The sequence below is a fragment of the Crocodylus siamensis genome, chromosome 2 (genome assembly GCF_052110815.1).
Source record: "Crocodylus siamensis isolate JL-2025a chromosome 2, ASM5211081v1, whole genome shotgun sequence".
NCBI classification, from domain to species: Eukaryota; Metazoa; Chordata; order Crocodylia; family Crocodylidae; genus Crocodylus; species Crocodylus siamensis.
In genome coordinates, this window is record NC_143396.1 from 58,617,775 (window position 1) to 58,682,963 (window position 65,189).

At 43.3% G+C, this 65,189-nt stretch overlaps 1 protein-coding gene across 2 annotated transcripts; it reads left to right on the plus strand.

The window, feature by feature from the left end:
• The first annotated feature begins 4,728 nt into the window (after positions 1–4,728).
• TRMT9B (tRNA methyltransferase 9B (putative)) lies at positions 4,729–56,704 on the plus strand. 2 transcript variants are annotated; one of them, XM_090035993.1, is made up of 5 exons: positions 4,729–4,979; positions 5,394–5,535; positions 35,141–35,295; positions 41,967–42,140; positions 49,366–56,704. In XM_090035993.1, exons 3-5 carry the CDS (start codon positions 35,142–35,144, stop codon positions 50,421–50,423), a joined length of 1,386 nt encoding a protein of 461 aa, XP_089892119.1. In that variant the 5' UTR covers positions 4,729–4,979; positions 5,394–5,535; position 35,141; the 3' UTR covers positions 50,424–56,704. The 2 variants fall into 2 exon arrangements, with proteins under 2 accessions (XP_089892119.1, XP_089892118.1); XM_090035992.1 differs by lacking the exon at positions 5,394–5,535 and having other exon boundaries at positions 49,366–56,702.
• The last annotated feature ends 8,485 nt before the right edge of the window (positions 56,705–65,189 follow it).

The following is a 65,189-nucleotide window of genomic DNA, read 5'->3' on the forward strand; positions in this document are numbered from 1 at the left end:
CATACAAGATAGGAGTCAGTGAAAATGTAGATTGAGGAGTGAATGGGTGAGAGACAGGCTGGGTGGGGGGAGAGAAGGTGGATGAATAGTGGAGAAGTACCTGGGAAGTCAGCTGTCAGGCAGGTTATAGTGTGTCATAAATCCAATGTCTATATTTAGTCCATGATTTTTAGTATCCAGGAGGTTGATCAAGTAGAGTTCTTAGGTTCGCCTCTGGGAAGTGTTTTGTAAGTTTGCTTTGAGGATCAGGACTTAAAGGTTGGAGAGAGAGTGGTTTTCTTGTAAGAAATGTGCCCCCACAGGTAATTGGGTATTCCTGGCTTTCATAGATTTCCGGCGTGCATTCATTCTGGAGTGCAGTTGTTGTTTGGTCTCACCTACGTATTTTCCATCTGGGCATTTAAAGTTACGGTTTATTTGAGGGGAGGGAGGGTAACTTATTAAATATATATTGTAGATCAATGATGCTTCCAGAACAAAAGTATTCCATTTTAATGTAGAGAGGTAAATTAGCTGGGTTAGTCTGAAATGAGGGAGGGCTAGCACCTCAGAGATTCACTTCGTTACCTATGAAAACTTATGCCTCCCTGAACCAGTTAGTTTCTAAAGTCTCCTATACATGAGCATGCAAGCTGTTCTGACAAGCTGGGATTGCAGCTGGAATTGAGTCTGCTGGAGCGTGGCAATTGCTGCACTCCAGCAGCCTCCTGTGTCATGTACAGGCATCCTGGTTTTCTGTTCCCCATGGAAAAACAGAGAAAACCACGGATTTCCCATTTTTATCAGAGAAAACATGGATTTTTCTTTTTAGAAGAGAAACCTATGGATTTCCCCCTTTGGCAAAGAGCTCGGCAGGCTGGCAGAGTTCCAGCCTACAAGAGCTGTTTGCAAAAGCAGTGGGGAAACCCTCAACCCTGCCAGGAGGGGAAGGGAGGGGGGAAGGGCAGGGCCTGACACTCACACTTACTGGAAGCTGGTTCAGGCTCACTCTTCTTGCTGGAGGTAAGTGGGGCTTGGGGGTTGTGGGGCAGGGCTGGGGGGGAAGCTGGCTAGAGGCTGAGGGAGCACAGAGATTTGCAGCCAACCAGGCACTCTGGTTGGGAGGGGGTTTGCAGCCTCCCCGCTCCCAGCTGAAGTGCTTGGCTAGCTGGAAACCCCCGTCACTCCCAACTGGCTGCAAACCTCACTGCTCCCTCAGCCTCCATCCAGCTCGGGCACTTCCTGGCTGGGCACTCAGGCCAGGACAGGGGGTTTGCAGCCAGCTGGGAGTGGCAGAGTTTACAGCTGGCCAAGCACTCTGACCAGGAACAGGCAGGCTGCAAACCCCCTCCCTGCCAGAGTGCCCAGCCAGCTGCAAACGCTGTGCTCCATGCCCTACTGCCCTTCCCTATACTCTCCAGAGCTTAGTGTGTGCGACTGGTGCAGCAGGGCACAGCAGGACCATACACAAAAGCTGCCTGCTGCTGCAAGCTCTGTGTTGCCCTGGCCACACTTCCTCTGCATGCCCAGAGGCAGTGCACATCTGACTTGCCCCCACCCCCCACACAGATCTGGGGGCACAGGTCCCCCCTACCAACCAGGAGTGCACACTGCCACTGGGAGCTGGCCACCACCTGAGCCTGCAGCAGGCAGCAGCAAGGGGGAAGCTAGCTGATGCTCCTGCTGTAGCAGCTGCTGCCTTCTGTTGGGGGCAGTGGGCTGCAGACCTGGGACCATGGCCCTATAGCCCTGGCAGCTGGGGGACCCCTCCAATAGGGCTGGGGGGCAGGGCCCGTGGATGGGGGCAAGGGGCACTAGCTGGGCTTTTGAGGGGAAGTGAGGGACACCAGCAGGGCTGTGGGGGGCATTTAATTTTAACCACAGATTGGGGATTTTTATCAGAGAATTTGCAATTTTCTATAAGAGAATGTGTGATTTTTTAATCACGGAAAATCAGGATCCCTGCATCATGTATCAGCATCCCTGCACTTAAAAATGATGGCAGGGCATTTGAGCTAAAGCCCATTGAACAAACTTGAGTCTGAGTGGCCCTGCTGCCATTGCTTTCATTAGAGCAGCTCTTGGAACTGCTCTAATTAAAGCTTGCCCCTGCTGCCCCCCTCCCCCAATACAGTAAAAGTTACCTAAGGTACCACCCGGTCCTGCTCTCTAAATATTTTATTTTGTGTAGGAGCCTACACAGCCCTAATTACATACTGTCTGTACATCCTCCAGCTGTGTATTAGGCAATGCTAACAACTGTTACCTGTGGTTCATGCTTTCATTGTCTCCTTGGAGGAGACAAGTATTGTTTTGTTTGCTTGTTTTTCCTAAATGTACAGTAGGGTTACTGTATGTTTACATGAGGGCAGGCAAATTCAAAGGAGCATGCCTTGCCAATGGAGCTGGATTTGGTAATGTTTGTATTGGTCTTTAATGCCTATGGGAGTTCATTAAGTCCTGATTGCCCCCGACAAAGTCCTGTCTCTTGCACTGATGAGCTTTAGATTGAGATCTGTGTCAGTCAGTGAGGAGAAAAGCAGTTAATCACCTTAATTTCACAGCTTTAGGTGATTTTTTTAGATATGCTTGGCCTAGGTAACTGTGAAGATAGCAGTTTCACAGCATCTGATGAAGTGAACTCAGTTCATAAAAACTTGTGCTCTCTCTAGATATCTTACTCAGTTAGTTTATAAGGTACATATCTAATCTGCCGTCCTGAAGACTCTTGGTATTCCAGGGTAGTTCTGAATACAAGAATGCTCCAAAATGGATTCTTCCTAAATTTGGTAAAAAATAACCCCCCCACCCCCCAAACTGCTGAGAGGGTGAAATATGATGCTGCCTGGTTCTGCAGAAGGGTGGCTACTGGCTATCTTGCTGGGCGGGCAGTTTTGTAATGTTTACATGGCCCTACACCTTGACCAGTTAATTAGTGTTGTCTCTTAGCATTAGTTGAATCTATGCTCATCAGGTCTGCTGACAGGCTCAGGCTATTTCTCAAGTGGGTTTAAGTGGTATTTCTGCATTCACATGGCTCTGGGCCCAAGCTCTGCACTTAGCAAGCTAATTAGTCCATCCAGAGCATTACACTATGGCAACTACAGTAACTGGAACTACTTCATGTTCCAGAGATCTCTGAAGTAGTTTCTTCCCTCAGTCCTTTCTCTCAAAATAATTGTATGCCAACCATGCACTGGGTCCAATAAAAATTATTACCCACACAATTCTTTGCCTCTAGCATAATTCCTAGACCATCACAGCTACATCACTTCAACACCACCTCCTTCAGGTAGTCATTTTACTTGAAGGTAAAGACCAAGAGCTTCATTCTCTGCTACTATGCTAGACGGACTGACCTCTGGTTTGACTCGCATGGCATTTCTTATGTTCTTATGAATCTGACTTCCTTGTTTTGGTATTAGCATTTGTATTTACCTTCATGTCTCCTGCATATATGTTCTTTCTGTTTGACTTTACAGTGTTGCTGAGTTTTACAGATTGTTTCATCTTTTTTGACACTGGGTCTAATGGGTGGGATTTTTAAGTTTCAGAGGGACTCGGTCTCCTTGGTCCCTTGCTTCCAAAGCAATCCTGCTTTGGAAAATCATCTGTATATGGAGACTCTCCTTCGCTAACATTAACCCAGCAGGGTGCTTGGCTGCTGTCATGCTGAGTCCACTGCCCAACATGCTGTCCCGTCATTTCTCATTGTATCTAGTGCTGCTATTTCTATCCCTTTTCCCTGGCTTTATACATAGCTTGCAAACTCTTCCGGTTGGGACTGTTTTTTTGTTCTGTGCTTGTAGAGGCTGTAGCACAATGGAGTCTTGATCCATGTCTGGGGGGTCCTTGGTGAGATAATGATACAAAGGATCCATTTAAAAAACATAATTTGCTGCATTTTAAAGGATTGTGACAAGAATCACCACAGAAGCATTGCAAGCCCTGCTGGGCAACAGTGGCAGCATTCATCATACCGATGCTCTGAGGTTGATTATTACAGGCAGAAGCGGTCCTTGTGGGAGACACCTGTGAGCAACAATGTAAAGGACGGGAGTGGGATGGTAAAGAGCAGAACCCAGCAGAGCAGGAGAAAAAGCTTCAAAAGCTGCTGAGTGAGAATGAGGACAAATCTTGCCCATGTTCCCACGGGACAGGCAAAGCTCAGGGAAAAAAGGAGATGTGAAGGACATCTAAGGCTAGGCTCCAGGATGGCTGGAGCAGCTTTATCACGTCTCAACATTTCTGAGCAAGGGGTAGGGTGGGCATCATAGAGGACAGTCTGGTTTTCTGCTACTCTGTTTACTGCTATTGATATGAAACCTAACACCTTCATGTCCTCTATTTTTCTCTTCAAAAGAAAAAAATATAGAGGACATAAAGGCGTCCGGTTTCGTATCAACAGTGGACAGAGGACACCTGGACTGTCCTCTGTGACAGCCACCCTGGCTAGGGCCGAGGGCAAACGTTCCTGGGGCAGATGAAGCAGGAGCCCCTGCCCGCAGTTGGTGCTTCTACAAGGTTTTCGCTGAATGTCTCTGGGGAGACTCCCTCGTGGCCCAGGGACCTGGAGGCCGAACAGGGGCTGGGACTGCAGCAGCCCTCCGCACCCCGGCTCCTGGCCTTTGGGGCCTGCCAGGCTTCCCTGCGGGGACGGAGGCTGAGCTGCTCCCTCACCGCCCCGGACCATTCCCGGCTGGGGGGTGGGATTGCCCCCGCCCCGTGCAGCCGGGGAGGAGCGGACCCGGCGGCCGGGCGCCACCCCCAGCCCCCGGCTCGGCGCGGCGCGGCGCGGCGGGGAGGTACCCCGCGCGCAGGCACAGCGGGGCGGCCAACGGGCGGCGCGGCGCGGCGCGGCGCGGCGGAGCGGGCAGAGCCGCGCCGGGGCCAGGCGCCGCCTCCCGGGGCAGGATGCAGCAACCGCCGCCGCCGCTGCTCGGGGCCGGCTGCGTGGCCGCAGGCGGCGGCTGAGGCGGCCTCTCCCGCCGCGGGTGCAGGTACCGGGGGCGGGAGGGCCTCAGCCTGCCCCGGAGCCGCGCGGGGAGGAGCCCAGCCGCGCCGCCGGGGCTGGATGCTGGCGCTGACCACCTCCCCCCACCCCGCACCGCCCGCGACAACCTCCTCTCCCGCCCCCGCTTTCCCTCCCGTGTCCCCCGCCCCGCCGGGCCCGTGCTGCTGCCCCCCTCCCGGCCCGCCGCGCGCGCGGGCTTTGGAAACTTTTAATGACCTAGCCCAGCTGCACCCCCGCCGGCGGGTCCTTGGGCCACGCGCGAGCGCCCCCGCCCGCCCCTCGCATCCCTCGCGGCCGGCTCCCCCCAGCCCTGACCCGACCCGACCAAGCAGCCTCCTGGGAAGGCAGAGCCCGGCATCGGCTTGCCTGCTTGCCACTTAATACATGACCATTTTTTCAGGCTGTTTCGGTTCCTGCAGCGCCTTGAGGTGAAAGGATTGGCTGGAGGAGAAGGGGAAAAAAATCCAACCACAACCAGTTGCTTGGAAGCTCTGAAGGGCCCATGGGACAAATCCACCTGGGGATCGGGGGAAAAGCTTGAGGTGTAAAAAGAAATCTGTGCCTGAGTGTGTATCTGGGATGTTTTCTCAGCCTCTTGTGGGCTAACATTGAGTGTGGTTTGGTACCAGCACCTGCTGAAGAGCAGCAGCTTTAAGCCCATCTTATGGAAATGGAAGACTTCTCCCTTGCTTGCCCACAGGGCCTTATGGCTAAAGGCAGGCAAAACTCGGGGGCATCTGAACCCCAAGCCTCTGGGCTTGGGTTTGCCAGTAGGATGCCTGCCAAAGGTTTTAGAAACATCTGAAGTCCCAGGTCCGGGTGGAGGCTGTTTGCTGGTAGTAGGGCCACGTATGGTTCTGGATTCTTGGATTTGGAATTAGTTTTTGTCAATTTGGCTTCAGATACAAATTATATTAAAACAAAACCCAAGTTGAGATGGATTTAAATGGCAGTGTAGTGGAGGGTGCAAAGGCACTCCAGACCCATGTCTGGTAATTAGCTTCCCGCTGGCCAGCTTCCAGTGGGAGGATCTCATTTACACGCCTACTTAATGGAAATGGGGGACTCTTCTGTAGCTTGCTCCTGCAGCCTTTGGCCAAGGGCAAGTAAGACTCGGGGGCATCCGAACCCCAATTCTCTGGGGTTGGGATGCTTGCTGATGGATTTGGACGTATCTGAAGCTTGCCATTTGGAACTGATCTGACTAATTTGACCTGACACATGACACATTCGTGTGTGTGTGTGTGTGTGTGTGTGTGTGTATCCATGACATTTTCTAAAAGTGGGATGTTGCCTGCCCCCATTCTCCTGCTTCCCTTGTGGCAGGTTGGGGTGTTAGGTCTGTGTTGTGTCCTGTTGAGAGTAGGCTGATGTAGAGTTTAGATTATGGTTGTATGGGATGGTTTGTGTGGGAGGTTGGACCAGATGACCTTTTGAGGTCTCTTCTAGCCCTACTTCTCTTGATATATTAAAGCCTTAAGGGACCTACTGACAGTAGAAGCAATGCAGGGATCTGTAACTGAAGAGTTCATGTCTGGATGGGAAAGAAAAGTGGGCTTAAATTTCCCTCAAGTGAAATGGACACTAAGGAGTCTCAACCGGGCCCAAAGATGTGAAAGTGAAAAATGCCAAGAAAGATACCATCATTGTTAGATCTGAATCAATGCAACATGCAGTCAGTAGTAGGGACTAGTTGGTGATACTTGCACTAATTTGGGGAGTATGTCATTCCTGGGCTTACCAGTGGTGCATTTATATAGACCAATGGTTTTCAACCTGTGGTCTGTCTAAGGGGCCCACGAAAGATGACTATGTTCAACTGAAACCATGTGAATATTTACACTTACAATTCAAATGGGTTCACACCTCCACTTGAAATTTCCAAAGGGGCCTGCCGCCTTAATTAAAATTTGTAGGGATCTGCAAGTGAAAAAAGGTTGAAAACCACTGATATAGACTGTTTGGTAGAAAGGAGTATATATGGATTTTTTCTCTTCATGGTTATCTTACATTTAACCTCATGTATCTGTGTAAAACAGTATCTCAATACACAGTTATTATAGAGAAGTAGGGCTGGAAGGGACCTCCAGAGGTTATGTAGTCCAACTCCTAGAAGAAAACTGAGTAAAATATTCCTACTGGAGTCCCTGAGTCTTAGTTGCTCCTTCCTGCATGAGGGAGTGAAGGGCAACAATGCTAACAACTCAGAATAAGAGATCTGCTAAGTCATAACTGTCTGTTCATTTTTCTTCATTAGTAAATTCAAAATATTATCCCAATATTGCCATTGTTATTAGATGTATCATCCTTAGTGCTGCAGATTGTTTAATGAAAGTATATGGGATAATTCTATAGATGGTGAACTCAGCAAGCTGTGGGTATTTAGCATCTCTAAAACCAAGCCATTAGTTCTTTTTTCTTTTGCAAAGGAAGAAACAGACTTAAATTTCAAAGGCATGTCTGTGTTGATGTGGTCCAGGGGATGAAATTCTATGCAGACATCACTTGTTAATGACTTTGCCTGGGCAGCATGTGGAGTATGATGTGAGAATCAGGAAACATACAAAAAGCACCAGAAGCTTTCTGTACATGAGCTGTAAGAAAGGTCATTCTGACAGCTGTTAGGGTATCTGTAGATGAGCCACTAGCCTGCTCCAATGTTCTGTAATTACAGCGTGTCAGAGCAGATTTGATTAATCCAGTCTGTTGGGCATGCTAATCAGCATGCTCTGGGCAGCCTCTGCATCTCATGTATCAGTGTCGTCATGCTTCAAAATGGTGGCAGGGTCGCTTTAACTAAAGCTTATTCAAAAAACTTTAGTTAAAGCGCCCCCACTGCCATTTTGAAGCTCAGGGATGCTGATACATGAGACTCTGTAGGCGCTTTAATTGGAGCGCTCTCAAAGCCACTCTAATTAAAGCGACCCCCCAACCCCCGGAGCATGTGTGAAAACACCCTTAGGCTACGTCTAGACCAGCACAGTATGTGGCACCGCAGAGACGTCTGTGGCACGACATACTGCACATTTATATGTTCTCTGCACTGCAAGGGAGTGCTGTTCATGTGTGCACTGCTCGGCTTTTTTTTTTCCTGTGGGTTTTTTTGACCCCTGTGGAAAAAAAAAGCGGAGCAGCATACGTAGAGGCAGCACATGCTGCTCAAAAGCAGAGCTGAGCCACCCAGAGCCATGCTGCAGCTGCTGGCCAGGCTTCGCGTGGCACAATCTCCATGGCTGTAGCCTCAGGAGGTCCCCAGGACTTGAGGTAAGGCTGCTGGGGCCAGCACAGTGCTGGCTCCAGCCTCTCCTACCCCACCCGGGGTAACTTGCCATGTGCCAAAGCACACGTGGCATGGGAGTTCACTGGGGACAAGTAGTGGCAGTGCAAGGGGTGCTGCCTCTACTTGTCTCCAGACCAAATGCCCACACTTGTCTGGATGTGGCCTTAAAGTCCAAAAGTTGGTTCTGTCAAAGACAATACTCAGGGAATGCGTGTTTCTTTATTATAGATTTCAGGCTTATATATTTATATTTATGTCAGTTATTGATACACTTTGTAGAAAATCTTTTTAGCTGATGAATTTGTATCCACTCAAGAAGAGTCTTAATTTTAGAAAGATAAACTTAGTGTGCTGATAGTCCTGATAGCTTTCATGCTGAGGTATTTCAAATATACTTATGTCATTTTACTTATCAAGGGAGATAGATGTAAAATTGAGGCAACTGTTTGCATGTGTAATTTAGCTTTGCCTGTCCCAAAGACGCATTCAGAGGACTGTTAAATGTTCTCAGACTATATATATTCATTTAAGTCAAATTGCATTTGTGGGAAAAAAGACATGCAAACTGGTTTTTATAGTTCTCTCATCAATTCTAAATTAGACTGAACACAATTCTACCCCCAGGCATATCCAAATTTTGAAAATATTCATGCATTAGAGGAACAGATAAAGAGCCATTTTCATACAGTTATTTCACCATCCATTTTTGACTGATGAATCAGAGTGGCTGGAATATGACAGATGTTATCGGGTACCCATCCTAATCATACTTAGGCCCATTTAACTTTAAGTACTGTGAATAGGCACACTGAACTCAACACGGCTGCTCACTATGCATAATATTAAACAGGTGCCTATGTCTTTGCAAGCTCTGGCTTCAAGATGCATGTGTTTTTATGTATATAAACAAAACATACATAGTGAAATATATAATAAAACAAGATGTATATAAGCTTTACTGTTCTTATAATGCTTAGAGATTGCTGTTTTTTCCATTACATATTTTTTCAAAGTATAGAATTGAGCCTATTCTTTTTAAAACTAAAAGAATTTAACAACAATGACACAATTTCTTTAAAAAAGTTCAGTAAGCATCCAAAGAGAATTTTCTTTATGCAAGTAATGTAGAGAAAAAATAGTACTGGTATTTCCTAGCTCAAAGGGAGTAGAAAAAAATATGTCATACCGTGGCTTTATGTAACTTTCTGAAATTTACTTGAGACACAGACATAACCTGAATGCTTTATGCACTAAAAGATTTGGGCATAACACAAGTACTGAGATGATATGGTAGCTATCTCAGAGATGACCTTGGTTATTTCCTTCCCAGTTGAACAGTTAAGATTGCTTTATCAAAGCAGGCCTTTAACATAATTCCAGGTCTGGGGGCCTTGTTTTTTCTAGTAAAAATTATCATCCTGTCTCTGGCAGTGGCTGAATGTTTCGTAGGAGATGCCACATTAGGCGACTGTGGTATAATGTACTCTGCGTACAGGAGTCATCCTAAACCCTAATAGGTGGAGATTGGTTGACCACTTGAAACATGAAGTATTATCTTCCTTCCAATATCATTCTCATTTCTTAAAGAAATATATGTATCATAACTTGGGATATTCTTGCCACCTGTATAAACCTCCTATCACTACTTGAGGCGTACTGTGCATTTGTGGTTTTAGCTATATTATTAATACTCCTGAGCACACACTTCAAAGGAAAGGACTGAGAAGTATTTTCTTTTTCAGGGAGTAAATGCATGAGGAGAGGAGCTTCAGTAAACCTGAAAGCTGTTCAGTGGGATTGCTGCATGCTACAGAAAAAATACAAAGTTGAATTGACTTTAATCTGATTCTGATGACAATTTATATACGGAAATCTAATGCCCAAAGGGCCAAATCTGAACCGTTCTTACAGATGCCTCAACTCAGGTGTTGCATTGCCTTTCTCCAGAGGGATAATTTAGATCAGTGAGGTTAGGCCCCAGGATCCCTATGTGGTCAAGGAGACGGTTAGGGCAGGGACAGATGTCCATTTGGAACAGTTTCAAATTCAGGTTGTTGTTGCGGACTGCACAGTAGCTGTTATGATCTAAGTTACATGTGCACAAGCCTCTCCAAGTTGAATTCTAGGTGAAGCAATGTTAAGGTTGGAGCCGTTTTGCTGCATTTGTTTCACATCCAGCTTCTGCACATGTAACTGCTCAAATTGAATTGTGTGGTCAGAAGCAACAGACCCTCCTTTCCTTTTGAAACAGGTCTAATTGTATGCTTGTCCGTACCCTTAAATATCTCCAAAGACCAATCCGGATGACCTAGGCACAATAGAAAATGCCAGGTGTGTTTGAACTTCCACTCTTCATCCAACTTAGGAACCTGATTCAGGGCTGCACACTTGAATACCTCCATCCTCTTGGGATCCAGAGTGCCTGGAAGGGAGGTGCCATACTACCACTAATAGGACCTTTAACTTACAAATGGTTCACTTTCTGGATCCCTTTCTGTGACTTGTACACCTAGATTCCACTTAAATTCCATTTAGGGCCCTACAGAAATGATTTTGATCTGGCCCAAAACTGATTCTTTTCCATGATTGCTCTTCTTGTGGAACTGTACATTGGCTTTATTGACTGCAAGTGATGAACATGTTGAGAGAAAAACATATTTTTAAAAATAATAGACAAGATAAATGTACTAGGGAAAATATATAGTAGGCATTTATTCTACATTACTTTGAAGATTTTAAAGGAAAAACCAAAATATTTAAAAATGTTTTTGTTTTAGGAAATGTTTTTATTAGTATGAGAAATATGTGAAACATAATTTAGAACAGTGTGTTAACTGTATTTGGTACTACTAATCTTTAATTATAAACATTTTGGGGAAGAACCAAGGTTTTGTGTGATTTGATGCTTAAACAATAATGAATCTCTCTGACGTGGACAGAATCAAGAGATATAGGGTATCCCTTCTCTTGAAGCTGGCTTCTAGTACAGCCAGGGAAGGAAGACATGTGGGGTTAGGAAGAGGACAGTATGCTAGGGGAATTGTGGCTTACTGGGATGGCTGCTGCCCCAGATTTGAGGGGCCCTGGCTTCTAACTTGGATTCTTATTCTTCATGGGATAGAAATTTCCCCGGTGCTCTTTATCCACTAAATGCTAAATACAAGGTACATTGGCTCAGCTTCAAGAGGAGGGCTAGAGAGGGGAGCTGGATGATGTCTAACCCAGTGATTCTCAACCAGGGTGCTATGATATCCTGTGATGCCTTTAGTTCTTTTCAGGGGTGCCCCACCAGGAAGTGTTAGTATTATAAGGTGTGGAAACTTAATTGATAACATAAACCCAGAGATTTCAATTAGGAATCTATGGGGTTAAAAGTATTCTGAGCTGTTGTGGTCTTTTCTGTTTGCAACAGAAAATTTGTATTTTTCAGCAGTAAAAAAATCGAGTGAAAACTAAGAGTTGACATTTTCTGAAGGATGCCTTGAGTTGAGAACTACTGGCTTAATCTCTGGCCTCAGGGTTATATCACTGCCAGGATGTTGGAACAAGTTTCCAAAGACAGATTCTTTCATCTTGAGGAAATATAATTTACAAACTGCTTTGAGAGCTGAATCTCTGCTTAGACTCCTAATCAAGCCTTCTGTGCTATGCTTGGTTTATGGTTTTCTGGGTTAATGAATTATGACAGGCAAACCTATCTCATGGAATCTGTATAACCATCACATATAATAACATCTAAACAGACACTGCAGACATACTTAAGATAGGGAAAAACCAACTCTCCACCTCTGAAACAGTCTGTAAACTAACAGAATATTTTGATCATCCCTCTTGTTGAACCTTTTAGTATTATTAGTGGATATCCACAGAAGATTGAAATACAATTGTCTTTTTGTTAGCAAATGCAGTAATGATAACGTCATCCCACTTTGTAATGACAGTAGGACAATGGAACAAGCTGCCTGGGGAGGTTTTGGTATCTCCTTTTTGTGGTATCTCCTTTATTGGAAGTTTTTAAGAAAAGGCTGTATTAGATCTAGCTATCTGTGCATGCAGTTGCATTAGATGACTTTAGCTGACCCTTCTGGTACTATGATTCTATAATTTGAAAGAGAATAATATCAGTTGCTTGGAACTTAATAGTGTGATGGGTTTAGCTAACTGATCAAGCAAGTAATTAGTAGCCAGATTTTCATCAATAAAGCATGTCACTTAGATTTATATGACTTAAGAATCACCTTTGACATCCCCATTAATTAATCCAGACTATGAACAAATCTTTTATCCTTTTTTCCTCCACACAGTTTACTAAATCTAACCCTTCTAGTTTATCCAAAAGTCATACCAAGGCCACTCTTATCACACCATTGTCTACAACTGTTGGCCCGTGTCTCTTTGGGTCCCTCCAAAGGTTCCCTTCCTTCTCCCTGTGATGGTCCAGATTCTTCACTTTTCTTTTAAAACCCTGCCCTAAAACTCAACATTTTCTTTATCTTTTATATCCAAATCAGCAATCTGTTAGAGCGATGTGCTGCAACTTGTGACCTGGCCATTGCTGCAGGCTGTCAGTGCCCCTGCTACTGCAAGTTGCCACTCCCCTCTACAGAGCCCAGGCTGCCTGCTGCCACCTTCAGCATGCATGCCATGCACTGGTGATTCCCATCCCTAGCAGCAGTAGGGAGAAAGAAGTGAATTTGGCAGTGACTGAGAGCAGCACCTGCTATATGGGGTGAGAGAGAAGTGGCGATAGAGATGCTTCAGATGGAAGTTGTTGGCATGTGTGGGGGAGTTAGGGAGGACATGCTAGGTGGAGCTGTGTGTTGCCAATGCCTCATTTCACTCTGGGCCAATTCCAATCATTTCCTGAGCCAGATCTGGTCTGTGGCCTTGCCAATCCCTGTTTTATATCACACCACTCCCTGCTCTCAGCAATGGCACCAGCATTGTTCTATCATTTTTCTGTTTGTCATGCCTTGTTTGTATTTGTGTTTTTTTCCCAGCCATCTTTTACAACCAGAATGATCTCTCTGGTTTTAGGTCAATGGGTTATACCCTCTCTTCCTACAATATTTCCTTAAAACTAGCATATGTCAGAAAGCTAACAAGAAATTGCCAATATAATACTTAAGGAATGGTCAGTTGCAAATCAGCTACATACCTCATTAAACAGACACAGCATAAAAATACTGCTATTCTTTCCCCGGCTATTTGCGTGCTTCTTTAGTGTTTTTGGAATAGAAACAATTTGGATCAGGGCTGTGTACAAAAGTAACTACTTCCTGTACTCTTTTGATATAAGATAAATTTTGGAAACCCAATATTTATTCTAAAAATGGCCTTCATCTTACATTCAAGTAAAAAAGTTAAAAAGTTCTATGTGCTCCATAGATATATCTTTGTAAATGTGTCTTTATTTGATGTTTTCTTTTTTCCCTTAAATTTAGAGTAAGAAAATTTGGGTGCTAATTAAATTCAAGGGCATCTTTCATTCAAAGAAATAGAGTAATTGTTGGCACTTCCACATACATAACAACAGTGAAGGCTTCTGCAGGCTTTAATAAAAGTATAAATGAAGTAAAATTACAAGGCAATTTATACTTGTTTTCAGAGTAAGAAAACAATACACACCTCACATCCTTCTCAGAAAGCATGTAGCTAGTAACAGTAAGGCATACATATAGCTCAGGGTCATCATAGTAGGCGATAAGTTACTGGTAACCGTGTCTGCCCATAAAATTAATGCTAATGAGAAAACATCACATGCAATGCACCCTTCTAGCTCTGCCGGGCCTAAGTAAAATAAATAGCAATACCTACATGTCAGCTCAAAAGTCATAACTTAGCCGCATATGTATAACAATACAGTGAAACATTAAATGACTAACTGATAAAGAACTGAACACTCAGAAATATTTTCTATATTATTGCTAATACTAGTTTTTCTTTGGACTAGAAGAGAAAATTAAGAAAACATAGATGTGATTGTGAAATAGATGTTTTCATTTGTTAATGATTATACATCAGCTGCTGCATTCATTCAAGTTAATACAATTTATTGTCAATAAGTAAACTTTTAATTAGTCTGACAGCTTTTAAAAAGAATCACAAAGCTTTTAATCTTTTCATGAGCAGGATAAGATTTACTCTTCCTCCCTTTCTTGCTTTTTTCTCTCTCTCTGTATTTTTAATAGGCAAAAATATAGTTTTTTAACAAGCAAAAATATAGTAATAGCAAGCTTATGCGTGTCCCATAAATAATTCAATTAATGGAATACCTGGAAATCTCTAGGCTCAAAACGAGCAATTTCTAACTGGCAATCATTGATGTGAAGCTTGACTTTGAGCTTGCTCTTTCAATCCTGAAAACAAAACTCCTACTGAAGTCAATGGAAATTCTGCTTAAGTAAGGATCTGGGATCAAACTTCAGTCACGTAATACCCAGACATATGTTTAAACATTTATCTTTAAGCTGCGCCTAGCAATCCATTCCTAGGGGATAATTATACTTCATGAATGGCTGAATTTATGTAGCTTTTTGCCTCATGTACCTGATGGGAAATGGATACCCCAGAGCAATAGAAGGCCAACCTTTTTGGCAGGTGTGCCACAAATTAGCCTTGGAATCTTCCCTGAGTGCCACTCGGATCCCTTTCCCTTACCTGAGCTCCCGCTCTGCTTTCTGCTTTCTCCTCCTTGCTCCCTGCCTGATCTGCAGTGCTGCTTTCTGCTTCCTGCCCTATTGATCAGTGCTGCCTCTTTCCCTCCTGATCTGCTCTGTGCCACACACAGAGGCTGCCAATGCCACTTGTGGCACTTGTTCTGCAGGTTGGCCACTCTGTCCTAGTACATTTTTTGTTCAGCTTGTGTGGTTAATCATTCTTTTTGGGTTATTATGATTTTGCTTCATTATTTTATTTTTACTAATAAAGCTATTTTTACATATTGATCCATATCTAGAAGCAGTTGAGTATGTCACCATACCCCTAATGTTTTTGTTGACTTTATTTATTAATGTCATGGGAAAAGCTGATGGACTGAGCTGATGGCATTATTGTGATTTATAAACTCAGTCTCGAGGGCATGGCAGCCTTGAAGGAGCTGGTGGTGAAATTTGGGGTTGGTTTTAGAGGAGGGCTACAAAGAAATTTAAGAGTTTAGGAGGAGCCGAAATGCAAGGTGTTCAGGCGATTTTTGTGGAGATTGGAAGACTGGTGTGTAGAAGCCTTCATGGATTTATACTCTGCCCTAGATTAGGCTGTTCAATGATTGTTATTAGTTGGTTGAACCCCGCCCTCCAATGTTGTTATAAACTGGAAAGATTGATATCTGTGGAAATGATGAGGAGGTGGAATCTGCTGGCTTGCTCCTCTGCCTTGTGGTGGGCAAGAAAAAATGAGGACTACATAATTTGTTAGGTGGATACCAGGTTTGTTTTGTTTAACATCTGTTCCACTTGTGCTATCCCCTCCAGGGAGCGGAGTGTTAAGGGACACACACCTATACCTTATAATTTATTTATTTCATAAATTTCATAGACATCAGGGCTGGAAGGGACCTCGGGAGATCATCGAGTCCAGCCCCCTGCCCAAAGGGCAGGAAGTCAGCTGGGGTCATAGGATCCCAGCAAGATAAGCATCCAATTTACTCTTGAAGGTGTTCAATGTAGGTGCTTGAACCACCTCCGCTGGCAGACTGTTCCAGACCTTGGGGGCTCGGACAGTAAAGAAATTCTTTCTTATGTCCAGCCTGAAACGGTCTTGCAGGAGTTTGTGACCGTTCGACCTCGTCATCCCTTGGGGCGCTCTGGTGAACAGACGTTCCCCCAGATCCTGGTGGTCACCCCTGATAAACTTATAGGTGGCCATCAGATCACCCCTGAGCCTGTGCTTTTCCAGGCTAAAGAGTCCCATGTCTCTCAGCCTATCATTGTAAGATCTGTTTTCCTGACCTCTGATCATGCGCGTGGCTCTCCTCTGGACTCTCTCAAGCTTCTCCACATCCTTTTTGAATTGTGGAGCCCAAAACTGGACGCAGTATTCCAGCTGCGACCTCACCAAGGCCGAGTACAAGGGGAGAATGACGTCCCGGGATTTGCTCGAGAAGCATCTATGGATGCAAGCCAGCATTTTGGTCACTTTATTAGCTGCAGCATCGCATTGCAGGCTCATGTTCATCTTGTGGTCAATGATGACCCCCAAGTCTCTTTCTTCTGTAGCGCCCACTGGTCACAGGGCACCACGATGAGTGACTGCCATCAATTACAACCCTCTGGGTCTGACCACGGAGCCAATTTCCCAGCCAGCAGATCGTGGTGGAGCCAAGGCCACAACTGGCCATTTTGGCCAAGAGGTGATCATGGGATACCAGATCAAAAGCTTTTTTGAAGTCAAGATATATGACATCAATTTCTTCTCCCTCGTCCAGGTGATAGGTCACCTGGTCATAGAAGGAAATGAGATTGGTCAAACAAGACCTACCCGCAACAAACCCGTGCTGGCTATCCCTTAGAATGTTAGCCTGGGCCAGTCCATCAAGGATGCCCTCCTTAATAAACTTTTCTAAGATCTTCCCCAGGATAGAAGTCAGGCTAATGGGCCTGTAGTTAGCTGGATCCACTCTTCTCCCTTTCTTGAAGATTGGCACCACATTGGCCTTCTTCCAGTCTTCGGGCACTACACCAGAGAGCCAGGAGTTTTCAAAGATCCGTGCCCGGGGCTGGGCTATGACACTCGCCAGCTCCTTGAGTACCCTGGGGTGCAGATTGTCAGGGCCGGCTGACTTGAAGGTATCCAGCTTCTCAAGATGTTCCTTCACGAGGTCAGCATTTATGGAGGGTAGGGGATCCCCATCACCCGGATCTCCCTGTCCCACAGCAGGCATGGGCATCCCGTGGGACTGATGAAAGTACCTATTTAATAGGTTGGCTTTTTCGTGGGCGTCAGTTGTCAGTTGCCCCATCTGGTTTAGCAGGGGTCCAACATTGCCCTTGCTTTTCCTCTGGCTCCCCACATATCTGAAAAGGGACTTTTTGTTGTCCTTGATGCTTGAAGCTAGTTGGAGTTCAGTTGCAGCCTTGGCTTTCCTGGTTTGCTCCCTGCAGGACCAGACCAGCGCAGAATAATTCTCCTTGGAGGTGAATCCCGTCCTCCATCCTTTGTAGGCTTTCCTTTTTAGCCGCAGGAGGTCCGCTAGGTCCCTGGAGAGCCAGGAGGGCTGCTGTGCCTTCTTGCTGCCTTTCCTCCGTGTTGGAATAGACTTAGCTTGTGCATTGAGGATCACTTCCTTGAGAAGCAACCACTCTTCTTGAACTCCCATCTCCCTGGGGTCATGGTCCCTAAGGGCCTGACCGACAAGCCTCTTGAGCTTGTCAAAGTCGGCTTTTCTGAAGTCAAGGACTTCTGTGTTGCTGACTGACTTGCCAGCTTTACGGCGGATGGTGAAGGTGATCAGCTCGTGGTCGCTGTCACCCAGCTTCCCATCGATCACTAGGTCGCCGATTAGGTCGTCCCCCGTAGCCAGTACCAGGTCGAGCAGCGCTTTGCCTCTCATTGGCCCATAGACTTCTTGAGTCAGGTAGAGGTCATCCATGCACGAGAGAAAGCTTTGCGACCAGTCGGATTTTGTTGAGTGATCCTCCCACAAGATGTCCGGGTAATTGAACTCACGGATGACAACCAAGGTCCTGGAGCAAGCAGCCTCAGTCAGTTCCCGGGCGAACTCCTGGTCAAGCTCAGGACTTTGAGTGGGAGGTCTGTAGTAGACTCCCACTGTTGTGTCCCCTGTGCCGTATTCCCCACGAATTTTTACCCAGAGGGTCTCTAGCTGTCCATGCTGGTCGCCAACATCAGCTTGCAGGGACATGTAGCTTTCCTTCACATAGAGAGCTACACCCCCTCCCCTTTTGTCAACACTATCCCTCCTGTACAGGGTATAGCCCTCTATACCCGTGGTCCAGTCACGGGTGGAGTCCCACCAGGTCTCCGTTATCCCTTTATGCTGATTAAGGTAAGATTAATGACTAATGACTGAGTAAGGTGAGAATTAATGACTAATCAAATTAGTATCATCTTATTCTCCATAACCTGAATATGAGAAAGGTCTCTGATTTTTCCATGTATGAATACAAAGGATGGATGACACAGCAGTATTGGTCAAGCGATGGTTGAAGAGGAAATACAGCTGGGCTGCATCTGGGTTTTGTGACTGGGCTGGTGTTGAAGACGAGAGATTGAGATGATACCTTTGATCTGGAGGAAATCTACTTCTACATATTAATAGCAAAGCCAATCTCACTGATGAGAAGAAAACCTATTTTACTGTTTCATTCCTAAAAGGTAATGTAACTGGTCTAGTTTAGGTCTTTGAGGACTGCTTCAATGTTGCCAGTCCCAGAAATTAAAAAATCATAGATCCTGAAAAATCATGATATTGGCTTAAAAATATAAATATTTTTCTTTCAGGTACACTGTTTTTTTGGTCTGTCTTGTTTTATGACTTCTCTGTCTAACTCAGTGTATCAGTGGCAGTTGCTCCATGATGAATTTTTGCCATTGTATAAGGTACGGTGATTTTGGCCTCAGCTGCAAGGACCGTCACAGATTGCCTCAGCTTCTCCCCACACTATTAATTATTTTTGGTTCCCACCTGCCCGTCTCCCAGCTCAGCAACTAACTACTGGGCTCCAGCTCAGTTTTTAGCTCTTGGTTCTGCATCTGTCCCGGCAGTGCACCTTAGCTCTAGGGATCTTTTTCTCTCTCCCAGGCCAGGTACAGTGAGGTCCTGGTCTACCTCTTCCAAGGTTTTTAGGCAGTTCCTACTCTTCAGCCCTGGTGTTGCACAAATAGGGGTGAAAGGGAGGTGAACAGAGTGACCCATTCTTTATAGATTGGCAAAGAAAAGGAGGGAGTGGAGCTGCCTTGAGTTGCTGGCTCTTTCTGATTCCCTTCTTATCTCTTCCCTTTCCCACAAGCTTCATTTATCTCCTGAGGGATGGATGGTCCTTTGAGTGACTAATACCAAACAATGACAATCAGCAGAGGAAGCTATTGCTATGAAAAGTCGGCTTAGCAATGGCAGGAACTCTGTTTCAAGGTGTCTGGCTAATGATTTCCATCAACTCAGGGGAGTGACTTTGTTCAAAACATCATCAGTAAACATGCACTGTTTAAATGGTTCCCCTCCAGCCCTGAAATTTGTTATTACTGGCATAACTGAGGAGTGATTTTGAGATGTCCATGCCATGGCAGTATCATCTTCAGAAGTTAGGCATCTACCTTTATATCTGGGATTGAGCATGTTTGCAAGAAAATGAGGTGGAGTTAGTGCTTGATTCACTAACTTCTTTATTGCCTGCAGTTTAACTTTCTGGTTTGGTATTTCTTTCTTCAGTGTCTCTTGAAGTGCCTTCCAAATTTGAACATCATCAGCAATGCAGCAACAATCTCTACATCCCCCTTTAATTCAATGTTAGATACTTTGGGTGAGATGCTTCCATCTATTTCATCATGGTTTTCTTCACAAATTTTTATGAGACTAGGTCAGTTCTTAATAAATTGTTCAAAACAATCGACCACAGAATTCCATCGAACATCTTGAGGGAGAATTAGTTTGGATCCTCCTGCTGTCTTCAGTGAAGTTGAAGCAAAATGGTTGTTATGGAAGTATTTTGCGACTTCAACAACATTTTCTTTCATTCTTGGAGAAGTACTTAAGTCTTTGGCTAAAAGATGCATTAAATGGGCACTGCAGCCATATGTTGTTAAGAAGCATCCTTCCGCTTCTTCTAAGTATCTTCTCATCTTTGCCACATTTGCAGCATTCTGTGACAAAATTGCACATGTGACCAGTTGAATTTTTGTTCACAGTGGCTTTCACTGCCACTTCTTTTAAATATTTTGTCGTGTGGGCATTTCCTGATGTATCTATTGTTTCTGAAATATATGCAGCCCCATCTTCTGTTGTCACATGGGCACACATTACTGGATCATTGTGTACATTGCTCCACCCATCAAGGCTTAAACTGGCAAATTTCCCTTCAGTATTTCTTGCACACTGTTCAAATTCCTTCTCATGCACTGCTTCTAGCAACCTTCCACCAATTTCTGCTCTACCAGGTAGAGTGTAGTCTGGTTGTAAGGACTCAACCATGTCAATGAAGTGTTTATTGTTAATAATGCTAGAAGCAGAATTTGTGGCATAAATAAACCAAACAATCTTTTCATCTATTGTATTTTGCTGGTATTTGCTGGTCCTTACTACAAACCCATCCAGAGTGGTGGTTTTACTGGATGATTAAAATCTTTTGCTTGCTACTGATACTTTGTTGTCTGAAATACATTTAGTTGCTGCACTGTTGCTAAAAGTACCGACAGATGACTCTGAAGTTGTTGCAGATGGACAGTCAAAGTCTCTTATGCTTAAATGGGATCCTGAAACAAAAATGATTTTTGAATAGTCATTCTTCTTAGTTCTTTTTGCTCTATTGTTCAGTTAATCATTTACATTTCTTTTTTTTTAGCAAGGATGCAGATCTGATTCTAAATTACCAAAAAAGTTAAGACTGGGTGCACTTAGAGTGCACTTAATTTTGGAGCAGGCCTGATTGAACTCACTGGTACTTCTGTTTTTTGCGAAAACAAGTATAGGATGGGGTTCCCTTGGGAAAGCTGAGTTATGCTGAAGTAAAATAGGGAATAGACTTATGGCATCACCATTGTGGTCTGGGGCCGTGATGTTCTGAAATAAGGGACATGTATTCTGTGATACAAAATAAGAAAATGACACCCAGTGGCAACTAGCAACTCTAGTTTTTCTTACTGTAGTTTTCTGTACCGTAGACTTGGGTGATAGATTCTATACCTCGTTAACTAATTAAATAAGCCATAAGGATTAGCTAAGCTAAACTATTTTCTAGCAACATCCAACATCGCAAACAGCTTGGGAATTTACTTGTTAAATCACACTTATACTAAAAGGCATAGAGAGAGTCTTGAAGAATGATGCATTGCAAAGTGAATTATTTAATTTTCTAACCAGTTCATCCACATTTGTTCTTCAGACATATCCACATCTTCATCCACATCATTTTCTCCTAATAAGCAGTTTTCATTATGATATTTCATTCTTGTAACTAGGCCCTGTATCTCCTTCTTGCACTGGTTACACTTGACACATTTTTCTTTTTTACCCAGTGAAGGAGTTTCTTCAAAGCATTCCCAGATAGGGTTTCTCTTACACCCAGTAGCCATGGCAGTTTTTCTGTGGCAAAAGTGTGGGGGAATATAGGAAGCTGTGTGTGTACTACTGTCTTCCCTTTTTCTTTCCAGTCTACTCCACTCTTCCTTTCTACTCTGCCTCCATCCTTTCCTATGTTGTCTGTCTTTAAGACAGTGTCTTAACTAACTCCTCTGCCTTGCTTGGCCCAGCTCTACCATCACATAAGCACAGAACAACAATCCTATCTAGCCTGCATCTGTGCACGTGACTTTAGTCTGCTGAGAAACAGAAACAGAAACTGAAAGCCCAGAACTTTCGAGAAGCAAGAGCTGGTAGTTAGTCTGGACAGACAGACTAGAGCCATTTTCATGAGATGAAAAACTGAAATGAATGCCCATGTTTGATTGGTAGGGTGTGAGTGTGACAGAACCATTAATTCATTTTTATGAGACTAAGTGTAGGTTTAGCATGTTTGTCAGGAGATTTAATTGTAACTGTTATTTTTTTAAATGAGAGAGAAAATTAGCATTTTACTGATGATTTTAAAAAAAACAAACATCTGATTTAAATAGAAAAAAAATCTGATTTTTTTTTTTTTAGTTTTATCTACCCTACACAGAATCTTATACTACCATCCTTTTTTTGGACAATAGCCATGGGAGATGCCCAGGGGCTGTTTGATTCTGTAATAATCCCCAGCTCTAGCATGCTCTTTATCTCTTCAAGGTTTTGCTCCCATAGGTTGCTTGAGGTGCAGTATGCCAGACTTTGCAGAGGCTGTCTCTTCTTTGTGATGATTTGATGAACTATTTTTGGTGTCACTATTGGCTTGTTTTAAAATACATATTGTTGTCTGAGCAACACTTTCATTAGCCCTGCTTTGGCATCTGAATTAAGCTTATCAGATAAATCAGTGGTGTTTAGGGGCATTCCCTTTTGTTTCTCAGTAAGTCAGGCAAAAATAGAATTATGCAATCTATTTAAACTGTGGAATAGTCTGCAAAAGAAATCAGGGAAGGCCCAACAGTAAAAACATTTTAAACTAATGGTGCTCAACACCCAGCATGCTTAACACCCATATCTGGCTCATAGAGTCATATATTTCGGCTTGCAGGGCTCTCCATGACTAGGTACAAACATTACACACAAACCAGGATAGGTGATCAGTAAAGAGACGCTGTAGACCAGTAACAGAAGAGAATATACATAGATTGGTTTAAAAATGGTGGAACCCAATCTAAGCTAGACCTGGATGAATGCAGTATCGGATATAATCACTTTAGGTTAGACTGGTCTATTGAACTTCTGTTCAGATCCCCTCTGGACTCAAGTTAGGTTACAGTCCCATGGCATCCCAGGTTGCTTTGTGGCTTCTCTGCGAACTGCCCCTTACAGGGCAGGTGGGCTAGCCTTGGCTGGTACTTATCTGCACTGGCTCAGTGCTGGGCTGGGCCGCCCCCACCCCTGGGCTCCCCAGCCCTGTGTCCTGCCTGGGTCTGCAAAGTGGGCTGGCTGTGGGGTGGAGAGTAGAGGCCCCTGACTCCCACCCCAGCACTCCCCACAGCCAGGATAGGTGGTAGGGGTTATGTGGGGTTATTCTCTCCTATCTCACTGCCTGGGCCAGTGCAGCTTCAGTCCACACTCTGTCCCCCCAGCTGTCAGGCAGTTGGTTGGGAAGAAGGGGGAGAGCAGAGCCTCCTATCACGTGCCCCCCTTGCTGTGCTGGTTCAGGGCCAAGCCCACATAGTGGGGGGCTGTGCTCCCCCATCCCCCTGCCTGGCTGCTGCTGCTGCCAGCTGCCAGCAAGAGCCACAGCTTGGACCTGTGCAGCTATCTGCTGAGCCAGAAACTGGGGGCAAGGGGAGAAATCAAAGTCCCCTCCATCGTGTGGGCCCCTCAGCTTGCTGGCTTATGTCAGATGAGGGGCTATGCCAGGTCCATGTGGTAGGATGTTTTGATCCCCTGCCACTGGTTTCTGGCATGATGGAGAGCCATGCAGGGCAGTGCCACCCACTGTGCAGACCTGGTCTTGAGCCAGCAAAGCAGGGGGTCTGTGTGGCGGGGGCCTCAATTCCCTAACTTCCTCACCTGAGCACCTCACAGGAGCTGCAGCTTGGTTTTGTGCAGCTGTCTGCCGTGTTGGAAAGTGGGGGCCTGTGTGGGGGGAATAGAGCCCCCCCACAAATGAGTCTTTCCCATGGCTATGTTGGCTGGAGTGTACAGGCTGGACATGCACAGCAGGGGGGCTCCACTCCCTCCCTTTCCCCAGTTCTTGGCACAGTAGACAGCCATGTTGGGTCTGAACCATGGCTCCTGTTTGCAGCTGTCAGGTGGTTGGGCATGGGAAATGGAGCCCCTGCTGCATGGGCTTCCCTTGTAAGTGTATGTAAGCAAGTAGATTTAATGTTGGTAGGTTGTGTTTATAAAATACCTAGCTAAGTTTCAAAATACTTAACCATGTTTATAAAATGTGTAAGCACTTAGCACAAGGTACAAGAGCATAAGGGGAATCTAACCCTCTTTTTTGTAAGTGCTGCAGTTTGGAATTTGTTCTGTCATTTCAAGGTTACATTATAAATATAAGTCCTTACTTCAAGAGCAATAAAACATTTACAAGCAGCAAGTTTTTCTCTAAAGCTTTTCTCCTTGAAAACTTAATCATCTAAAAGGTTTGAAAATGTTAATGGAAAAAGAAAGAACTGGATTCCCACAGACTGAAGGGAACCTTTAGTCAGATATTTGACTATAAAATTTATGTGGTTACGTGTTTTTAAGATCTGTGGGCGCTGACTTTTATAGGTGTCCCGGGGAGCTAGGACAGGACTTACCGGCACTGGCGGAGAAACCCACGCGGCGCGTCTGCTGCTTGTTTATACCGACACGGCCGGAAGATGATATCATCGTGAGCAGGGGGCCAGCGGTGATAAAAATGGCTGCGGGAGAAAGGAAGACTTGGGCGGAGGAACCGGGACCGGGTCCCGCAGCAGGAGGGGCAGAAAGCCCTAGAGCGGGACAGGTGCCAAATTCCCCAGTAAGAGGGGCAGAAAGCCCCAGAGCAGAATCGGTAGCAGATTCCCCAGTAAGAGGGGCAGAGAGCTCCAGAGCGGAGCAGACGGAAGCTTCCGCAGGAAGAGGGGCAGAGAGCCCCAGAGAAGAGCAGCAACCCGCTCAGCCGGAGGAGGAAACATCAACAACAGCTGGCTGCAGGGCATCGAGTGAGCAGAGGCAGGCAAGGAGGACGGAGACGGACCACAAGGATAGAGAAACCAGCAGAATGTTCAATGAGGGACCTCTGGGTTACGGACCTGAAGCCTGTGAGACCCACAGGTTGAGTGCTGAGGTGGTGGTGCAGGGACACAACCCTGCCAGAGGGGGCCAGGACCCGGAAGAGCCATGAGAGGGTGTAGTCGGGCGGAGGTCGCCGCCAACTGGCCGTGGTCGGAAACCTATAGGGGTACTAGGGGGATTGAGCAACAGATATTGCCTAAGGGGACCCGGGGAGGTCCAAATAGGAGCCCCAGTCGGTAAGGGGCTGTGGGGCCAGGTTTTAAGTTTATATGTTTATAGGTTTTGTTTCCCAGTCAAAAGGGTACCCCAGCAGGAACAGCTGAGGTGGCACATTCAGGGAGATAGGGCAAGGATACTTTAGCGGGGCCCAACCTGTGCTGCAACCCAGTACCGGCTCAAACAGGACATAGGGAGGAGAGGACGGGGCAGGCAGGCCTACAAGTAATCCTACGAGGGCAGGTCAGGCCAAGGGGAGCTACCAGCCCATCAACAAGAGGTTGGACCTACAAAAGAGGGGAGAGCACTAGAGGTGGTGTGAGGCTGGGGTGCAGGGATGGCGGAGCCCCGCAACATGACCGCCGAGGGATCCCGGGCCACGGAGCACCCACGAACTGACCTTAACTGAACTTAACATCAAGTTGTGGCGGGTGAGAACTAAGGCGGGGACTGGACGTTAAGAGACTTACTCCGAACCCGTAGTGATCTGGTGTGATCAGCGGCATCCCCCCTATCGAAGGTGAACCACCTATGGGGAGGGCCCTAGTCCGGCGGTCACAATAGGTTTTGAAGGTTTTTCTTAACTGAGGGATAAAAAACTGAGAGTTGTACAGAATATAGTCTTTGAAATGTAATGTATTTTCTTTCTAAGCATTCTGATTTATCTAGGCACCATAATTACAAGTAATAGACTGATGATTAATTTTCTTACAAGACCAGCAAAAAATGGCACTAATAGCTCCAACTAGTATGCCCACTTTTCATAGCTAGGCTGCAACAAGTGACTATTACATTCTTGAAGAAGATCCTAAATTATGTTAAAGAAAAAGCTGTTGTTGCTTAGCGTTTTAAGCTAGCTATGTCTGAAAAAATCTCATAGTTCTTCAGCTGTATCCATACTTTAAAGCCTTGTCTACAGAGAAATTTGTGCAGAGCAAGCTGCAGTGTGAACTTATAGCACATTAGCTATTCCTCACTGATTCCTGTTTGAAAAGTTGGAAGTAGAGTGAGCTGCTTTGCACACAGATATTCTAACTACACACTAAGGTCTAAATCCTACTTCTTTAGGCAGTACTTACATAGATAAAGAGAGGTAGTTAACCATGGACAATGCATAGCGGGAGCACGGGGGCATATGCCCCCCCTGAGATTGGCCCTCACCGGCTGGGGAGTGGGGGCATGGAGTGAAATGCTGGCTGGTGCCCCCCTGAGATTGGTGCTGGCCAGCACTGAGAGAAGTGCTGATGGCACTTCCGGTTTTGCTGCCTTATCACAAGATACAAGAGCATTGGCTGCTGGGGGACCCCTCCCCCCGATCAGTGATTAGTTGCTGGTGCCCCCCCCAGATTCTGAAGGTACCAGTCGCTCATGAGTTAACTGGTGGTAATCTGAAGTTAGGCAGAACGTATGGCAGTGTGACATCTTAGGGTAAATTAACACGGTAAACTTAGCCCATACTGGGGACATTTAAAACGTTAGTATTCTCATGTTAAAACTCATTAACTCATGCTAAGTGCTCTCTGAACATCTCAAAGTTCAGGTGAAGATTAACTCTGGGCTGTGCTACTTAGCTTATGTCAGGGTAACTTCAGTCTGCTCAGTGGAGATAAAAGGAGCAATTTGCATTTATCCAGCATCTCAGGATGCCTTAGCTAATGGGCTAAGAGGTGGGAGGAGGTTCCTCTCCTGTATTTTGTGATTTACATGCAATTATACACCCATAGAAGTAGGATCTCCATCTCCCCACATGGGAGTAGTATTTTTCCAAATAGTGGACCACTGAAAGAAGAAAGAGTGCACACAAATATCTTCAAAAGTATGTGTGAGAGTGAGAGAGGGGGAGTCAGCTTTTCATAATATGTTTACACATACTCAGCTTACCATCCAGGATCAAGCCCTCACTCCTGGTTGGCTCTCTTCACGTTAAGCCTTATACAAAACTCAGTAAAATCAGCGGAGAGAACTTACTTCAATGGAGACCTGAGTAGGCTCTTTTTGGAAAGAACTACTGGACTCTAAGGCTAGAGACAGACGTTACACATAAACACATTTAAGTGATCAGACACTGGTTTAAACCTGTAAGAGAACATAAGTTCAGTGCACATAAACAAGTTTCAAAATGGCTGAAGATGGTTTGATAAAGCTGGGTGAATGTAGTATCAGACCCCTTCCTGGTTTAAGTTAAACCAAAGTTCCCCAGTGTCCCAGATGCTTTGCAACTCTGGGTGGGGCTTTTCTCTCTGCTCTAGCTTAGCAGGGGTGGCCCCTCCCACCCCTCCTCTCCCTGTTCCCTGGCTGGGGGCTCCAGCCGAGACTGCAAGTAAAGTGGTATCTGCCTGGCTTCCTCCTGCTTCACCCACCTCCCCCCACACTCCGCTTTAGCAAGGATTCCCCCTTCCCCTCTGCTTTTCTTGGACACCTCTGAGCATTAGCTAGCATACCTCATGCTGGCTATGGTCCGTGCTGTAGGAGACAGAACAAAAGCAGACAGGACACTGTCAGCTTAGGGCTTTTTGGAGCTAATCAACAGGTAGCTGGTAATGTCCCTCTGCTCTTTCCTTGGTAAAAGCTGTGGTAGAGAAGAGAGGACTGGTCTAGCGCCCCCCAGCTTCTAGCCACTGCAGGCATATGCCTGTGTTTTTTCAGTCCAGGGGGAATGTCTGTACAGTTGCAAACTGATTCAATCTAGGCAGGTTAGACTAACCTGCAAAGATTGAATCAATTCATGCTCAGGCTTTTTGAAGGTCTGCCTCTAGCCTAACAGAGTTGGGTGGTGGGCAACCTTCAGTAGTGTTACCTTTTTTCCTAAGTAGACTCTCCAGTATTATGGAAGTTCTAGACCGGAAATCAGAACCTTGAACACTTTTTACTGTGTGAACCAAAGAGATGCTGTTAACTTTTTTGAAGTCAAGAAACATATTTTGTTAAAGAAAAATAGAGTAATGTATCTGTGCTATGCAGGTACAAACTATAATATGATTGTACAGGCCTAATTCTCCTCTGTTAACACAAGTTTTACATTGATGTAGCTTTAATGACTTCATTGGAGTTAAGCTAGTGTGAAACTGGTGTAACAAGTGAAGAATTAAACTTTACATGTTTTTCTGCATTTAAAAAAATTAATGTAAAAGCTTAGGACATTTCTGCAATGTTGCAAGCTGAAATATAGCACTATTATAAGGTAATGAATAGAACTAGAGAGTGAATCTGGCTGGTTGTATTTCATTATTGAAGCTTTGTCACTGCAAAATCCAAGCAAAATACATTATGAAAAGTAAGTTAAGTTGACTATCATTTAAGGTTTAAAATTTTTTTTTTTAATAATTATATTTACATTACCTTGCCTCTAACATGTAGATAATTGATGGAGAACCATTACTCATCATAACTGGAAAAATAGGCCAGATAAAATGTAATAATTAATAACATAGACTGCAGTGCTGTTACCAGAGAAACTTCTAGCTGTTACAGCAAGTGTACTCCTCACTGTAGGAGAAAAGTCAAAATCAATCAGAGTCAATCAGACAGTTGAAAAAAAAATGATGTAGGAGATACAGCACTTGACAGCATATGGACTGGTGACTGCTGGGCTGGGTGCGGAGTCTTGTCCAGTGCCCATGAAAATTAGTTCTAGACTATCCACCCAAAATACAGTAAAAGAAAAATGTTCACATTTAATTCACTGGATTAACTACAACTCACCTTACATTGGAATTAAATTGAGATATCTTATTTAATGTGAAACTTTATGCTGCCAGTTTGAAAGTTAATATCTATTAGATCAGTGCCTTTATTTGTCTTGGTGTTTATTTTAAATATCTGATCTAACCTTCACTTCAGATAATTAATTTCATGTTTAGCATTAATGGCAGTTTTTCAGAAGGTTAATTTGGTCTGACTAGCTAAAAACATTCATTTTTTTTGAGAACTGTAGTAATAAAAGAAAGAGTTTCACATGGAGAGATAAGGACACTTAGAAACATTGAATACATGGTCACCCAGCCTGAAATGTAAAAAAGAGAGCATGGGGTATATTGAATGACAAAGGAAAATTAATTATTGACAGTCTTGGGTGTTTGACTTATGGATAGAGAAGGAAGACTGAAAGCAGCTGGGATATAAAATAATATGAGTTTTTGAAGCAAAGGAAAAGGAAACGTAGGTATAAAACACCCAAAATAAGATAAAATGTAACTGGGCTATTTTATTAAAGGGTTGAATGAGATGAAAACTTTTGGGTTTAGCAACAGTACATGAATAGTAGTTTGCAATTACTGGAACTAACCCAACCTATTTTACTACATTTTGTGAAATGGCACCCTGAAGAAGCACTAGTTCAACAAATTTTGATATATGTCACAACATTTCATGTCTGTGTTTCAATGCTACGTGCTTCTGCCTGAGTTTGCTCACAGATAATTAGCTATAGTTTGGTATAACTTCAAAAGAACTAAACAGAAGTCAACTGGCAACCTTATTAAGCTCTTATCAAATTAGACTGAAAAATTGTACAAATATGGTTTTATGCATTTAGAAGTGATAGCAGCCTTTAACTGCCTGAAGGGTAGTTACAAAGAGGATGGAGCTAGACTGTTCTCAGTAGTGACAGATGACAGAACAAGAAGCAATGGTCTCAAGTTACAGCAAGGGAAGTTTAGCTGAAGCACTGGAACAGACTACCCAGAAAGGAGGTGGAATCTTCTTCTTTGGAAGTTTTTAACACCTGGCTCAACAGATTTCTGGCTGGAATGATCTAGTTGGTGTTGGTCACGCTTTGATCAGAGAGTTGGAATAGATAATCTCCTGAGTTCCCTTCCAACCCTAATTTTCCATGATTCTACAACTCTAAGTGCTCCTAGTTAAAACTTAGAAAATTCTGTTGCAAATAGTCACAAAATAAAATTTTGGATCACATAAGAAAAGATGAAAGAAAGGATTCTTAAGACTAAATGTAAATGCTTTAAAGGGAGATGGGGTGTAGGCTGTAGCCGTGTTGGTCTAAGGACCTAGGCAGACAAGTTTCTTTGGGGAAATCTGATATCTTTTATTACCGGGAGTGGGCAAAATGCGGCCCGCGGGCCAGATGCAGCTCGCCAGGCCATTCTATCTGGCAAGTTGGGCCCCTAAAAAATTTAGAAAATTAATATTTATCTGCCCCTGGCTGCCTGTCATGCAGCCCTTGATGGCTTGACAAAACTCAGTAAGTGGCCCTCCACCTGAAATAATTGCCTGCCCCTGTATTAGACCAACTCTAATAGTTGGCAAAAATTCTTCTTTGCAATTACCTCTCATCAGGCAGATGAAGCATCTGCAGATGGTCTGTGCTCTTCTTGGATGGAGTAGTAAAGAAGCCAGAGCCAGTATGTATGCAAGAAGATCAGTCAGTTAAAAATGTAAATTGGGTTGGTCAATAGGTGAGAGAGAGGTGGAGGGGTGGGGGTAGGAAGAGGAGAGAATATAGCTGTAGTCAAAGGATGAGAGATGCGGGGGTGGGGGAAGGGAAGGGAAGGGGAGGGGAATGAATATAGCTGGTAAAAAGTTTACCTGGAGAGTCAGATGTTAGGCAGTTCATAATGTGTCTTAAATCCAATGTCTATATTTAGTCCATGACTTTTGTATCCAGTGGGTTAATGAAGTGAAGTTCATAGGCTCATCTGTGAAAGGTGGTTCGTAAATTCCGTTTGAGGATTAGAACTGAGAGACTGGAGAGAGAGTGGTTTTCTTGCAAGTAGTGTGCTCCCACAGGTAATTGGGTATTTTTGTCTTTGATGGATTTTTTGGTGTGTATTCATTCTGGTATGCAGTTGTTTGGTTTCTCCTACATATTTTCCATCAGTGTATTTGGTGCACTGGATGAGATAGATAACATTCCTGGAGGTGCAGGTGTAAGATCTAGGAATATCAAGGGTTCTATTGTGGGGTGTAGTAATTGTGGGGGTGGTGGAGATATGTTGGCAGATTTTACATTTTTTGTCATGACATGGTCTGGATACATTTGCTGTGTTTTAGACTGTAGGAAGTCTAAAACACAGCAAATGGGTGGGCTAGGATGGGTGGTTCTGAGAAGATCTCTTAAAGAATTGGGTCTCCTTCTAGTGTGGGTTGCAACTGTTTGAGAATTTTCTGTATAGGTTTCAGGGAGCGTTGATATGTCGGTGTGCAATTCATGGGGCTTTTCCTTCTGTACTGCAGCAATTCTTCAAGTAGTATCTGAGTGGCTTTTTCAAAAGTGCGATCTTTATCTCTGGAGGATCATCTTTGTTGAGTGAAGGCCCTCTTGAGATTTGTGAAGTGACGATCATGGGTGTTCTCAGTGCAAATTCGGTGGTCTCAGAGGGCTTGGCTGTATATTACAGCTTTCTTGGTGTGTTTAGGGTGATTGCTGGTTCTGTGAAGATATGTATGTTGGGCCATGGGTTTCTTGTATATGGTGGTCTGTATTTTACCATTCTGTATAGTGACCATCATATCTAAAAAGGAACTATTGGTGCTGGAGTATGCCAGAGATAGTCTGGTGGAGGGGTAATGCTTGTTGATATAAATCAATCAGAGATTGCAAGGTTTCAGTCCAAATGATAAAGATGTCATTGATATATCTTAAGTATATCATGGGCTTGATGGCGAAGTCCTTGACGATTTTTTCTTCCAGGTGGCTCATGAAAAAGGTGGCATACTGTGGGGCCATTTTTGTCCCTATAGCTGTGCCCATGGTCTGGAGGAAGTATTGGTTATTGAAAGTAAAGTTGAATGTGAGGATGAAGTGTATAATGTCAGTAGTATCTTTGGGTCTGTAGTCTGAGTTGTAATTTTGCTCTTGTATATATGTAAGGCAGGCACTGAATGCAATCCTGATGTGGGATGTTGGTATATAGGCTGGTAGTACGCATGGTGACTTAGAAGGAAATGTTGCTGGGATGGTGGTATGTTTTTAAGCTTTCTTAGTCTGTTCTGTCTTGGACAAAACTCACTCGTTAGGTGACAAGAGATTTTAGGATTAATTTGATGAAACTGATATTTTTTCAGTGAGGGTTCCATGGTTGGAAATGATAGGTCTGCAAGGGTTCCTCGTTTGTGGATTTTAGGGAGCATGTAAAAAGTCCCTGAGTTGGGTAGTGAGGGGATCAAGTTCTGTAGTTTTTCTTGTAGTTCTGATGGAAATGATTTGATGGTAGCTTTGAGTGTCAAGGTGAAAAGGAGTAGGATCTGTGGCGGGCCAGTAGGGGGTGCTCCTGCATTGAGCTGCCCACCTCCCTGCGCCCGACCACCTTCCAGGCTCTGAATGCCTCCCTAGGGGTGCCTTATGCTCGGCCGACTCCTCCCCCGGAGCACACTCGCTAGTCTGAGGGTAACGTCACCGCCACCACCTCGAGAAGGGACTGTCTCAGCCCTGTGTCCTTGGGGAAACACAGGCCTAATAGTCCGACGGGTACTCGACCCAGTACAGGCACTTGGGGCACTTCCCCAAGTCAGGGGGCAAAAAGTAAAGTCTCCCTTAGTCCGCAGACCTTAGGCATAATTTAGACCCACCTCTCAATAAGTCTCCCACACCAGTCAAAAAGGAGGACTTTATTGATTACAAGGGGTAGGGTAAACTAGGGTACAGGATTGAGCAATATCTTAGAAATCCTAAAGAGCAAACAGTGTGGCTGAGGTAGCCTTTTGATTATGCATCTGTGTTACTGCCAGCTAAATATCTAATCAGATAGAGTGGCTTACTCACAAGCATCTTCCAAAGGCAGGTGAAGTTTCCCTTTGGAGGCAGGCAGTTCCTTGCTCATGAGTTTTGGGGTGAGAGAGAGCTAGTTTCAGATGGTAAGGCTTCTCTGTGTCCCCCGCATGGCTGCTGCTTCACCTCATGGCCGACGAGAGAGACCGCCTCCTTCCCGTCCTAACTTATATAACCCCTGTGACCTCATTCACCTGGTCCGGTGGAGGCCAGCCCTGGTTGGCTGTCAGCCAACCAATTTGAAATACATCACCTGTTACCGGGCAGATTCCAGCCCACCAGGTAGATGCCCCTCACCCAGGTACCAGTCACGTAGGCAGAGGGAGCAGGTTTCCCCCCTCCCTCAGGAATGCAGCCAGCTCAAGTTACCTAAAGAGACAGGGTAAGGATGTGGTCTCTTCTGCTGAGCCCACCCTACTCAGATGGTCACAGCACAGAGGTTTTATCACATTGTCACAGGGCAGAGATTTTGGGGAGAAACCAAGGTGGCTTTCTGCCACAGGATCATCCTCTAGTTGTTTGTAGTAGGTGGTGTCAGAGAATTGTCTGTTGGCTTCTTTTATGTAAACTTCACAATTAAGAATAGCTATAGCTCCTCCTTTATCTGCTGGTCGTATTAATATTTGGTGGTTAGATCTTAGGGATTCTATGGCCCTGCTCTCTGAGAGGGAGAGGTTGTTATGGTGGCATGTGTTGGATTATTTCTTTGTTCATTCTTTCACTGAAGCAGTCAATATAGCAGTCAAGGTTTGAATATTTTTTTAATACATTGAATTTAGCAGTCAAGGTTTGAATATTGAAGCAGTTAATATAGTGGTCACGGTGCTCTTAAAGGGAGATATTCATAGATGCTAACATCATAAGGAACCAGTATGATCACCTGCTCTTTATGTTCTGCATAACACAGGCCATAAAACTGATTAAGCAGATAAATAGCTGAAATTGTAGGTCTTATTTTGTAAACACTTATGTACCTAAGGTGCATGGATAGTTCAGTTGAAGTGAATAGGACTGCTCAAATATTGAAAGTTAAAAGCACATCTAAATTGTTTTCAAGGCTGGAGTGTTAAAGAATTTATGTTATTTTTGTTATCTTGTTTAAAACTGGCCTCTTAAAAGCTATTACAATGAACTAATTCTAGAGACTAGTGGTACCTAAAAATTAAGGACAATCATGAGGAATGCATTCTCTGGCAAGTGGAAATCCCTTTGACATTTTCAGATGCAAGCAACTGAATCACTTCGGTGATTTCATCTCTACAATGGGTTATTTGTTGCCTCAGGGGGAACCTGTAAACAGGTTTAGTCTCTGTTGGCAACTTGAATAAAAACACTGGATGATTAATAACTCCCATTTTAATAGTATGAAGGAACAATTTCTAAACCAGGCAGTCAGCTATGTGAGTAAACATAAAGAATACCATATAAATGCTTGAAGCCATAAAACTATGGAACGTAATGTCATCAGAACTCGTGAGATTAATAAGGCTGGACTGTAATGCTTGGATGGAAAGTAAATTACATTGTCATGAAAAAGTTGTAGTAATGAGTTAGTGTTGGTACTATATCTCAGTCTGTATCAAGCAAGTGCCCTAGCACAGTTGTAACAGCAACACTGAAAGGGCCATCTTTCAGAGAAGTCACTGAACTGAGATTCAGACTTAGAAAAGGGAGAAAGAAGGGTGTTTTGGTGGAAAATGGTGTTTTGATGAGAATTTTCCAACCAGTTGTGGATCATTGGGAATTAGAAATGTCATTGCCCTTTTCTGAAGGATTATGGGATTTAAGGTTCAATGTCTTGGCCACATTTCAATTCACATAATTACTTTCTGTGTACTTCTATTTTTTCAGTTGTATTCAGTACCCCAAACTGCTGTATGGTTTCCCACCCATTGAGACTGTCTGCATTTTCTTAGTAAAATTAGTCTGTCAGTGTGCATTCCTACATAAAGGTTATTGCATAGTGTTCTTGGGGCATTACCCTGTGTCCGTTGAGCTCAGTTGAAAAACTTCAGTTGGCTTGAATGGCAGAAGATAGGCCAGGATGGCATCTAAAGACTGGTTCAGAGATGCACCTGACAAAGTAGGTTTTTGCCTACAAGAGTTCATGAAAGCCTCTCTGAGTGCATAAAAGCTCATGCCTCTCTGAACCAATTAATCTCTAAGGTGCCATCTTGCGTTATCCAACTTCAAACTAACATGGCTAACCACCTCATTGACTTGAACGGTGCTAAATCAGATCCTTTGAGAAGAGAAAGCACTTTACAAAGATAACGTATTGTAGGTGAATCTTATAATTTTATAACTGGGAATTTATTAGGTCATGAACTCTAAATTACTATAAAATTTACAACCTCCGCTGCTACAGTTTATGTGCTACTATGCATAATATTTGTCGGTTACATCTTATGTTCTCTTTAGGATGGAACATGAGGCTACCCAGCTGGAAAAGCAGCATGTACACAGTGTGTATGAAAGCACAGCCTCCTATTTTAATGACTTGCAAAGCAAAGCATGGCCTCGTGTTCGTCAGTTTCTATTGGAGCAAAAGCCTGGCAGTCTCATTGCAGACATAGGTAAGTCACTGTTTTGTAAGCAAAGAGTATGACTTACAAATTAAAGTTATCATACTTGTACCTGAGTGTGTAGGATATTTTTAATAGTAGGCTGGGCGCTGTATGTCATGTATCTTACTGCTTTATCTGATCACTTACATGGCTGTGACAGACTGTTTCACAAAACAGTTGCTTTTTGACTTCTACAACAGTGTGAAATTAATCTCTTTTTACTCTTTCAACCTCCATGCAATGAATCACCTTAACTATACAAAAAAATGCATATCTTCTTTTCTCAATCTGAGTGTCAAGAGTAGGTGCTGTAAGACCTGGATTTCCTCCAGCCTGATGTCTTCCTGACAGATGATGACAGGATGAAAGAAACCATGATTTCACCCAGCTGCTCTTTGATGTTATTCTCTTGCCCACCATGATTTTGCTTTTACTTCTGTTAGGGAGCTAGTTCTGCTAGGTGATATCTTGGGCCTGTCAATAGAGTTTCTACATGGGGCATCGCCTCCCCTACACTCCACCCTTACCACTTCCTTGATGTTATATGACGCTCTTATCTTGGGGGTAAACCTTCCCCCCCACCCCGAAAGGTTGCATACAGCACACCTATCCAGGCTGCCCAGGATCTGTGTCAGGCCCTACCAGGGGGTATCCTGAGTGGGGTGGTTTGGGGGATTTTAACAGGTAGTTCGACAAGGTCCTTCCCCTGTCATTGGTTTATTGACAGGGGCACACATGAACTTAAATCAATTCATTTTTTAACCTACTCTGGTCAGCCAGCCGAAATTCAGCCAGGCAAGCATTGTCTCCGGGGTCAATGTCCCATGCCAGTTGCTCTTTTTAACAGTCCTGCCAAGGGCCAAACTCAACAAAAACAAATCAACTCATGGCTCAGTCAGTCGTAACAAAAATCCCACAAATACTTCCATCAATTCAGCCCTTGTCTCTAAGCCAAGATTGATTGTCCTTTTCACCTCTGGATCACTTCTCTTATCAATTAATTTCCAGTCTTTTCTCAAAGAACAATCCACTCTGGGAGGCTTCCATGCTAAGCAGCCCAGCCCCTCCCTGGCTCCCACCTCACCTGTGCCACCTCTGACCTGACTCCTCTTTAGTTGTGGCAGTTCACTGTGGTCAGGACGGTAGCTCCAACATCCTGGCCTTCAGTACCTGAATTTACTAGTGATCCTCCAACCACCCATGCCTGCTGCTTGCACTTCTTATCTGCCACCTGCTGCAAACCTCTGGCATCTTCTGCCCTGTGATGCTGCAGTCTCTCCCCAACTGCCCCTTTCTGGGGCTGGAAGTACTTCCCCAGGCTGTCTCACCACCAATGAGGCCATTGGTGGTGAGCAGTGGCTCTGGAAATGCCCCATGGAGCTCCGTTCCCTCTGGCATTCCTTGCTCCATCGGGGGTAAGTTGCAGAGAGGGGTCACTCTTGGTTTTTTCTCCCCTCCCATGGTCTCTCCTTCCACACTGAGGTAAACCTTCTTTGTACCTCTCTAGAGTCAGGGATCCAGAGATAAATATAGAGCACTGTTACCCAAGCCCAGCCTCACAACTCAAACAATCCTCTGAAACACCTTACTTTGTGTTCTGTGCTTTAAGTTTGTTCACTAATTGACGGAGTAATAAAATATTCTGTAGCATACTTTTATTCAGTAATCTTCCTGGAATGGTTTTTCGTAGCTCCTAGGGTCTATAAGAATTGCCTGTCACCTTGATATTTAGTTAATTGAAGCTATACAAGGATGCATTTTCACTAGGGACAGTCAAAAAGCCAGAGGCTGAATTGATTCACTCTTTGCAGGTTAGTCAAGATGCACAGCTTAAACTGATTAACTGGACAGACATTCTCTGTTAAACAAGGAAATGCAGCCAGAAGCTGGGGCCCACTAGAGCATGCCTGTCAGGCACTGCCAAAGGGGAGGGAAGAGAAATGCCCTCCAAGGCTCTCACTCCTCCCTGCTGGAGTGGAGGGGGCATAGCCAGGCACCAGCTGGGGCTAGCACAACACACAGGATGCCAGCCACCAGCTTGGGGGAGGGTGGGGTGGGCAGCTGCTGCCAGACTGAGGAGTGGGGATGGGGGAAAAGTACTTTCTCTGAAGCAAGCATGTATCAAACACAGCAATTTGTAAAGCATACAACAGGGAACTACCAAAAATCTTCATCTGAGCTAAGATACAGCCCAGTAAAACACAGCATACAGAACTTATTCTAACATAAAATGCAAACCAGGAAGACAAGAATTAGTTTTACTAATCCTGGGGGCAGAAAGTTTCCTTACAGCTGGCATTCAGAAAGGCTTTGTTTAGGTAGGTAGCTTTCCGCCATCTTTGGTGAAGCTGTCTGCAGCTTCCGTTAACTACATCTCCAGCATGTGTGATGCTTGTTAGGTCTTTGCCAACATTTCCCTCCTCTCAGTCTGGTTCTTCAGGTCTTAGCTCTGGGCTTACAGGTGCAGGGCTTGGATCTGCAGACAGGGGACTAGCTTACTTCACTCCAGCCCTCTCCAGGACACACTGTGGAATTAATCCTCTCCCAAGCCACAGAGACTGCAGTCAACCCCCTGGAGGTTCTGGGGGAGAGAGGGGACTGAGGGAGGAATTAACTCCATCCCTGCCTGGCTGCATGCAAGCCCTGGAGGTGTTGCTGGGGCTGGGAAACAGCAGCTGTGGTCCCCAGGGTTTGCCAGTGGAGGGTGGTGGGGAGAGGGGACGGAGGGAGGAATTTGCCTCAAGGGCCATGGCAGGCCAGTGTCTGGCTACCTCCTGCCCCTGCTCTAGCTACAGAGCAGAAGGGAGGGGCCAGCTCAGCTCACTGGAGCAGAGAATAGAGCTCTGCCCAGCCCAGAAAGCATGCCAGGATGCTGGGCAAGTCTGATTTAATTTAAACCAGCAAGGGGTCTGGGGCGGACATTGCATAAACCGGTTTGAGCCAAATCAGTTAAGTCTGATTCAACCAGGTTTATCTCAAACTGGTTTTGGCCATATTGAGACTGGGTTATGTGCACTGAATGTCTGTTCTGTTACAGTTTTAAACCAGTTTCTGATGACTTAAACTAGTTTGTGTGTAATGTCTATCCCTAGCCACAGTGTATGCTTAATAACCAATGTCCTTTTTTTTTAACTTAACATGACATTTTTGTCAAAATACTTCTTGTTTGCTTGCTTTACATGCTCATATTAATGCTACACATGCATATTAATGGTAATAAGATGAGCTGTCCTTTCATTCATGGCCCTACAGTTGTTTCTTCATCAAGATAAACTACTCAGACTTTGACCTTATATGTTGTTTTCACAAAAACTGATTATTATTTCATAAATATAAATCACTGACATATTCTCATGAATACTATTAAAAATCAAGATCCTGTATATATTATGTCATGGGGTAGTAATCAATATTCAGTTTTATTCTGATGTGGAACTGTAACCCGTTTATTGCCAGCACTAAATTTTATTAACTATTTTACAGTTCCCGTATTCTGGAATAGTCACTGAGATGATGAAAAACACTTCATCAAAACTGCCTGTCAGTTAATTGAAGTAAAACATTCTAATTAATATAGATTTCATAGATTTCATAGACATCAGGGCTGGAGGGGACCTCGGGAGATCATCGAGTCCAGCCCCCTGCCCAAAGGGCAGGAAGTCAGCTGGGGTCATAGGATCCCAGCAAGATAAGCATCCAATTTACTCTTGAAGGTATTCAATGTAGGTGCTTGAACCACCTCCGCTGGCAGACTGTTCCAGACCTTGGGGGCTCGGACAGTAAAGAAATTCTTCCTTTTGTCCAGCCTGAAACGGTCTTGCAGGAGTTTGTGACCATTCGACCTCGTCATCCCTTGGGGCGCTCTGGTGAACAAACATTCCCCCAGAGCCTGGTGGTCACCCCTGATAAACTTATAGGTGGCCATCAGATCACCCCTGAGCCTGTGCTTTTCCAGGCTAAAGAGTCCCATGTCTCTCAGCCTATCATCGTAAGATCTGTTTTCCTGACCTCTGATCATGCGCGTGGCTCTCCTCTGGACTCTCTCAAGCTTCTCCACATCCTTTTTGAATTGTGGAGCCCAAAACTGGATGCAGTACTTCAGCTGCGGCCTCACCAAGGCCGAGTACAAGGGGAGAATGACGTGCCGGGATTTGCTCAAGAAGCATCTATGGATGCAAGCCAGCGTTTTGATCGCTTTATTAGCCGCAGCATCGCATTGCAGGCTCATGTTCATCTTGTGGTCAATGATGACCAATATACACATAACTTATATTTTTTAGGCAGGAGTATTCCAAACCAATAAGTAATAATACCGTATCTCAATTTAACTACTCTTGTTCTCTTATTAACATGTACCTCTTAAGTTTTTATCTCGTATTTTCTTTGAGCAGTTTTCACATATTAGCCTCTTTCATTTCTCTTGAGTATTATTCTTGGCAATAATTATGTAATTTTTTGTTTTTAGAAATGTGCTCTGTTTTAACACTTTAAGGCTGTGTATAGACATTTGGGGAGGTTAGATTGAGTAAAAAATGGCCACCTGATCTAAGGTAAGTCAGGATGGGGGGGAGTAGCAGGGGGTTTGAGTGATTGGAGGGGCAACCAGGCTCGTGGAGGGGGGATCGACAGGGTGATTGGAGGGAAGGCAGAGTCTGCAGGGGGTGAGATTGGGGGTGCAGATAGGGTCTGTGGGGGATTCGGGAGTAGGTGGTATCTGTGGTGGGGATCAGTGCCCATTGGAAGTTTTGGTGGGATCATGGGGCTTGCAGGGTCTGCAGGGGATTTGGGGGCTCTCTTCCTCATCCTCAGGACAGGGGCTATTTTTAGCCCCCCCACCTTTGGATGAACAACCCCCCCCAGTGAACCAACTCCCCCTCATCTGACCCTTCCCCCCAATCTCACTTACTTTGTTGGCTCCGGGCACTGGTGAACTCCAGTAAAGTGGCTCTAGGAGGGGCTTGTGGGATGTGGAGTTTGGAAGGCTTGGGGAGGCCGAGGGGTTGTCTGTTTGGTGGCTAAGAATAGCCTGGTGTGGAGCGAGGGGGTTGAAAAAGTGGAGCCCTAGGGCTGGGGCCAGCCACAGGGCTTTCCCAGCCTTGGGGCTGTGCTGGGAACTGTACAGAAGTTTGGGACAGCTAAATTAGTTTAAAAATGGCTGATCTGTTCTAAATTGAGTGCACCTCAGAGGTAGGGTTAATTTAAATTGGGTGAGCCATTTTTAGATTGATCTAACTGTCCTGAACTTCTGTACAGTTTGCACTTGGATCCACCTAGCTAGTGCAAGGTCCACACTTGGGCAAACTAAGTTAGATCGGGTAGCCATTTTTAACCTGAGCTAACCTCCCTGTAACCTTCCTGAAGTGTTTTGCTGCTCTCCCATCGATATTGTGCTGTATCTGTAGATAATGTTGTACATTAGCATCAGTGAGAGCAGCTGCAGTGCTGTTTCTAAAGATAACTGCAGGCTTTAAAATTGAATTACTAATACTGAAATGGTTCTCTGTGTCTTGCTGTTTCTCTGCTGCTGGGCTGTAAACTTCCAGAGATTATTCCTCACCACTGACCCATAACTGTGCTGAATGTTTTCTAATCTAATTTGGAAAAGTGCCTGTGATGCATATGGTATTGAAGAGCACTCTGAAAGATTTCAATTTAGAACAGCACCAGTCTTTTAGTAATACAAAACATACTTTCAGGTAGAAGACACATTCTGTAGTTGCTTGTCACACAAATGTGCTGCTGTAATGGAGTAAAGCAAAAATGGTTAGAGGATGGATGGACCTGTGACACTGAAATAGTTCTTTCTTGTATAGGGAGCACTGAGCTTCTACCATTTTTAACTATGTGTTTTGAGGTTAAAAAATCCCACCTCTAAGCTGCTGCAGCTCTTTAGGACATATGCAGGAGTCTGAGGGAAATCCTGCTCTCTCCTCTGAAGCCCTAGAGTTCCCACTGGGAAATGAACTCAGGCAAAAGGTAAGGGCAGGATTTGTAGCGGTATATGTACTGTGACACACATATAATATGTTGTTTTGCTTCATGATGGCCCCAGGATGGAGAGCAGGGAGAGACTCTTAAGTCCTCCTTTCTTCACTGATTCTTCTTGTTAGTGTTAGTCCTTGCAAAGAGACTAACAAGGGATGTGTGTAGTAGCCCAGGGGATGTGTGTAGTAGTGGCTACAGAGTAGCCCAGTACCTGCGTAGAAGGATTCCTTTAACTTCCACCTGAACAGCACCTCAAGGAGACTACCCCCTGTACCAGGGTATTTAGGCTGCATGGCAGCAGTTGAGCATAGTGTAGAATCTGCAAATGTAGAATTTCTCCTTATAAGAGAGAAACCTTTGCAGTCTGTGTAAAAGTGTGTGGACTGTGGATCAGAGGGGAGGATATTGATTTTTAATGTTGTTTGTTGTTTTTTGAAGCTTTTTAAAAGTGTGCTGCCCAAGGAACAAAATGTTTATTTAGTCATTGGGGAAATGACTCTATGCCTGGTGATGTGAACATACTGGTTAAATTGATAAAATGAATCCAGTGAGCAAGAGGTCTGCAGGATCAAGCCCCTATTTCATTTTTCCAGCCTATTTTTAAACAATGAAATATTAAAAAGAGTATTTTCACACTAAATGTTTTCGTTCTGGGGGGGATGGCAGATGATGATAACAAAGTGTGTCTTTTTTAGGTTGTGGGACTGGAAAGTACCTCACTGTCAACAGTCAGGTGTATAATCTGGGCTGTGATTACTGTGGGCCATTAGTGGAAATTTCAAAGAAGAAAGATTGTGAAGTATTGGTATGTGACAACCTTAATCTTCCATTTAGGGATCAGTGCTTCAATACAATCATCTCCATTGGAGGTAAGAGGATAGGGGAGCATGTTTGTGCTCTGCCAAAGTAAATGTGAAATATTGTAGTTAATTTTCCTGTTTGTTTCTGTGTTTCACTAATGATTATTGTTAAATGATTTAATTTAAAACATGAATTCATGATTGGAAACCTTAGAATATTACCTATGTCCTGCGCATCTATATTTAAGTCAAATAGTAGAGGATTCATTTCAAAATGTGTTTAGTAGTATCTATCATCACTATTATATTGTACCATTTAACCTGCACAATACTGCTAATAGCATCTCATATACAAATGATAAAATATGAATAATACTGTTGTTCATTGTATTTGACCACAAAGAAATAATTCTGTGGTGAATAAAATGTTTTGCCATCGGAAATGCATGTTTCAGTAGGTCCATGCCTAAGTAAATTCACAAACTTTGAGTGAGAGAGAGTGCCCAGTATACTAGCAGATTTACCTTACTAACAGGTTTTACTACCTGCCAGCGAGACTGAGCCAGAGTCACCCCTTAGTTACACTTGCATAATAAACGGATATAAAATCAATATATCTGCCCCGCCTGCCTGCATCCTACCTAGGCCAATTACTAGATTGATGAGAATAAATATGATAATCACATTCTTTTACATATAACAGTAATGAATGTTCATCCTAAATAAAATGAAATCTAGTACATATTTGTCTGTCTCATTGCAGCCAAATTGTTTTTCTTTCATCTTCTGTGAAAAAGGAAAATATTCATATCAATCATCAAATGTTCCTCTGCTGTTGATCAAATTAATATGTCTATAGAATCACCAGGAAGATTATTCAAGAGGTAAGGATTTTTTGGGTTAAATCTTGTATTGGATCTGATTTTATTGGATCATGGCTGAGATAAAGTTAGATAAGCTTTTGAATAAAACTTTGCATTCAAAAGCTTGTCTAACTTTATCCAAACTATGCAGTTAGTCCAATAAAAGATATTACCCCAAGATATCCTTGTCCCTTGCATAATTCCTAGACCATCATTGATACAATCACTCTAATATTACTACTAGGATTATGACATTTTAGCTTTGAAGAGAATTTGATTCATTATGTGAACCTTATTTAGACAGGAACTTTACAGATTGTGTTGGCTGATTATATGTTCCTGATATTGGAAGTCACCGTAGTGACAGAATCCTTCAGATCGGTCAGTAGCCTTTAGTATCATTTTATCTCATTTTGAACACATCCAAGGATGGCAACTGCACAACCTCTGCTGGGAGAGTGTTCCAGATTCTGGTAACCCTTATGGAAAAAAAGTTTTTTCTTATGTCCAGCCTAAATTTTCCCTCTATTAGCTTGTGCCCATTGGTTATCATCCTCCCTTCAGGTGCCTTCTTGAAGAGTTGATCCCCTAGATCTCGATGCTCACTCCTAACGTACTTGTAGGCAGCTATCAAGTCACCTCTCAGTCTTATCTTACTCAGACTGAACAGGCCCAGTTCCTGGAGTGTCTCCTCATTTCCTCCAGGCCCCTAATCATATGGGTGACCCTTCTTTGTACCCTCTCAAGATTATCCACATCCTGCCTGAAGTGTGGTGCCCAGAGCTGGACTCAGTACTCCAGCTGTGGCCTCACCAATGCCAAATAGAGAGGGAGAAGCACCTCCATGGATCTATTGCCAACACATTGGCTGATGCATGGCAGAGTTCTATTTGCCTTGCTGGCGACTTCATCACACTGTTGACTCACGTTCATCTTCTGGTGGATTGCGACCCCCCAGGTCCTGTTCAGATGCTGTACCAGCCAGTTTACCACCAACCATCATGTAGTTATGGTGAAGGTTCTTCCTACCCAGATAAAGAACCCTGCACTTATCCCTATTAAATCTCATCTGTTTCCATTCCATCTATAAAACCAGTTTGTCAAGGTCATCCTGGATCCTTACCCTATCCTCTAATGTGCCCACGTTTCCCCACAGCTTAGTAAAATCCACAAACTTAATCACTGAGCTTTCCACCCCCTCATCAAAGTCATTAATATGTTAATGAGCACAGTTCCAAGCACAGATCCCTGGGGGACAACACTGGAGACAGCCCTCCAGGATGAGGCCATTGCATCGATTACAACTCTCTGTGATTGACTTCTAAGCCAGTTGTCCACGCATATCACTGTAGACTGATCCAGCCCAGTACCCTCCAATTTAGTTGACAGAACCTCTTGGGAAACAGAATCAAAGGCTTTGATGAAGTCCAATATGTATTATCTGGAATATTTGATGGACATGTTCCAAATGTACTTATATAAAACCATGTTATCTTGAAACTATTTATATTATTTAGTGACATTTGGTTGCTGTCATGATTACGTTTTCTGTATTCAAGGTTACTTAATTCTCTGAATATTAGGGGAAAAAAAGTGAACAACATATAAAAATGAAATGTAATTTAATTCTGTTGCATACAGCAAGAGTGGATAGCTCAGGGTACAGTAACAATATGATATTGTCACTGACGTGAATTTGTTCTAGGTTAGTATTGACCAGAAGTTTTTATTGTACCATCTGTTAGCCATGTAGTTCATTGAACATAATGGGCTCCTATACATGTTCAGGGAGGCTGCTTCATGCACTGTAATTGAGTTTGCTGAAGCATGAGAATTACTGCAGTCCAGCAGACTCCAGTGTTATATGTATCAGTGTCCCCACAGTGAAAAAATGGCTGTGGGGCACTTTAAAGTAAAGCTTGTTGGACAAGCTTTATTTCAAGGTGCCCGCTACCATTTTTCAGCATGGGAACACTGATACATGTAATGCTTCAGGCACTTTAATAATAGTAATTCTTATTATTACACTGATACATGTAATACTTTGGGCACTAATAAAAGTGTCCCCCTTCACTCCTAGCCTCTCATAGCATGTTTATAAATGCCTATTGATATGAACAGGTTGGATCAGTTAATACTACTGTTAGTTGTAAATTTCAGCAGGATCCCAGTGGGTGAACTGGACATGGAGTCTTAGGTGGTGAAGGAAAAATACATTTCCTGGTGTAATTGACATCCTTTGTATACCAGTGTAAATTACCTGATCATTAGGAAACAGACAGGCAGCTGATCTGGAGTAGGTGCATCTGATAGATATCTATATTCCTATGCCTCACTGCTGGGAACCCAGGGAGTAGGTAATCACAGAATCATAAAAAGTAGGAATGGAAGAGACCTCTTGAGGTCATCTGGTTCAATCTCCTGTGTGCAGCAGGATCATCTCTATCCAAACCATCCCATACAAGTCCTTGCTTAACCTATTCTTAAAATTATACAGTCAATCCTGTCATATAATGACAAGGTATATTGTCCAAATATACCAAAACCACTGTAATCTGCAATGGTAAAGCAGGAGGATAAGGGCTGTCAGTGTCATGCTGCTTCAAGGGTTGTTAAAATGCACTTGAGACGTCCAAGGAGAGGGTCATGCTCCCTGATAACAAGGAGGGCAAAACCCTCACAATCCATACCAGTCAAACTGTGCAGTAAACCTCTCTCCTGATCCCAAATGTGGTGATTGGTCTGACCTTGAGCAGAGGGGCAAGGCCCTCTAACAGGCCTCTGAGTTAGAATCCCAGCAGCAGCATTGGCACATGGCAGTCAAAATCTCCAGCCTTGGCTGCAGCTAGCACTCAGTGATTCTGAGGAAGACAAAAAAAGAACCCTTCTATGCGTAGCAATAGAAGTGGGAAAAATTCCTTCCTGGCTCTGTGAGACAACCAGGAAAGCCCAGAAGCGTAGGAACAAACAAACACCCTCCATTCTGCTCTGCAACCTGGGGACAGCAAACATAATTCCACAAATCTCACCTTTAACTGGAGAACCAGAACTCCCTTTTCTAACGACCTTGTTACACATTGCACTTTGAGCTGTTCAAATGCTCAGGGGTATTAGTGCTAAACTTTGAGTTTGGAACAGTCACACCCTAAGGCTAAAAAACTTCTCTGACTGCCCCTTACCTGCACAGCTACGACTTGCCACTTGAGGACTGGCAAGCAGGGGGTGTGACTAGGAAGTACAGCTCTGGGTTGCCACTACAGGGCTGGTGAGCCAGACAGGCTTCTATCCCTGCTCTAGGGTGTGTGAGAGATGGGTTCTGTGGGGGCGGGAACATGAAGCTGGGAGGTGGAGAAAAAACATTTAAAGCCATGTCCATGTCCGAATCATCGAATCTCTCCAAATCAATTTGGAGCGTTCCGATTCGATTTGGAGAGATTAAAAGGTCTCCTGATTCGATTTGGATTTGGAGATTTGGCTGCTGAATTGGGCTGAATCTCTGCCAGATCAAATCAGTGACCAAAGCTTCGCACAGCCCTATTATCTTCCAGTTTGTGGGGTTGGGGGAGGAGGGCAGGGGAACGGACCTTTTGGGCTTCCAACTGTGTGCTTCAAAAAGCAACTTCAGCGTACTTACTCCTAGATCTTCCCTGACCAATACTTATCCAACCTTTTATTGAAAATTTCTAGTGATGAAAATTCTACAGTTTCCCTAGGCAGTCTATTCCACTGCTTTATTTTTGTAATAGTGAAGAGGTTTTTCCTGATATCCAATCTAAACCTACTTTGCTGCCACTTCAAGCCACTGGGATATGTCTTGCTCTTTGTAACAATGGAAAAAAGGTGTGCTCCTTCTTTATGCTCTTTATAGGACACCTTCAGATATTTTAAGGCTGCTATCCTATCCCGTCTTAACTACCTATCTTGCAAGCTGAAGTTGCCTGTTTCCGTCAACCTCATAATTTGGTTTGCCAAATAAAGAGGCACTGTCACCTCCTGTGTCTTGCACCTGATGTGCCTGTTGATGCAGCCCAAAACTGAAAAACTCCTATTGACTGCAGCCTTTTGTGAAGCTGCATCACACTGCAGACTTGTATTGATTCTATTCCATCCAGGCTGTTAGATCCTTTTCTGTAGTGCTGCCACCCAGCCAGTTGTCACCCATTTCATATTTAGGTTTTTGATTCTTGAGGTATAGCATCTTGCATTTGTCAGTATTTAATTTTATCCTCTTGGCTCTTGCCCAGCTTCCTAATCTATCAAAATCTTTCTGAATTGTGCTTATGTCCTTCAGTATGTTTGCACTCTTTCACAGTTTAGTGTCCTCCCTCTGCAACTTTGCTCAAGAAGCTATTTATTCCAGTTGGCAAATCATTAAGAAACATGTTGAACAACACTGGGCCCAGGACAGACCCCTGTGGGCTCCACTTGGAACTTTCTGTCATTTGAATATGGATCCATTTATAATTCCCCTTTGCTAGTGAACCAGTTGTTTATCCACATTGTAGTAATTTTATCTGGCCTAAATGTGTAAGCTTGTCAAAAGCCTTGCTGAAGTCCAGTACATTATATCCATTGCATTCCCTTCATCCACCTATTTATTTTGTCAAAGAAGGACAGCCAGATTTGTTTGGCATCATTTGTTCTTAGTAAATCCATGCTGGCTGCTTGTGATCAGCCTTTCCTCTTCCAGATGTGTATAAATTACTTCCCTGATATGCTCCAGTAGCTTCCCAGGTGTTGAGGTGAGACTAACTAGTCTGTTATTCCCCAGGTTTTCCTTTTTCCCCTTTTTTTAAAGAGGGACTCTATGCTGGCCTTCTTCTGGTCCTCTGCTGCCTCACTTGTCTCCCATGATTTCATTATATTATTGTCAAGGTCTGTGAGATTTCTGCTAGTTCCCTTAGTACCTTGGGATTAAAGTTCATCAGACCCTGACGATTTATCAGATTTATTAATTTGGACCTGTCAAAAGCTGTTATCTCAACTTCCAGCTTGTCCCCTCCCTTATCCAAATAATCCTTATTAGTTGTTTCACTGCAGCTTAATTTTCTGTGAAGTCGGAGGCAAAGTAGCTATTGATTAGGTTCACCTTCTTTGAATCTTCTGTTAACTGGTCACCTTAGCTTTAAGCAGTGGACCCAAAGCTTTCTTGTTTTTCCTTTTCTGACCAGCATATTTATAGAACCTCCTCTTATTAACTGTAACTTCTCTTGCCAGGTGAAACTCTTTTTTTCACTTTTGCCACTTTGATTTTGTTTCTGCAGGTTCTTGCTATTTTGTGGTATATTTACTTGGTGACCTACCCATCTTTTCATTGTCTGTATGCTGTATTATGAGGCATCCTGGAAGTTTGCTTGGTAGCCACATTGGTATGTTGCCACTCTTTTGTGCTCCCATTGTGTTGGGAACTTCAACAAGACGCTATTCTTTTAGAAGCTTCCAGAGCCCCTTTTATCCTTCAGTTTCTCCTCCCGCGGCACCATACCTACTATCTCCTTGAATCAGTTGAAATCCAATTTTTTGAAATCCAGTCTCTTAGTTCTGCTGACTTCATGCTTTCCTTGTCATGAAGTTTATGAGCAAACAGCTATTCTGGGATGGATGTGGAGAGACAATAATGAAACTGATGCAATTTACACAATAGTTTTACCCCAGATTATTTCAGGGATAAATCTTCACCAGGTTACTGTAGTTTTAAGGTGTATATTGTTTGTTTGCAATTTTTCACACCAGTGTGATACTGATTTGCTGGTGTAACCATGTCATCTGTTCATGCCTTCAGCCATTCTTTGACCATTGGAGGTGGTCCCTTCAGGACAGGGGTAAAGATAGTTGGACCTTGAAAGAGACAGAAGATTTATTTCCTGAAACATCCAGAGATTTCAAAATGTGTTTAATGGCATATTAGAGTTAAACCTTGAAGTTTTGAAATTCCTTACAAAGGAAAATAATTTAGTTTCAGAACGATCAAAATTGCTTTGATTTAATTCTCTAAAAAAATACACACAATTAAAAAGTTCAAAAGATAAATTACCTCAGAATGACACTTCATTTAGAAAATGTTGGAAAGAATTATTTTGACCTTGTCCAGACTTTTTTTCCAAAGCAAAATTTATTTTAAAAAGTGACACAATTTTGTGGAGTATTTCAATAGGCTTGGTTTTCTGAAGACAAATAGTTTGGCTTATGTTTTTGCAACTAGCTCTAGGTAAAGCATGTTGTCAAGAAGGTAAAGAGGAGGCTTGCATTGTGTTTGCCTTTTGCTATATGTACTCTGTGGTTGAGAGAAGATTTCTAGTTCCAGTATTGTTGGTCTGAAATATATTTCCTGGACACCAAATTAACTAAAAAAGGGCTTTTAAGCATGAAGGAGGGAAATAAAGAAGCAGGAGTAATATTTAACATACCTTTAAATTTAACTGCCTTCACAGTGATTCACCATTTTTCAACAAAACAGAGGAGAATCAAAGCAATAAAGGAAATGGCCAGGGTGTTGATGCCTGGAGGCCAGATGATGATTTATGTTTGGGCTATGGAACAAAAGAATCGTCGCTTTGAGAAACAAGATGTATTTGTTCCTTGGAATAGGGCCTTGTGCTCCCGGCCTTTTTCAGAATCAAATCAGACTGGGGATAAGAATGAACTTAATGCTAACAATCAGGATATACACCTAAAACAATTTACAGGCTCTGAGTGCACTTACACAGTTAATCCTAAACTGGATTTTGATTCAAAACATTCCCACAGTACAGACCATTGCTTACCGGGAACCTGTTGCATGAAAATGTCTGAAGAAGAAAACAGATTCTATAGATCACTGGGGAGATCTTTTCGTTTGTGGTTTTTCTCTAGATCCCTTGATGAATCAGCCTTGCGAAAGCAACCTGAAAAGGTGAAGCAGGAGAAGAACATAGGCAGATGGACAAATAGTGCAATATCCATTCAGCCTTCAAGGCACTGCAGTTTAGATTTAGGTCATCCTGGGCCGTTGTTAAAAGAACGAAGTTTAGATGATGATGAAGTGTTTCTGGAAAATGTCTCTCTTGGGAAAACACAATGGATGGCAGCCTCAAATGCAACGAGAACTTTAAGTGGAGAGCACGACATTCAGAGCAAGCATGAAGAAACATCATCATTAAGTGGTCCTATGGAAGACAAAGATTGCAGCTGTACTTGTAAGAAGGATGAAGATGATAAGTCTCCGGCTAGCAAACTCTTTAAAAGAACTTCAACAACAGACTCTACTGATTCAATTTTGGATGCAGCAGTGGCTGTTGGAGATCAGACTACTGGCACATTGGATACAAAAGCCTTCATGCGTTATTACCATGTTTTTCGGGAAGGGGAGCTATGCTGTCTAGTAGGAGAGAATGTGCCTGAGCTTCAGATTCTTTCTTCTTGCTATGATCATGGGAACTGGTGCATAATTGCAGAGAAGTTAGGAAAATCACTGCAAACAGAACAACACAAAAACTTCAAGGTTGCGTAATTTGAGCTGCTGCTTGTATTTTTGTGATTGTGCAAGGTAAAATTGAATTTCTGTCTTACATAGGTGTGTGCCATCCATTCCTGATTTTGCTGTGTATATTTATTTGTAAATACTGTAAATAAGAATGTATGTGGCAAATGACACTTACGTTTTGTTAAAGATAGGCTTTTACAAAGTTCAAACCTGAGAGTTTTATATTGCTTTTAGCAAATGTCTGAGTTTTTAAAGTGTATTTTTATTAAAAAAGAGAGAATTTTTATAAGATAAGGATTGGGGCATCTCTTATGATAAATATTCCTCTTGACAACAGTGAGGCTTGGTCCTGCAAACACTTAAGGGTGTGTGTTACTTTACTCAGTATCCCCCTGATTCTACAGTCCCATGCTTCTAAGATGCCTATTTGGGGACTTAAGCACATGTTTAAAGTTAAGCATGTGCTTAATTACATTACATTATTGTAGTTTAGAATGATCCCATGATACTTTTATTATTGTTGGTAAAGTTCATTCATGGGCATAAGCATTTGGAAGATCAAGCCCTGAGTAATTTATTATTTGTTTTTCACAGTCTGGAGAAAATGAGTCAGCTGCATGTGATCAAGATTTTGGTTTTTTTTAAATAAATTAGTTTATACTTTGGGTTGGTATTCAGTCTTATGTATTCTCCATCAGAAAGAAATTAACTTATTTTCTATGGTTTTAGAAGATGTTTTTGGTCATCTGTAAATAAAGTTTACCAAGACTAGTATTAATAACCCATTAACTAATTTAACATGTAGGGAAAATCAAATTTATGTGATATGCATATACACGGGGGCTACATGAAATTAGTATGATTCCAATACATCATAGCTTAGTTCAAAAAGATTTCTTGGCTATTATATTGCATCAACTCAGTTAGGTGACACAGTTTGCTTTCTTTTGTCTTAAACACGTTCAGAGAAATGCAGAGAGGCAGAAGACTTGAGTTCAAGAAATACAATCCTGTATTTTCTCACGTACTTCATGAATCTTTTTCCCCAAAATCAGCCCCTGAAAACTGGGCTGTGTGTTTTAAGTGAGGAGACTGGTTTCTTCACTGGAAAAGCAGTGTGCCTTGAGACATTATGCAGACCATGCAGCTGTCAAGATGGCTGGTGCTTGTGTTTGCTCAGCAAACTGAAGGGGCAGCCTCTTGTGTTAACCCTCTCACAGCCATAGCTTTTGACTGAGCACTGTAGGTTGTGCTTAAAGTAGCAAGTGAGGTGCTGGTAGTATTTTGATGAGTCTTGTTATGTGAAACAGCACTTTATTTACAGGAGCTTATGTTAAAAAAAACGACTTATAGTAAAGAACTAACAGTCTTGCTACTGCCCTTTGAAAGGGTTTGGGATCTAACTTGTGTGACATGGAGTGAGTCCTCTTGGGAATGTAGTGTCCTGGATGTGTGGCATTACAGAAGACAGTCTGCCACCTGAAAAAGTTCCCAATGCCACACCTCCTGGACCTTTTTATGTTTCCCATTATGACTATATCGCACAGTTAGTCATCAAGCTGTAAAAAATATTTTTTCTATATTTTGCCTTCCAAAGATGAGGTGCATGTTTTATTTGGGGAGGGGTGCATGTTGTATGCGATAAAATACAGTATTGGGAATTGGATCAAAAAATCCTTAAAATCCGTGTCTTCCACATTTGAAAAGGAACAGTCCCTGATGTCTCTTGGTGATGGAAACCAAAAAAAGCCTACAGCATAATTTTGATAACTTTCTTCCCTTAGTAAAATGCAACTTATTAACAAGGGTAAGTTTGCTGAGTGCACTGTTCAATCATACAGCCATTGTATTGTAGTATACCACCTTGACTCATGCTGAGCAGCATTTGGCTCCTCAAGTAACCTGATTGATTGCAACCAGCAATAGATTGTAACATAAAGTTGTATGTCACATGAGGAAGAACATAAAAATCTGGTTCATTGGTTCAATAGCAAAACTGGATTTGCTGGAATTACACTGGTGAAAACTGGTCCATTGATTCTACTTATGTCAGTGAAACTAAATCAATTCACACTAGTTGAGGTTCCGCCCCGCTGTATCTGCAGCTTTTTAAGTAAATAATTTGACCCTCATAATTAAATCGTCCAGGATGTTACTGGAGATGCTTAGTATATAGGAGTCTTAACAGCAGCAATGAAGTAGCAAGCCTGCTGTAAGTGCTTTCAAAACTTTACCCAATTTACAATATGTAAGTTGAGAGTTCTTGGGTTGTTTAGTTGTACACTTGGATGGAAAAGAATACTTCCCTATGTAGCTGCCTACTAGCAATTTACATTCAATAATATATATTCCTATGCTAATGTTGTCTTAATAGACCAACCTTCATTGTTTTTCCTCACTGACCAGATTATGTTTATTTGTACCACTGTATTCCACCCCCTCTCCCCCACTTTGTTCTAAAAATGCAGAAGAGAGTAACTATGTCATTCCTTCCCCTGCCAAAAAATGAAGTCTGCCCTAATGGTGTAAACACCGAACCAAAGCAAAGATTATTTAGCTCCTGGGACTCTTTCTAGCCTAACGGGGCACAGGGCCTGCACCAGCTGAGCCACAGGCTGCATGGACATTCCCTCCACACCCCTCTCCTTACTGTATCATGTGTTTACATGGACACCCCATACTCTACCACTGAACTGGGTGTCCCACCACCCATTGTACTGCATAGGCATGTGAATGCAGCTCTTCTCTTCCTGCCCCTCCCCCTGCCCCTCATGCTGCAGACTGTGGATGTGTGAGCACAAATCCCCTCTGTTGTAATGCATACCTTTGTGGTACCCCCTCACCATTGCATCAATTGTGCAACCCTGTTTCTGCCCCCCTCCCAACCCCCTACTCCATGCATGGCTGCAGAGTTGCCCTCAGCTCCCCTTGCTTTTCCCTGCACTGCCCTACCCCCTGGGGTAGAGACAGGAAACAGAAGCCAGAGGAGGGTGGGGGAGCCCACAGACTTTGGTTGCTGTTGTAGGTAGGCAGGAGCTGGGGGTCTGCAATTTAATCCTCTGGGCCACCAGTTGGACAGCCCTGGCCTAAGGTTAGGAAGTCCGATGACATTTTAAAACTTGGTTGCCTCCAGATGGATATTTCCTTGGGACTCTTGAGTGCTCAAAATCCATGGAAGCCAAGTCCCCTTTTTGTAGGGGTTTAATTATTCATTTAGCTATTTTTAGGCACCCAACTTTAATAATACACCCTTTATCTGGCTACCAAAAGTTCTTTAGAAACTGGCATTATAAAAAAAGTAAGTTGGCAGCCAGTTTTAATTCATACAGAGCAAAAGCATTGCATTTTTGTTCAACATTTTTGCAGAGTCCGTCCTGCAGTATTCAAATGTCAGATTTCAGCATGAAAACTAATTTTCACAAAATTAAGTAGTTTTTTCAATTCTTGCTTTTCCTTGGGTGGCATCTTCTTCTTGTGAACATCTAAATTAACTTTCTAAACTCCAATTCTTCTGTTAGTTGGCTGAATAAAACCTGTCATGTCAGGTGTTTTTAAAGGTATTTGCTTTTGGTGTTACTGTGATTCTTGGTTTGAGCAGGTCCAGCCACATCATAGATATTCCCAATTATTATTTCTTATTTGATTTCCTCTTCTGGTTTTAAACTGTGACTGCTGCATTGGTCTACATATGAGGGAGATTGATGACACTATTTATCCTATGATCAATTATTTTTTGGTACACTCCTCCCCTGGTTTTTTTCCCTCTGAGGCTACAAAGCCTTCATTTGACAAAACTCCTAACAGCTAGGGAGCAGCCAGATCATAAAACAGCATCCTGCACAGCAGGTATTTGAATCAGACCTTTTCTTCCTTTATGTAAAGACTGGGTAAGGCTGTAAGAACTCATCTCTTCTCTTAATGCTTTTAATGTCTCTTTTGATTACCCTCCTTTATCTTGATCAGCATGACATTACTAAAAGAAGCTGCTTGTGATACTAAGGCCAATTATAGTCCACCTATTAAGTGCTTCAGTGGATTTAGGTGCTTAAGTATGATTCTATTCCATCTTGCTTAAGTTGCTGAAAAACAATTAATGCAAAGATGGCGGGGTGCTCCTCTTCATTACAGCTTTTTTTGACTCAGTCTTAAGCGTAGAATGACAGTGTGCTACAGAAGTAGATGCTTCAGTGTATTTGAACAGGGTGGAATAGAACAGAATTACACTTAGGTACCTGAGTTCACTTACATGCCTAATGGGTGAATAGAATCTGGCCCCTATTTCATATTTTAGCACATTTAGAAAAGTGAAAATGCTATTGAGAAGTCCATAATTAACATTACGTACATAAACTTCCTGCACATCTTACAAAACAAGACTTTCAGTGGGCACATTTATATGAGATATTTACTGCAGACTTGACTAATTAGCTCCACAGTAAACATCTGAGCATCTACATGTGCAGTGCTATTACGATGGAGTAAACTAATTAACTCTGCCACAGGTTAGTTCCTGTAAATACAAGTAACATGCTGTGGCAGAGTTTTTTACTCCGCAGCAATGCACATGTAGATGCTGATGAGCCTGGCTGGGGCACAAGGGTGCTTCAGTGCAGGGGCTTACTGCTGGCTAGCTCCTTCCTGAAGCCTCCATGCCCCAGCCAACTGCTCCACAGCAATTTGAGCTGGGTCAGAGCAGTCCCAGACTGGCACGCTGACCCTCAAGGCCACCTGCCAGCCAGGACTGCTCCACCCCAGCTCAATGTGCTGTGGTTGCAGGCACACATTCAAACGTGGCACCCAGAAACAATAAACTCTGATGCGATATGTACTGGAGTTTATTGTTGTTCATTAATTGCACGTATAGATGAGCTCAGTAATGACAGAACAGCAGGATTTGGCCCTTGAGATTATGTCTGAATTACTTCCCAAGTGAACATGGGAGCAGCACTGAGAAATAAGCTCTGTACAATGCATGTGGGCAGGCTTATAAATTAGACAGTAAAGAAATCTTGGGATCAGTCCTAAGTTGCTTAGTGAGGCTTGCCCAGGTGCCAGACTCAGACTGTTCTGAGAGAGATGCTCAGGGCTGGTCCAAGGTGTCTATTTTGCTTTATTTACAGGTCTGAGCACATGCATAAAGGATTTATTTCTTGGTAGCCTTACCTCCCACCCCCGACTTATTCAGGCAATGGTATAGATGGTTCCTAAAATACAGGAGTAGAATTTGGATTTGTCTCTCCAGTTTGCACTGTATCTTTCCTAGAGATAACGTTTTGGCTCACTAGATTTTGAAGCCATTTTTAAGGCGTATTTGGAGACATCTTGGTCACACAATGAAAGATGCCCTGTTTCCTTCCTTTATAACTTGCTATTGAACATTGCCAGTCTGAATTGACTGAACACGTGCTGCTATCTGGTTAACTCTTAAAATATGTAATCTAAATGAACACCGGCAATAAGAAAGAACATATCAGATTACAACTGAACAAACTTATTTTTCTGATGGAACTGTAAAATTACAATCTTTGATAAATGTCATTCTGCCTTTTTTGAAGTAAGTGTGAATATTTATATAGTGAACACAATTGTTTTTCTACAAAATGTAATTAATTTTTACCTTCTTCCAAGCTGAAGAGGGAAATAGTTTTAAAAGCACAAATGAGTGATAAAGGCTGTATACTCACGTGATGGTGTTCTTTTGTGATACATGTTTATATTTCTCTTAGGTATATGTACATTTTAAAATCACATTTGGTTAAGATGTATGCATGTTAGAGCTGCATAGCACTGTTAATGAGCAATCTGACTGTGGCCTGATTTAAAAACCATGGCTCTTATCCTGTAATTGCATTTGACCATATTTATTGTCCTGTCTGCAGTGAATTGACTTTAATGGTGCACCACAGGAGGGAACTGTATTTGTAGGAGTTGGGCTCATATGCAGTACAACTTGGATGCTTCAGTATTACTAATTTTAAAATATACAGTTTAATATCTGTGGTGAGTCTCATACTTGTAAATCTTATGCATTTATTCTGGCAGTTACCTATGACTGTAACTTCAAATCTTCTGGCCAAGTTTATGTTTAAATACCACACTGTAATCACTTCAGATATGAACCATCATTTGGCTGAAATTAATTATTGCTTAGTTAAAATATTATTTCTTGCAGATGTTACATATTTTAAGATACATTAATAAAGATGACATATCCACTGGCAACTCTGTATGGGAAGTTCTTGCTGGTTGTTCAGATTGAGAAGCTTTTTGCTGTTAGAGTAATCTGCTCAGTATTTTTTGGATCATACCAGTTTGATATCCAAGCTGATCTATGTTCAGCCCTTTAGAACCAAATAGTAAGGTTTTTCTAGGTCCTGTTGCCTTTAAAAAAAAAAAATAAAAAATTATTTTCTCTCTGTGATTCATGTTTTCTAAAGTGGCCAGTAAGCCAATCTATTCTCTTGCTTTGCTTACTATTCACAGAGGAATGGAAGTATGTATTTAGCTCTTCCTTTAACCTCTGCTTTAGGACAACAGGAATTTTACTAGTGGCATGAATGTTAAGGTGGTCGGATTGTCTCAGCTCTTCTATGTACTCTTATTTCACCATGTACACTCTTTGGATGAATGTAAGTAAGAGGTCAGCAACCTCCAACCAGTGGGTTAGATCCAGGCTCCAGAGCCACTGTTCTGGTCCATGGACTTGGAGCTGCACCCCACCTTGTACCAAAGAGGGGAGAAATGGCAGTGGCAGATGCGCCATGCCACAGCAGGTATAAATGGCAGTCATGTCCAGGTCCTAGCTCCCCCCTCACTATCTACACAGCCTTGACCCAAAGTGGGTGAATCTTGCCTATAGCCTGAAAAGGTTACTGACCACTGGTTTAAAGGGCTTCATAGCTTTTTAATAGTACCAATAAGTGGATGGTATTTCTCCCTAGTACTAGTCATATTATATCTTTTCCAATATGTTATTTACGCATACATTTAGATTACATTCTCCCTTGCTGAGAATAATCTCATCCTAGATCAAAATCAAGGTTCACCTGTTTGCCTTTTAGTGACTGTTGCTTTCCTTACAGTGCTAGTATCAATTTCCACCACTATATTGGCTTGTGCACTTGTGCTCAGCTTAAAATAAATGTGTCATTTAGTTTCAGGAGCCTATTCATCTTCTACTGCAGTATTTTCCTTCATGCTTATGAATGCCTAAAAAATTAGAGGAGCGAACCTTGACTGTAGTGACTCAGACATCTCCAAACTGAAGAGGAAGTATGTTGGAAGAAAACAAAAGGTAAATTTTACTAGTAAGAACCTGAAAACATTCTGGGAGAGTGATTCCCTCATGCTCTGCGTTATATATGATGAGTTAAATTTGCTTTGCCAAAGCACAAGTGCAGTTTAGTGAAACCTGGGATTGTAGGATGGTATTAGGTTGCCCTCTTCTGGTGTGAAAAAGTGACCTGTATTTTCTGTGAGAGTACCAAGTAGTTTGTTCTTACTTTTGTTACATCAGCAAAAATATGCTAGGTGATTTACAAAGCAAAAAAAAGACAGACTCCTTGCCCTGTGAATTATACACAGTGATTTTACATTTGTTGTGAGTGAAAGCTAGAGAAAAGGAGGGAGAGAAAATGAACAGTTTTTTGTCTTCTAAGGAACACCAGACATCTAAGGCACAGACAGAAGTGACAGTTTTTACCTGATCCGGTTCCTGAAAGTGCTCTACAGCCATGACCAAACATAAGTGTACAGCTGCAAAGTGCTTTAAAAGGCCCTATCCCACAAAAATCTGAACCCTTGTTGCATGAAGGTTCAGAAGAAGACATTTCAAAATACAGCATTTTCAGTAACTTGCATCTGTCTGCAGTGTTCCCTCTAAGCTGTGTGGTGTGCATGGCTATGCAGGCGCGGCATGAATGTGCCTGCACAGCCGCACACATTGCACAGCTTAGAGGGAACGCTGTCTGCCTGCCTCCTAGCCTCAGAGCTGTTTTCAGAATGGGAGGAGGGAAACGGAGTGGAGGAAGTTTGGTTTGGGGGGGGTTTCGATCTCAAAACTGCAAAACTGAAATGAAACGAAAGGGTTTGAAACAGCTTTGAAAGCAAATGAGGGCACTGCAAATGTTTTGAAAGTTTCAAAACATTTCGAGTTTTGAAACTGGGCTCACTTGGCTTCAGTGCTGGTCACAGGTGATAGCAGCAGCAGCAGCCTTCTCTCATCTGGTATGCAGTTTGGGGGCTTGCACCCCGGGGGGAGTCTGACAGAGCCTGGCAGCCCTCCCAGGGGTGCCAGTCCCTGGATCTGTGTCCTGGATGAGAGGAGGCTGCCCTGTCACCTGGGACCGACACTGGGCATGGGCTGCGCCCAGCACCAGAGAAAATGCCAGACTGGTGGAATTAATAAGGAACAAGACACGGTGCATCCCCAGACCTGCTTTAAAATGACATTTTTTCAACAATGTGGCCTAACAAAGTCCTGCCTTAGAGAGGAGCTAAATAGCAGCAACAAGGGTTTGTTAGAACCAGAGACAGAACAATCTCTGCATTGGTTGCATTCTGTTTACATTTTTGAGGTTTTCTTTTTCAGACTATATCTAGAGACTTACAGTTTTGTTTAATAAAAGCTGATTCTGGAGAACAAGATAGTATTATCAGAGAAGTGCCAACATGGCATAGAGGTGTACACTCAGGGTTTTCAAGCCCTCATATACTTGCTGAAACTGGTTTGGTCTGAATTTGTTGGGGACAGGAATAGAATGATTTAAGGGGAAATTTTCCTAGTTAGGCCTAGGCTGTTGCTAACACACCCGCAGTATGAACAATAGAAGGCTCTGTTAGGATTTTTATCACTTACTGATGGATAACTTTCTTCTGTTACCTGTGTGCCAGATCCCTACATGAGAGCAAGTAGAAACAATTGAAAAGGTTGACCAAAAGGGTTCAGAGAGAGGGTGAAAACAAAAAAGGGAGGGATAAAGTTTTCAGGAGAAAGCAGCCAGGAAGATTCTTAACAGAGGTGAAAGAGCAGGTAGTCAGAAATTAAATAGAACTGGGTCAGAAAGAGAGAGAGCCAGGAGAAACAGAGTAAAGTATGAATATGAATGAGAAAGCAGGAGTGGGTGTTTACGTAACTAAAGGAACTAGAAGGCTAGAAGCCTCTATTGGAAGGCAAAGAAAAGTTTCTTCCAAATTTTAAACACTAAAAGCTAAGAACTGGAAAGTCAGTAGTTCCGTGTATTTTCATTAAGGTCAAGAAAGACGCTATGTACTTGGAATAATCAAGTGTGTTTTATGGTTCCTGCTGATCCCACAGACCAAATCTCAAGTGAAAATGAGAGATGGTGAACCGAACACACTGAAAAACTAGAGTTTATGACACTCTCATAGCTAATTAAGACCAAGCCCAAAGTAACTGAATTTATGCAGTATAAAATACAAATACAAACCACCTTGCTGCTTAATGCATGCAGAATAATAAGTTAAAATATTCAGAACAAGTGGTTGCTAAAATAAACGGTTCATAACTCTTTAGCTGTAAGTTTGTTAAAGTTATATTTGACAAATTAATTTTTAGTGTTAATGGTATACATTTTATAAGCTGCACTTTATTCCTGATAATGAAGCAATTGCTTCTTTTGGCTTCTTCCTATTGGATGGGCAATAATAAGAGTAAAAGCCCCTTCTGGATGCAGTCTAGAGTCCTGCCTGGGCTCATTAGGATGATGATCAATTTGAGTTTTCACTAAAGAAAGTCAGCGCTCTGATACAACTGTTCACTGTAAGCGCTCCCAGTAAGTCTTCTTCAGGACCTAATGCAATGTAAATTAGATAGCTTTCTCAGACCAATGGTGAAAAGATTTTGCACTGATTTCCTCTAGAAGACCATGTCAAATGTAATATGCAAGTCTGGAATAGGCATGGTCAGTCAGTACCTCTAAAAACATGCCACTTATTTAGTGGCCTTATGGCACAATACATCAAACACTTACATCAATGAATAACTACTGAGCAGTCTACATGTGCATTAATACCCTCTTCCTAATACACATTAAATTTAGTAGCTCCAATGTGGGGTACTATATAAATGCACGTTAGGCTGCCCCAATGTGCTATACCAAATGCACACATTTTTAAAGTGAAGCTTAATACACAGTAGCTTATTTTACTGTGCATTAGCATAATTGTACAGTTCTTTACATAATGCTTTAATGTTTAGTAAAATAGTTTACTGCATATTAAAGCACACATGTAGAGACACCCGCTGCATATTGTATAGGCCTGTTGAATTAAATGGAATGATACATGTGGGTAAGACAGTTTGTAGGACAGTGCTTACATATAGATTTACATTCCTAACTTTAGGCACCCAGGTGTGGAAAATTTGGACATAGGTACTAGAAGAATTGACATGCTGTTCTCCATGGATCCACTGTCTCACACTGTTCAGGAATTATATTTGGAGCATTTACCCTAAGAGAGAACCTCTGCTGTTTAATTCAGCTCTGGCTGGGCCTTTTAAAATAACTTTTCAGCAAGGCCTATAATGAACAGCATTTTAGCAATCCAGATTAATATACATGTGACACAGACTGTCACATGTACATTCATTTTGGCAATTTAAGTATAACTCAGCAATGTCCCATGTTTGTCTTGCATTTCAAAATTGCTGCAGAGATGCTGGTCAGTCCATTAGGATGGATGATAAAGCACATGGCAGTCTAACTACTGTAGATAGAAATTCTAATGAGCAAAACTCTTTTAAGTCTTATCATCATTCCAGCCTAATAGCGCTGTGTACAGATCTTCTGTAGAGCTACTAGAGATCACTATCTAGACACAAATCATACTTTTCATTTCTTAAATATTTATACTTTCGGGTATTTACAAGGGAGTCATAAATCCTGGTTTAATGAAAATCAATAGGATACAACTCTCACAGATTAACTTATGTTTATTTATTGGCACCTATAAGGCCCACTGGGTGTTATTGATCTGTTCCTTGTGAGGTAGAAATGTACTATTTTATAATGTACTATTGATCAGAAAAATTGTTAATATTCAAAACATAAAACAATATTGATTGTCTCATCCGTGATTTAGTAAGGCTCTGATGGTGTCAGTTTCCCACTAGATGGCAGTCAATCTATTTCTTAAATTTAATAGGCTATGCTTTAGGAGAAACCATAAAGAAACGCTATTAAGCAAAACAATTAGTGTTCGTTGTTGAGAGTTCCTACCAGTTGTAATGTTAAAGTATAATCATTTTAACTATGCATTTGTTATTTATTTTCTTTTTACTTTCTGGTATATTGTTTCAAAGTTTCATTTAACAATAGTCAAAGGTGGTGGTGGTGGGGAGGGGAAATCAACCTGTAAACAGCTAAATAATTCCAGGGGGACAACACAGGATTATAGAAGAGCAAAGGGAGCACAGCAGATAGACTGAGATACTGTTAAGAAACATCACATCAATTCTTTTTCCACTAGAGTAGTAGCAAAATCCCTGTTAGTTTCAAAGGCTCTGACAGGATTTTGTCCCTTCCCTTGTAACATGCTGAATGAGTGGTTTCAGTTATCTGAGTCATGCTATAACTAAGAGCCTTGTTACATGGTAATTTTAGGCAGCTCCTGCAGCTCTTATCACCAGGACTAGCTGCATGTTGACACCTTAAAGTGGCTTAAATCACTTCTTATGTGGCTCAAAGTTATGCCACTCCAGGGCAGAATTATCTGTGATCCACATAACTTTGCTCCTGCTCCATTAAGTTGTGGCTACTCCCCAGAGCTGTGCTGCTCAAGTTGAAGTTCGCCATTATCCCAGGATGCTGTGGCCCCTTCCTCTACATCAGGCTTGTCCAACATATGGGTTGTCATGTGGCCCTCCAAGATGTTTTCTGAGGCCTGAGGTGCTGCGACGGGAAATGAAAGTACTTTTGCTTCAGGGGGGTGATGTGATACCACTTCCTGTGAGGTCTTTGAATATGGCTTGCCAGCCCACTGGGTGACTAAAAGCTGGAGTCAGTGCACCGGGATGCTACTGTAGGGTGGGTAGAGCATGGCCCATCACAAGAGAGAGGGAAGCTGTGTGAGGTAGTGCCAAGGATGAGGCGGGTCCTGTGTGGGGGGAGGGGGAGCTCTGGTGCCAGCTCTGTGTAAAGTGTAAGTGTAAAGTGTAAAAAGGCCCTACAATCTGACAGTTTCCAAGGCAGCTTCAGACTAACAAGTTTCTGAACTCATTCTAGGGTTATTTTATGTCCAAGCCTCTAGAGCCAGCACAGATTGAATTGGCTGCAGGAAGGTCATATTGTGAAGGGGAGAAAAGGGAGAGAAAGATGCTTGGGAAAGAAGATACTGACAGAGGCAAAAAAAAGATTAATAAAGAGAAAAAGCAGTAATGAAGGTCAAGGAGAGGAGAGAAAGGAAAACAAATGGAGATAGTCAAAGTGAAAATGGAAAAAGGAGCAAAACAAAATCTTTTCCCTTTGGTGCTAAAACTTCACATCCCTGAACTCAGTTAGAACCGAACACAATCAGGACCTCATTTTATCACACTGTTAAAGAACAAGGAGAGAGCAGCAGAAAGACATACAGTGAAGAACATTATATCAGAGGGGCACAGGCACAGCAAGTATGACAGCGGGCAAAATGAACAAAAGAGAGGGTTACACAAGGATAAGACAAAGAGGAGAAGGAAAACTGGCACTCAGCTTCCCCATAAAAGAGAGCTGTCAACCTCTGTTTGAAATTTCATTCTCTTTTTCCTAGAATAACAAATTTTGAACAGAATAAAGAAAGCAGAACTATGTTGTTTCACACATGTGCGCACATACATGTTAGCTAAAGATAACCCAAAGCCCCTTTTTATTTGGGAGTAACTATCTTGAGGCAAAAATTTGAAAGGTACTTAGATACTGATTATACAATGAAATGTTTAACTAGTGAGATTTTTCAAAAATACCTACAATGTTGGCCTTCTGAGCCTGGCATTTATCTTTGCTTGATTTTTATATTCTAAAAGATCCATCCACTCCACCAAGATCAGTTATTATTTTTATCCTGCTGTCTCCTCTGCTTATGACTGAAACTCATGGATGGATCAATAGGCCTAAAAAAATTCAGAAAATTAATATTGATCTGTCCTTGGTTCCTGTCAAAGATGACAGGAGCCAGGGGCAGTAGGACCCAGGGGAAGCCCCAGTAGGCTCCTGCAACAGTAGGGCCCACATGGCCCAGCCCTCCCCAGCCAGAAGCCCCACACAGGGGTTTCTGGCCTGGGACCATGTGGCTCCTTATGGCTGCACTTATGGGTGCGGGAAACTCAGGTTAAGGGGTGGGGAAGAGCAGGGTGGGGGGGACCGCGGGCAGGGAACAAGCTGATGCTAAGCATGGGGAAAAGCAGCCCCTCCCCCGCCCCGTGGCCAGTGGTCCCTGCTGTAGCTGCTTGCAGCCCAAGTAGGGCTGTCCTAAGCAGGCACAGGCAGCACCATGTGGGCTGCGAGCAGCTGTAACACTGGGTGCCAGCCATGGGGTGGAGGAGAAGCCACTTTTCCCTGCATTCAGCACCAGCTTGTAACCCGTCCCTGCTGCCAACCTGGGCCCCATGCTGGCTCTGGGTTCACCTGTCAGGGCTGTGCCACGGCGGCAGCAGCTGCTTGGCGTGGAGAAAAGTGGTCCCCCTACTTGCTGCACCGGGCAATGTTTGCTGCTGCTGCTGCCTGCGCGGAGCTCGCACCGTGGTAGGCTGCAGTGCGGCTGCCACCACTGCCTCTGTGCTGCCCAGCGTGCGAGCTCTGGGTAGGCAGCAACAGCATACACTGTCAGGCGTGGCAAGTGGGGGGGCTGCAGCTGCTGCCGCTGCAGAGCAGCCCTAATGGGCAAGCCCAGAGCTGGCGCGGGGTCCCGGCTGGCAGCGGGGGTGGGTTACAAGCTGGTGCTGAGCACAAGGAAAAGCAGCCCCTCCCTTATCCCATGGCTGGTGCCCCATGCTGCAGCCACTGACAGCCCATGTGGGCTGCGAGTGGCTACAACAGGGAGCGCCGGCCGAGGGGTGGGGGAGGAACCTTTTTTCCTCCACACTCAGCACCAGCTTGTTCCTTGCTGGCAAGCACGGGGTCGGGGGTGCACTCCCCCTCTCCCTGCTGGTTCATCCCAGCCTGGCTCCACAGACCCCTACCGGCCTGCGCCCCACTCTGGGCCCCGCCGATGCTGGTTCTGGGACCTTGGTCCCAAGACACTGGGACAGCGGTCCCAAGATGGTGATCAGGGGGCAGGGCATCTGTCAAGGGGCAGGGCTATTGCTCAGCTTGCCAAAACTGGGTAAGCAGCCCTCTGCCTGAAATAATTGCCCTCCCCTGACCTAGGGGCTACCATACAACCAGCTGAGGGGCACAGGGGGAGATGTGAGTGGTTTCAGCTGAAGCTGATTACTCTGTTAAGATTAGCAAACTCACTATGGGTCAGGGAAAGCTAGAGTTTGGCCCAAGAACTTTTGTTTGGACTTTGTCATGGAAGAAGTTGGGTGAGTTGAGAAATAGGAGAGGTGTTGATTTGTATATTTGCAAGGTGCATTCTGTGGTCTTGGTGCTTAAAGACCAAAAGGGAACCACTAAGTTTGTTTTGTTTTTGGTGAATGTGGGGCACATTAGTCTGTGGGAGGCTCTTTTAGCTACAGTCTCCCAGGTAAGAATCAGGATCAGTTTGATCTTTGTAGCATTCAGTTAGCATCTCTTCACAAGTTCTTCCATCAGGTGAATATTCAGTAGTCACTTCATTTCTGTTGAGTCTATTTGA

Coding starts and splice junctions, on each gene's coding strand:
- TRMT9B (XM_090035993.1), top strand. CDS start 35,142: ATGGAACATGAGGCTACCCAGCTGGAAAAGCAGCATGTACACAGTGTG. Junction 35,296..41,966: donor CAGTCTCATTGCAGACATAG/GTAAGTCACTGT, acceptor TGTCTTTTTTAG/GTTGTGGGACTGGAAAGTAC. Junction 42,141..49,365: donor TACAATCATCTCCATTGGAG/GTAAGAGGATAG, acceptor CTGCCTTCACAG/TGATTCACCATTTTTCAACA.